We start from the raw sequence: 60,948 nt of genomic DNA on the forward strand, positions 1-60,948 counted from the left end.
ACTGGGGTTAATGAGCCTCTAATATACACTAAGAGGCCAAAAAAACTTGAATTTGCAAGTATATCTAGGGCAACCATAGCACAATAAATGGTGGTAGAAGATGTTGAAGAAGATGAGGAATTGGAGAATGATGAAGATGAAGAATTAGAGGAATATTTTGAAGAAAAAGTCCTCTTTGATGATGATCTATTATTTCTATAATTGCATGAATTTTTATGTAATAGTGCTAGGTTAGAATTTTAAGATGTGATGTTTTGAATTTGATTAAGAGTTTGATTTCTATGTTTTGAATTTTAAGATGTGATGTTTTGAATTTTAAAAATATGTTATTTGTTTGGTTTTACATTAATTATATGACATATGTTTTATAGATTATTATATATTTATTGATACAAAAAGTTATCCAGTTATCCCACTTTTGGGGTCGGTCGCTATCTAAGATTAACAACTCTGATTTGAAGGTCGCCTTGTCTCGAACGTGCGAAGTGTAGTGACTCTGACATTGTTGTTGTAAAGAATCAGATCTGCTAGTAGGACACTCTTTGGAATCTTTGGCTTTCTTATCTGTGTTGCTTTCTTTCCCTTTGATATAACACTCACCTCGTGCCATAATCTCACCCATGGAAGTTGTGGGTTTTTATGTAAAAGATTCATTAAGATGTACCACCTTTAAGACATTTTGAGATGCTTCCACAAACATTTCCTGATTGGGGCGTACCAATTTGAATGTCGCATCATTGAATTAGGAGAGATATCATCTCAAGGACTCAGAGTGCCCCTAACGAACATTGAATATGCTGGTTGTGGAAACCTTTCGGTGTTTACTCGCCAAGAAATAGCGGATTAGTTTCGTCGAGAGGTCTTGATAATTAGTTACCAAAAGTTTCGGGAGGTTCATGTATCACCTCAGAGCTGACTCCTTGAAAGTATTGGATATGAGCTACATTTCAAGGACTCGGTGACGTTGATTATTGTCATCTGAGTGTTAATGGTGGCGGTGTGTTCCTAGAGGGTCACTCTTTTTGTCTAAGGATATTAGGGATAGAGGCTTGGAGTTCTTTAGAACTAGAGAGATCTAGATTTTGTTAGAGAGAGGCTGGGGATCCAGGATCTCGTCACCCTCGGATGGATTGTCTTCATAACGTCGCTATTGGAGGTGCAATATGTTATCCTGCAAGGTTTTGTTGGAGCAAAACAATTCCTCCATAATGGTATGCATCTCCTATATGGCCTCCTTATTGCTACTGTTGTTGTTGGCATCTCATCACACCACTGTGAATGGATGATTAAGGTAGTTGGATGTTACGTGAGAGTGTGATTAGGTCAATTTTATCGAGACCCAACGGTGAATGCCAATGTATTTGTGTTAAATATAATAGTGTGAGTTGTGCTTGCATTAAGAATGCAAGATGGCTTTAGGAATTTGTAAAAAGTGAACCATCTTCTTTAACCATATGGATAGAGTTTTTATAGACTTGACCTCTTTAGTCAAATAGTTGACATGGGACCGGTTCTACCGCCTATTCACTCAACTAAATCATGGGGATATGAGGAATTAGTCCTTCCTCCTTAATAATAATAATAATAATAATAATAATAATAATAATGGTTGCATTTCTTAAATTGTGGTTGCGTCAGTTATTCTGCCTTATATGTGGCTTAACATGTTCGCACGTGATCTTAGAATTTGACATTTTAACTTGGGTCGGACATTACATGCTATGGGCGCATTGCGCCAGGTCAGGTGTAATCGCGTGCCCACCACATGATATTGCCCTTACGCGCTCCATAATCTCTTGTGATATTTCTAGTTTGAGTGTGAAATGGGCCGGCCTCTTTGAAGTATATATATATATATATATATATATATATATATATATATATATATATATATATATATATATATATATATATATATATAAAAAAAAAACATTTTAACGCCCTGTTTCTTGATCCCTAGACAAATTCGTTAGGTTTGATTGATAGTGACACCACTACCAGCGGATCAAGCCAACCGTAAAGTAGCAGCCAGTATGTGGAAAAGGAAGTTATCGTGGATAAATCTAAATTGAACATGTTAACATAATATTTGAAAATAGACTTTCTCTTTTGATAAAAAAAGAAAAGTGAAATATAGACATTAAAATAATAAAAAAGATTAATTAAGAAGACTGTGTAAAAGAAGATAAAAAAAAAGTTTTAAAGTGAAATATACTAGTTTATAAAACACACTAGAAAAGCTCTTAGTCTTACTCCATTTGTCAGCTCTTGTAAAACTAAAAAGACTTTTGTCAGTTGCCTAGGCGCGTTTCTGATTTAATTTAAGCAGAAAATAACAAAGTGGGAAGAGACTAGTAGTCCATCTATCAAAGAAAAGTGGTGCCAATGAAACAAGTCTTTTAATTTTGAATTGAAAAATAGATCAGTCCACTAATTGCTTCTGAGAAAAGTGTTTGAGTGACTCACCTCCAACAATGTGGTAACTACTAGTAGTGCTTAGTGTTGACCATGTGTCGGAAGTACTAGTAAGTAAGCATTATCAATTGCCAACTTAAACCACTCATTATTTGACTGCTCAGTCAACAAAGTCTCAAGTTCAATCCAAAAATTAATATAATCACTAACTTTATTAATATTAATAATTAGTCAAATAATATTAAGAGTTTCACATCGGATAATACATGATCTGAACATGTCCTTATAAATAGGACAATCTTTATTCTATAAATATGATCTGAACATGTCCTTATAAATAGGACAATCTTTATTCTATAAATCATTTTTTGTAAGGTTGAATTCGGTTCAACCACATTTCTTAATTTGGTATCAAGAGCATCATTTAAGATCCAATAGGTCACTAGTTATCAAGTTTTTGCTATTAGGTCAACTACCATTTATTTCCACGCTTCAAATGTCCAGTCCTGGGCGTGAGAGGATGTGTTAAGAATCTCAAATCGAATAATATATTGCTTGAACATGTCTTTATAAGTGGGAGCGATTCTCACCCTACAAATCGATTTTGTATAGTTAAGTTAAGTCTAACCACATTTTTTTAATACGAACCATTATAGTCTCTACTAAATCTTATATCTTTTAATTAAAAAATTAAAACACTATTTTATTCAAAATTCGAATTAAGATAATTTTGAGTCTTCTGACATTCTCTTGTTAATTATAGTCTCTACTAAATCTTATATCTTTCTAATTGAAAAATTAAAACACTATTTTATTCATAATTCGAATTAAGATAATTTTGAGTCTTCTGACATTCTCTTGTTAAGTTAACCATATTGTGGATCTATGTGTATTTTGGTGTCTGACACGCGTTAGTACTTGACATTTATATTATGGATCTATGTGTTTAAATATGATCGTCATTAATTTTGAGGATGACAATTGATGAATTAGTTTTGAAGATAACAACTCAATAAGTCAAATGGCTTTTTGATGTTAAGCGTTCTTTGTGACAGGGGAGTTGATTTCGACTGTAAAAAAAAAAGCTTCTGGTGATAGCATATGATCAAAAAGATATCTCAAACCTCAATTAAAAGATTCAAGTTATAAGATAGTGTTGAAGTATTTAGGCAATCGCATACTAAGAAATATTTTTCAAAATCCTAAAACATCTTTAGAACACATCAAGACTTATATCACTTATATCATATTGATTAAGTATTCCTAATCAATTGAGAGTGTTTACACCGTCTAATCGAGTAAGGATTTGGTCCAATCAATTAGATAAAGGTAAATGATCTCTTAATTGATTAAAAAAATTAATTGATTTATCCATGTATTTCTATTTTGAGTTAGGGTTTCCGTATTTTGAAAGCTCCTAATCGATTAAACTAATCTACCTCATAAGATTAATGGATTAAGTCATAAAAATGGCTCATAAATCATTTTCTTTTTTAGCCAAATATTTTCTCTTAAAAAAAGAAAGGTTCTCCCCCATTTCATTTTGCATCGAATTTCTGTTGCTCACAGAGTATATACAATGAATTTTCGCCATCCGGTATCATAAAAAAATAGAAATGAAATGTCTGCGAACTACAGTAACCCCAAACATGTTTCAAAGCAGTAACCAAGTTTCATGCTACATACAGCAGGAAGGAAATTATACGACAGCTGAATATTGAGGATCATGCTCGAGCATAATTTAAAGAGCACAGCATCAAAATACATAAGCACTAACTAACATACATTCGTCCAGCTTGTAACACAGCCAAAATTTTGTTGGACAATTGAAATTGAGAGCCTAGCAAATAAACTCCACTTCAACCTAAACTCCACTATAACCTACCTTTCAAGAAGCATAACCAATTCACAATGTGGAGTATGTGGAAAAAGATCAACAGCCATGGCTTTTATGGGTTTGAAGGCCTCTGAAATGGGCATGGATTTTGCCCTATGCCTAGCTAGACCAGCACTACTCATCCTTCTCCATCCTCTGTTGTCTTTATTTCCTCTCTCGATTTCTGTGGGGGATGGCGTACAGAGCTCAATAGCATTTGCCACCAAACTTTCTGGATTACATGATATATAACTACATTAAAATGTTCAAAATTAGATTTCCAATAAAAACGAAAAATAAGTCAAATAAGTGTATAGCATAGTTCAGAACAAGAACTAACACGAGTCTTCGCAGACGTGTATGGGTTCTTAAAGCTTTTATCACCTGTAATCCCACAAATCAAAAGTCAGAAATTCAGTTTTTGAGAGAAAGCATAACACGTACAAAAAATAATAATTTAGTAACTTAATTTTGATACATTATCAGTGTAAAAAAATTACGGTTTCAACAAATCACAATCAATCACATGTATGACTTTAAAAGTAGTTATGATTGAAATCAAACATTTTTTATTGACATTGTATGTGAATTTAATCCTTGAAAAATCTACCCTACAATATAGAAAACTGTAATGTAGAAATCTGCAATCAAATGGAACATGAGAAATATTGCAATAAAAGACATGTTAGACCAACGCTTTGCAAAGAAAGTCACTATAAATGACAATCTATAGGAATCGTGGAACAAGAGCCCTTGAGAAGCCAGACAGTGAACAGCACAAGGAATCACAGTATTACATACTTCAACTTTTAGCAAAAGCAGGGACCTAAATTTTTTTTTCTTTGGTTCTAGGGGCAGTGGGGTGTCGGGAACCAACACAATTATAGGTAAAGGCGATATTTAAATTTCAACTACTTTGACCGAAACCTGATATAGATTGTACTGCAAGGGCAAATAAAACTGCTTGCTAAGACCTAAGTCTCTATGTCCTACAAAAATGGCTGACAACTAGACAGAACAAAAGAATAATGCATGGAAACTATCATATTTTGGACAATGCGTGCTACTAGAGTTATGTTAGTAATCACTAATACAAATAAAATGAAGAAACTAAAGTGTAAATGTAATTCTTACAGTTGGATGAAGTCCAGCACGGGGAGGATCAACAATAGCAACAACATTTTTAAATTGTTGCATGGAAGTATTCCCATTTTCAGAAGTGCTTTCCTTCGGAACCTCATTTTCAACTTCTGAATTGTTATTTTCAGAACAATGGGATGCCTGTTTACCATTTTCGGGCTCTGGGCAGGCACTGTCTTCAGGAATGTCATCAACAGTTCCACAGGTATTAGGATCATCAAGTTGTTCCTTGGGCACATTAAGGTATTCCTTTAACAGAGATCCCATAACTTGCTCTGCCTGTTTCCACATATAAGCAAGCATGCAAGAGTTGTAACATTAATACAACGAAACAATTAAAACAGATTGAAAATCTTCGTGAGAAAAAACTGTCAATGTGGTACTAACTATAAATTCAAGCCTTATTTCTGGACATCAACAATTAAAATAATTCAACATGCATTTGAAAAATCAAGATGGCTGATCTCACCTTCGAACAGATAAATCTACAGTTTTTTATGCCATTATTCTCAGCATTCTTATGAGCATCAGATACAGCAGCAGCATTCATTTCAATTCCAATAACCTGGAAGAACCCAGGAAAAATCTTATTTGAGCAAATCCAAACAAAAAAAAAGTAGGAAATTTTGGAAAATTAGCTCTTAAATAGTAGAGCAGAAAGTATTTTTCAACCAATGCAAATGTATCATTTCATCATATAATACCTCCAAAGGGGCATATTGAACAATAAATTTTCTAAAGATCTGCAAGCTAAAAAGAAAAAAGAAGCTTTTTAAAGGCAAGGAGAAATAAGCTTATATGGTGATTATTACCATTCCAACACGATGTGCTAATGTCAGGCCAATTGCTCCTGTCCCACAGCATATATCAAATAGCAATGTATCAGGACCTAAGCATGCCCAATCTCCAGCAAGGGAGTATAACTTTTCGGCAGCAAGTGTGTTAACCTATAGCAGAACACTCAAAACTTCATATTCTGGGAAAATAAATGCTGTTGAAACCAGTATGAAACAACAATTTTCATTCCAACCTGAAAAAATGAGGTTGGAGATATGGAGAATCGGAGATTGCTGATATAATCATGAATTCTAACATCTGCAGCACTAATGCTTTCATCTCTCTCAGGATCACCCGCTGCTATGGGAAGTGAATGCAGCGGTGCATCAGATGGTGCTACATTGGATATTCCTTGGTGATCCTACAAGTAAGACCAATTTCCATTGGAAGTAAATCCAAAAATTAAGTTACACCATAACATGTGGTCAAAATTGAAAAACAACAACCAATAACTAACACTTTAGACCTGTCCAAAATTAACAATGAAACTATCAAATCTTACACTTAAGATATTTGATAAAGATGGTAACTTAATGTCTTTTTCTCAAATAAAAAAGAACTTAATATTATGGCCATGTTTTTAGAGTAACAAACACTGGAAGAGTAACATCTTTGGATTGATCTAATTTATATTACATGAATATGCAAAATTGATACTTAACAAACAATCTATGACAAAAGAAACTTGAATTTGACAGGCTGCTACCTGAACAATCAGAGCTGTAAGGGGCAAAGTTGGACAATGAGAGGTAGCTCCTGTAACAAATGCCTGAGCAAGCCTCTTAAATTCAGCAGCTACTTGTACATTATCAAAACTTGCAGTAGAGACCTAAAATTAGGAACAAAGACAACAAGTCAACAAGTGATGAATGACATTTAAAAGAATGAAGGGAACCCAAATCATAAGCTCCAAGTATTCCAGGATCTGGTCTCCCTATCTAAACCATACCACAAGTTCAAAATGTTCCCATAATCAGGCATGTCAGTTTTATTCTAAATGTTCACAATCAGATTGAACCTTTATATAGGTATAAGAAACAATCACCCTCCCCCTCTAACCATTCACTCAAAGGGTATTTCCAAGTTCCAACATTATTTTTAGAGGATAATAACCAGCGCATTCATTAAAAAGCTAAAAAATAACCTGCACAATAAGCATGACCTCTGCAATACCGTCAAAAGTCTCAGCATCAACAGTATCCCCATTTGACCTCCCTTCTCGAACCTTACCAAACCAATTAGTTTTAGAAAGTGTTAAAAATACATAATGAAATAAAAAATAAGAACCATATCTAAAAATAGTAATCAACATGGCCGTAAAATTTTCAACATAGAATCCAACAAGTATACCGTCAATTGACGCCAAAATCCACAATTTTTAAATCTGTTCCAAACTGGTAATTCAGTGTGCTGTAGAAATTCTTGAAAGATAGCAGCATATTTGCAAGCAATGGTAGAAATATTTGGGCAGTTCACTGGTTCCTCAACTGCTGTTACACCTTCCCTATTAAAATATTTTAGTATACAATTAAGAAGTTATAAACAAAAACCACTCAGCAAACTGAGAAGGTGCAGAATACCTAAAATTTCCAAGGCTGAAGCCCACTGTTGCTTTGCCTTCCATTGAATATCCAATAGAAAACTCACACTTATTACGATATCCATTTACAATTGGTGATTCAATAATACCCTCTAGATTGCATGGAAGACCACCTGCACAAGTGTGAGAAAGAAGTGGCTTAATAAGAATTGAATCCACTTAACTTTTTACTGTACTTTTTATAGTAAACCAGACACAGAAATAATAACATAAGGAGTGAAATCATGAAGAAAAATCTAAATCAGATATTTCAAAACTAGCACCTCGAGTTTTTAAACTCCGGAACATTCTAAATTTAAATTATTATTATAGATTTGAAGAAACATTACAGATATAAAATGCTACCTATTTCCCTAGACTTGAGAATCCATTCAGGAACTGGAACACCATTTGGACAAGCTTTACGAGCATTTCTAGGCTGCCAAAACAATTTGAGCTCAATTTAAGAAATAAATAAAACTACAATGATAAAATAGAAACAATTATGACTAACAAGCTTCTTGAGAATCTGCATGAGAGAGTATTTTTTCTGCTCCAACTGATCAGCATAGGACAAATGGGCCAGAGGAGTCACGACTTCACGCGAGCTTCTTTTCTTTGACTCGGAACCATCAATAACCAAACTATCATCATTTGGTTCATCATCCAATGCCCCCTTTGAAGGAACACTAGAGTTACTTTTCTTCTCAAATGATCGAGGATTAACATCAGCTATCTCTATTGTTTTGTTGCCTATTTGTTTCCCTTCTAAATCCTATTAAATACATAATTATCAATCATCAATTGCAAACAACGATTTTAAGATCAATAAGGAATATTAGTCATTATCATAACAAAACTACCTTACAAGAACTCTTCAGTTGTTCTTCATCTTCAAATGTAACGAAACCAATGGCCATACCTTTCTTCGTCTTCGCGTGCTTGAAAGGTATACCCTAGAGAAATTCAACAACAAGATCAAACCGATTCATTACACAATTTGATTTTAAACTAATTGAATGTAATGTTATTTATGTTTGAATAAATTTATGAAAAAGTGGATTGAAAATTAAATTCAAAACCAAAACTCAATTTGAAGCAAAATATACAAACTCTAACTTCAAGTTTGAATCCACTTTGGATGCACAATAAATTATACTTAAGAATAAGAACATCACATATGTCAAAATCAATTTTGCAATTTCAATTTTATCTTATGAAAAAGTGAAACCTGGAAACATGCTTACCTGCTCAGTGAGGAAATTCCTCAAATTCTCAGAGCTCCATTTCATCGGCAAATGCACTAAACATTTGCTGAGCGCTTGGTTGGATGCAAAACCTTCATCACCTCCATCGCCATCAATATCGTCGACAAGCTCCGTCATCATTACACCGTCTTTAACTGCAATTTTCTCGCCGGTAACGGATTTCAAAGCCTTCTTACCTCTCTCAGACGTCGGGTCCCATGTACTGTCCGGTCGAGGCCGGAGCTCCTCCTCGCTGTGCGCGTATCGGCAGGTATCGCCGTGGCTGCACGTGGCATGTTTTCTGAAGTAGGAACATAGACTGGTTTTCCATAGCGGGTGGAGAGAACGGTTGTCATCGGTGTTGGTGTTTCCGTCGGAATCGTCTCTCTTCCGTTTCTCGGTCGGTTCGTTGGTTTGGGCGTCTAGTGGAGTTGTTAGAGGTGGCTCTAAGGTGGAATCCTGAGGGTTGATTGTGTCTAGGATTTTAGAGGGAGATAGTTCAGCACTGGCCGCCATTGTTCACTGTGTTTTGCTCCGATAACTGCTCTGCTCTCGACTGGTAACGGGAATGGTTATGGACCAATCGTGATTGTTCGGCACTTTAGCCCAACATCACGAGCCCTGTTAGGCCCATCACTCGCCATTATTAAAAAGAATTTCTTATTCCATGTCCTAAGAAAGACCCTGTGCAATTCCGTTTTTGCCCCCTTAAAAACCGAAAATATATTTTTGGTACGCATCACTATTAGGCCAAATTGGGTTTGGCCCCTCAATTTCGGTATTATGGCAACTATATATAGTCCAAAACAGTAACCAGCATGGTCACTTTTTTATCACACAATTTCTTCATATTTTCATAAAACCTCTAAAAAACTCTTCCCTTTATATAATATCATTTGTCATATTTCTTCATAACACAACACCAAAAACCAGAAATGAACATGAAAATGAACATCGAATGGCATGTTGGAATTGTCCACTTTATCGGCGCCACACCATCACGGGAATTTAAGATCACCATGTACACCCCAATTGAAAAGTGCGTATAACATTGCAGGAACGTGTACCTTATGGCGACAATCGCAAAGTTGGAAAAATCGAGTACCGCTCTCCATCTGTTGACACAGAGGGGCAGCTTGTGTTCATCAACCGTGAGCTGAATAACAACGTTGATAAGCGGGCTATGTGGAATATGTATACCAGTTTCGAGGAGAAAGTTCTGATCGAACCATATGCGACTATTTCAAGATCGGTCGATGATATTATCAGGATGTTGCAACATTCACGCGGACGTTGATTTGTAATGTTTGCTTTGTTGTTAAAATCCTTATTTCCTATGTTTATGTTATGTTTCGTATTTTTCTCGTTGTTATCAATCCTTATGTAATGTTTGCGTGTTTTGATAATGGTGTTATTTAATGATGTTTTTCTGGTTTCTGTATAGCACAAAACTGTAGTTATATCTCCGGTATAAAACCGGAAATACATTTTCGGTTCCAATGTATAGTCTTTCAGTTTTTGGTGCGCACTAGAAATATATTTTCGGTTTTGAGGGGCATTTATGAAATTTCACGTGGTGCGCTAGAAACACATGGAGTGGAATAAGAATTTCCCTTTTATTAAAAATTAGTGCGGAAGTGTATCTTCTTCGTAGTGATGAAAGGGTGAATATCTATGTGCACTTTCGTAATAACTCTTATTTTGAACTTATCGTAATGTGTTTATTTCATGACTCAAGAAAGTAAATTGAAGGTATACTTTTGTACTAACCGTCAAGAAAATTAGTTTCCATTCTAGACAATAAGTTTGTTATAAATTTGACATTTTTTAAGATACTTATATTTTAGGCCATTTATACTAAGCATACATAATTGTTATTCAATTAAACCATACATTGATGTAATTCAATTAAAATGACATATATTAATTTAATTAAAATTTATAATCAAACATCATTATTGATAAATTACAAACCGTTATCCAAATATTATCAAAATCAAGTAAAAATGAATTACTGGGTATATCTAACTCTCTGGTTCCTTCTCTTCCTCATGTATTGTAAGGCATTTTGTGACTCGCCTAGCAAGGCCTATATAGTGGTCCTTGCAGGAGTGCCTCCAGAAAACTTTCCTCTCTTTATACTCGTTGGTCCAATAGCCACAATACGCTGACATCAGGTAACACATCAACACATAATCTGCTTTAGCATATTCCTCCTCTAATATCTCTTATTGAGCTAGCCTAAGTGGATCTCTGAGCATCTAGTGTCATGTAAGGATGTGACACTCTGAAATACCATTGGATGTAACTGAATGCGTCCCTTCACAATTGAGGAGATGACACACTTCGTGCTTCCAATGGTATCAGATGATTATATAAATCACCAAACATCGAATCAACATCTCCGCGGGCGATAGTGGGAGGACTAAACATGGTGGGGTCTCATGGAATATTCTATAGAAACTCGAGCTAGCGCATGATTCGCTCAGGAAGATTTGGATAAATCAGGCGTGATCCATTATACAATCATTCAAGTAGAATGTTATGCCATCCAAGAGACGCGTTTAACGGTGATCATCGTAAGATGTGTATCATATATCGTTTGCTCTAATATGGCCAAGAAACACTCGAAACGACTTGATCGTTTAATTCCCGCTGAGCTGGACAAAGGAGTAAACATGTGGTCAAGGCTTATTGTACTCATCCTCATATGACCAATCGATGATGCGTGGAAAGTGAGAGAGGGTCCGTGCCTGAAAAATGGTTCATAAAAAATATTAGAAATTGTGTAGCACAAGTGTTATGAAATATTAGTAACAGTAAAGGTGAAAATATAATATTGTAAACAGTGTGTTACTTGATGCCATTTGTCTAGTTTTACAAAGATAAGTTTCACCTATCTTCAAATATAGGTAAACCAAACAAGCAGCTCCCTAGTTGTATTCTTGAATCCGCTCGAAGTCAATAAGGTATATAAGGTAAACGATATTGACATAATAAGTACTTTTGTCTGCAAATATGAAGGTGTCAACCAAATACATAAAACATGACCGCAATGCGCATGCTCTATGATGCAAAACCCGTACATCATCACCATCGAGCTCCACTATTGCAACCAACTGATATTTATACAACTCTTCCAGAAATGAAAATCTAGCATGACACCCTTTAGTGTCAACCATAACCTTTTGGGCATCACTGGGGTCAGCTCACAAGTATTGCACCATCATGTCAGTGCATCAAGTCTAGAGATTTTGGAGTGGTTTAATAATCTTTCCCTGATTGGAAGATGCAGGACGAATGACACATCATCAAGTGTGATGGACAATTCATCAATCGGAAGATGAAAAGATGACGTCTCTGATTGTCATCTCTCTACAAAAGCAAACAATTCACCAATCTATAATTAATAACATTATAATTAGTCATGCATAAATCTTGCAGCTCAGATTACTGCATGACATCATGAAACCATTGCTCTTCAAGATGTTGAAGCTTCACAATCTTCCTAATATGGTTTATGCATTTTAAATTCTCACGGTACTGTAAAAAATATACATAATCGTCAGAAAGTTCAAATATCATAACATATATGTTTAAAAGAATAAATACAAATTTATTTTAGCTCTTCATCTCATATGTGTCTAACAACATGGTTTGCATACAAAGGAAGTAATCAAGTGTTATAGAGGCCTCCTGGAAAAACATCAGGAACGACATCAGTAGTAGGTGCATCAAAATGGAATGGTGGGACTTTTGGAGCAGCAGCATGTGACACGTGCCTCTGGGAAGACGAACTCAGAGACACCTAAACTCCAGAAGACCATTCTTTTGCATCAAATGAACTGGAACCAACTGGTGGTCACAATGGTATAACTCTCTCCCTACGAACTGATGAATGTTGGGACACTTTACCATGCCTCAATCTATATTAATTGTCAAACATTTTACCTATAATCAAACCCAGATGACAGACATGCAAAATCAAACAAACAAAGGAGATGCATAAAATATAGGTAAGTACACTTCTGTTACTCATAAACTGAAATACAAAAAAATAATATGAAAGTGCACTTCCGTAAAAACATGAAACTCAGAAAAACCAAAAAACTCATAAACCCAACATGCCATATGCTCTAAGCATCCAAAATATGTTAATGCATGTATCAATAAACTATGTATTATGAGTGTAACTATAATTTATTGTACCTTAAACAACCTATTTAAGTAATGCATACATCACAAGTCAAAAAAATGAAGAAAGTGAGAAAACTACCAAATATGAGAAGTAAGTTCTTGGATTGAATGGAGTGGAGTAGAGATTAAGTGATGTCATGAGATTAAATTCAATAAAGTAGAAGTTGTGAGAAAGCTTGAAAATGATAGAAATTGGGTTTGCTCACGAGCTTTTTTTTTTTGTTCTGAGAAAGTTTTGGCGAAAAATGAGAAAGGGGAAGGTTTGACATCACAATATAACTCAAAATGTCTCTAGAGGTATAATTTCATAGGTTGTTACGGAGATACACTTCCAGACTAATTTGTTGCAAATTAAGGGTGACTCACTTGCAAGGTGTTATAGTGTGGACTTTATAGTGCGTTTAGATGTGTGGTTCAAGATTTAAGGGGTCATTTATGATTTTTCATGCAGGTGTGTGAGCACCATTAAAGGTGCATTGAACAATCCCCTTTTGTATAATATAAATGTTAGTTCATTTGATTGTTGGACACTTTATCCCATTGTCACGAGCCTACATAGGCCCATTCATTAACATGGGTCTCTAGTAATCTTGTATATGATATATGTTAGTTCATTTGATTATTAGACACTTTAGCCCAATGTCACAAGCCTTCATAGGCCATATATTAACATGGGTCGATAATAATCATGTATATGATACATGTTAGTTCATGTGGGTTGCTTTTCCCACCCTTAGTGGTGAAGAGCCACAAAATCTGAAAATGCCTTTGAAATAATATGGAAGTTAACTTTCGAACACCCCTCATGCACACCAAAACTCTTTGTAAGTGAGTCACCCCTATTTTACCAAAAAATGGTATAGAAGTTAACTTCTGTATTGATGGAAGGGCAAGTCTATAGGTTAAATTTCAGACTAACTCCCTGGACATGTTTAGAAATCATGATAATATATTTATTTCTCCCATTATCAGTGGATAATACATAAGTTAACTTTTGGAACTACCAAGCAGGAAAATGAATATAACACCACCTTGCTTATATTCTTCATTTCAAGATCATACCACTATTCTTCCAAAACCTTACAAAAATCTCATTTCATTCTCAATCAAGTTTTATACTTCAAAATCACATTTTTTTTCACATCAAAATAAGCAAAAGAAATTGGAATTTAGGATAATGTACATGTAGTTTCTTCTTCATTGCATGTAAGAATCTGGTTGAGTTGTTTAAAAATGAATGTTATGTTTGGATTATAACTTCTGAATTATATTGCATGTTGTTTCGAAAGGTTAATACTAGATTGTTTATTAGAATAACATATTATCAACAAACAATAAGAATGACATCGCAATAAGAATGTTATATTTTTTCTTAATTTACTCTCCTTTTGACAAAGGAACCACCACTATATGAGGAAACAAAAGGAGAGCACTCAAAGTGGATCACTGTGGGAGTTTCAGTCAAAGGAAAAGAAATTGCTATACATAATGGTGTAGAGGAAGTGCCTACACATAAGAATGGATTTGAAGTGTTGGATGTTAGAGAAAGCTCAGGGCCACATGATGATAAAGTCACATGATGTTAGTGTGGAATGTTAAGGGCTTGAATAAAAAGGCTAGGCACCTTGTGATTCGAGCTCATCTCAAAAACATGATTTTGGCTTGTATAGCTTTACTTGAAACTAAAGTATAAACCAATAAAACATATAAAGTAAGAGGTAATCTTGGAAATAATTGGAGTTGGATAGACAATTACTCTCATCATCCAAATGGTAGAATTTGGATAATGTGGAAAGAAGAGACTAAAAACTTTGAATGGATAAATGGATCTGATCAATTTATTCATTGTAAGGTGACTGAGAAGACTGGAAATATGATAACTTGGATAACTATTGTGTATGCTCAAAATCAGCTGTAGAATAGGAAAAAGTTATGGTTAGATATTAAGGATTGTGCAAGATCTCTACAGGGTCCCTGGATGATCATTGGAGATTTTAATAATGTCATGACAACCAGAGATAGAGTTAGAGGAAATCAAGTACAATTGACTGAGCTCAGTGACTTGGAACAGGTGATGAAAGATGTTGGTTTATATGAACATGAGACTAAAGGGGAGTATTTCACATGGACCAACAGACACACAAAGGACATGATATACTCAAGGATTGACCATGCTATTTGTAATAGGGAATGGTTCCTTCAATACCCCAAATGTGAGATTGATATTTTGCAGCATCATATCTCAGATCATGCACCTCTGATAGTGTATCCTTTAGGGCACAATACTATGACTAAGAAGGTAATCCACTTCAAATTTTTGAATTGTGTTATTGAAAGGCAAGAATTTTTGGAGATTGTGAAAATAAATTGGAACTGCAATGAAGAAGGCAGGCCTATGTACAAGGTTTGAAGGAAACTGAAAAAGATGCAACCTAATATGAAGAAATTAACCAGAAAAATAACTATAGTATTAGATAAATCCAACTGAGAAGAGAAAATTTACAACAGGCGGAAAAAGAGTTAACTAAAGACAGATTCAATGCTACTTTAGTGGAAAAAGTTAATTATTGGTCTAAGGAGCTCATACAATCCATTGAACTAGAAGAACAAGTATTGATGAAAAAGGCCAAAGTAAATTGGCTCCTCCTTGGGAATGGAAATAATAAGTACTTCCATGCAACCGTGAAGAGCAAAAACAAAGCTACTGGCTTATACAAACTGGAAGATCCAAATGGCATGGAAATGATAGGCCATGAGAAGAGGTGCTTAGGTTTTATGGTGATTTTGTGAGTAAATATGCTACCCAGTTGAGGGATATTGATGTGGAGGCTATGAGAAATGGTGTTCAACTTAACACTAATCACGAAACTAATCTGATACAACCTGTGAGTGACAAGGAAATCTGGGCAGCTCTAAAGAGTATTGGAGATACAAAGGCTCCAGGTATTGATGGATACAACTCAAAATTCCTTAAAGCAACTTGAGAGATTGTAGGCAAAGATGTGAAGACTCTCATATATGATTTTTCTTAACATCCGAAAATGTATAAGGCAGGTGAATTGTGCTCTTGTTACCTTGATCCCCAGAACTCCAAATGCCAATAAGATAAAGGACATGAGACTTATTGCTTGCTGCACAACTTTATACAAGATTTTATCCAAGATTCTCACCACAAGATTATGTAAAGTCGTTAATTATGTGGTGGATTACAGTCGATCTGCTTTTGTGCCTTGAAAGTGATACAAGATAATATAATAATTGCTTATGAGCTCCTCAGAGGTTACACTAGAAAGCACATATCTCCCAGATGTGCAATACTGATGGATTTGCAGAAAGTATATGATATAGTATAATGGAAGGCCCTTTAGGAAATTATGAAAGAAATGAGTCTACTATAAAGCTAATATTAATAAATTGACCAAACTGTCAATTATGTCATTTCTTCTAAAATAATTTACACTACCATTTAGACATTTTAGTAACTAGCTAAATAAGCCTTTACCTTTCAATCATCATTGAACACTTGGCAACCTCAATTCTTTTTCTCCCCAACACACATCTTCTCTCTCTTATTTCAAAATTCAAATTTCTTTCACATTTCATTTTCCCATACTTTCTTACTTTCATTTTAATTTTTCTCCATTTACTTATTACCACAAAAAATATTAGGGTTAATAGTAGTTTACCCCCTGTAATATGAGCGTGTTTCGGTTTACCCCCTACCGTTGCCAAAGGTAGGTTTTGGCAACAGTTTTTTTGAAAAAACTGTTGCCTAAAGGAAGGGAGGGGGGAAAAGCAAAATTCGCTAACATTACCGGGGGGTGAATTACTATTAACCAAATATATTAATAACCTATTTTTTAATTTTAATAAAATTAAATATTTATTTGTCTCACGGGTCACTATCAACACAATATTTAATTTATTTTAATCGATCATTACACACTTTCTCTATTTAATTAAAATTTCAAATTTCTCTCACATTTTTTCCCACACTTTCTTACTTTCATTTTATTTATTTTTATTTAGTTATCATCCCTAAAAAAAATTAATTTTAATAAAATTAAAAAACTTGTTATCTAACGGGTCACTATCAACACAATATTTATTTTATTTTAATCAATCATTATTTTAATTTGAGAGATAATATTCTTATTTCTATGACAGGTCACTATCAACACGATTCTTTTTTTAATTATTTAATACAATTAAATATATTTGATTATTATTCATTTTACATTTGTATTTAAATATATTTTATATCGCATCAAATAATTTTTTATTTCACGGGTCATTATCAACACAATATCTTTTTTATTTTAATCAACAATTCCTATTAATTGAGAGACAATTTTTATTTTTAAATGTTAAAATTTTATTTTTTATCTTCATCTTACAGATTCTTTTTATATATAAATATTTAATATAATTGAATTTATATAACTATTTTTCATTTATAATTAAACCATTCATTTTAAATTTATACATATTTAATTAAATTTTATCCAATATCAAGTAAATTTACATGTGCAGAAGCACGAGTATCTTACTAGTTTTCTTAAAAAATTCATAGACTGGATTATGATATGTGTTACTAGTGTATCCTATAAATACTCCATAAATGGAAATCACAATGATTACTTAATAGCTAGGAGAGGTATAAGGCAAGGTGACCTCATATCACCTATGCTCTTTGTGCTAGTGATGGAATATATACGTAGATGCTTAAAGAAGCTCCAAAATCAACCAAACTTCAACTACCATCCAAAATGTGAAAAAATATGTCTAACCAATATTTGTTTTGCAGATGATCTAATTTTGCTCTTTAGAGGAGATGAAAGATCAGCCACTCTTATGATGGAGGCTTTCCAAAATTTCTCTGCATCAACGGGTCTTATGGCTAACCCAAATAAATATAAGGTTTATTTTGGTGGTATGGATGAAAATATGCAAAAGAGATTTATGGATATCACAGGTTACAATGGTGGGAAATTGCGTTTTAAATACCCTGGTGTTCCACTCTCTAGGAAGAAGCTTAGTGTCCAACAATGCACGTCTTTGGTGGATAGGATTGTTGAAAAAATTAGGCATTGGACTGCAAAAATTCTGAGTTATGCAGGGAGAAAACAGCTTATCAGAAGTGTCCTCTTTGCAATCACTGCCTATTGGATGCAAGTTTTTCCAACGCCCAAATGTGTCCTTAAAAATATTGAAGCCATCTGTCGAAGCTTTCTTTGGAGTAACACTGAGGAGATAACCAAAAGAGCTCCAATTGCTTGGGACAATGTTTGTAATCCCAAAAAACTAGGCGGTTTGAACATCAACTCTTTAAAAGAGTGGAATCAAGCAACAATTAGAAAACTTTTGTGGAACCTTCAATCCAAAGCGGATAAACTATGGGTTAAATGGGTGAGCACCTATTACCTCAAAGGCCAAGATATGATGGACTGGAACCAAACAAAACTATCTCATGGTTGCTTAAAAAGATCATCATATGCAGAGATATTTTGAGTCAAACCAGCTACTAGACAGAGGTAACTCGTTATGGTAAATATAAGACTTTTAGCATGTACCATTGTCTGCGGGGTGAAAAACCTACCAAAGACTGGAACATAACCCTCAAGGGAAATCTTGTTGGGCCTAAAGCTCTCTTCACAATGTGGCTAGCTCTTCTTGGAATACTTAATAGTAAAGATAGGCTGGAAAAAATTGGCATAAAGACTGGCGCCAAGCATGCTTCTGTGATGATGTTGAAAATCTGGAGCACCTCATGTATGCATGCAGGGAGACTAGAAAAATCTGGAAACATATTTTGCAATGAATTGGATTCAATAGAGAGAAATGCTAGCAACACTTTATTTTCAACACTCTCAAACACCCACTTTTTTATTGGTTGAAATATGTGTGAGTCCTACTATTTTACGTGAGACCCATTTCCAAAGTGAGGGACTCACACGTGTGTCATACCCCAAAATTTGCCCATACTACTTCTCTCCTTCAAATTCAAATCAAGTCACATGGCTCAAAGACATCCCTCCCTCCTACACAATGTTCAAGGAACTAGGGTTTTGTCGCTCTGATGGAAAATCATTTTAATATGAGACCAAAGACACTGGTTAGAGGACTCTCTAAGGTTTCTAAAAAGTCCCAGAACCCATATATACCTTAAAAATTGAGGAAGATACGCCTTGTCAAAGTGGGCCGATTTTAAGAGAAAATGTGAGGTAAAAAGGCTTCCAAATAAGTTTTTCTTGCGAATGGGCCCAAAATCTTTTATCCCAAACATGGTCTTAAACCTAGTCACGACCCCCAAAGCCCAATTATATGCTTTTCTTTTATTTATTTATTTTACTTATTCTTGGGTTTAAATTAATTTAAATTCAATTTTAATTAAAGTAAATAAAGAAAAATCAAAGATTTTGTGCCAAGTTTATTTCGTGATTAATGTTAAGAATATGCACATGATATTTGATTAAAAATTTGTGATAAAGAAGATTGGTAAAAGAATGAGTAAAATTGGCTATATTGGGAAAGATTCAAAAATCAAATTTTGGCCAAATTCTAATCTTTGATTCAATAAGGATTTGATCCAAGTTTGTACCCTAAAATCCTTCTACTATAAAGGCATAAAGAATCCTAATGGCCGGGGACGGAAATTCACAGACAGAGGTACCAAAACCGAACTCGTAAAAAGTGGAAAAAAATCAAAATTGTTTTCAGAGTTGCAGTCAAATTCAGACCAAGCCGAGCCTTCTAATCTGTTCTCCAACACTTTCTGAGTGTGAACCAATACCTGGAATCAATCGGAACGTGAAGGGTAGCAGTCTCATAGCCACGGTTTGCTTTTGAAATTTTCCACGTCCAATTCACTTATATACGCATCATGAATCGTGTTTGAATGTATGATTACGTTTACAATCGTGTTTGCAAGCTATTAGTACCGTTTAATTGAAGTTTAGGTACTCATATAATGGTATGCCATGGCTAGGGTTTTTGAGGTCAAATTTGGGAATTTTCTAATCAAGTGAAATTGGATCAAATTAATAGTGCAAATGTGATCACAGGTTGATTAAGAGTTAAACCATGGCTTTAGATGGGATTTATTGTTGTTATTTTTTTAGTTTAGAAATTTGCAGGCTATGGCTACGCGTACAAAACCGTTGGTAAAAGTCTGTTCTTATTACAGACCCAAGGTTGAAGATGAAGGGGCTGCACGCGCAGCTGTTTTGTTAAATTCTCAGGGGCTTTATTTTTAATATATTGTTTTAGTTTCGTTTGATTTACAACGCGCGCGCATTGGCCTAGTGGGAGAGTATAGGCGAAGCAATTTGGGTCCCAGGGCGTGGGTTCGAACCTCGTCCCAAACATTTTTTTTCCATGAATTAACCCTGTAGGTTTCATGCATGCCATCAACAAGGGCCTACCATGCGCCCTCAGTCTAAGACTATCAGATCGTTGCCTCTCTCAATCTAACGCTTGTAAGGCCGCAGGCACATCATGGTCCTTCATCAACACCGGAATATTCAGTTAAGCTTTCTTTTTCTAATTTTCCTTATCTTATTATTATAAATATTTTTATTTATTTCTTTTGTATTTTAACTATTTGTTTAATTGTCTTTTTTATAACTTTTTGTATATAACAAATTTTAATTATTTATTTTATCGAAAGTTCGGGTTTCATATTTTACTCGTAATTATTTTATTTAAAATTCATGTTTGTTTTCCAATAAACTTTTTATCAATTAAATAATTAGGATTACATCCAATAATTATTTAATTGATATATGTATTGATTCGAATTCTCGATTTTTCTCCGTAACATTATTATTCAGATGTTGTGCCTTGATAAAGGTTTGTCTTAGATCAGTCATACACTAAAAAAAACGTCTCCTTGTGTATTTTCTTTTCAGGGTTTATTTTCAGGTATCTTCCGATTACGCGCCACGTCAAATACGAAGCTAAGTCTCAACCTTTTTAATTTAAATATTTATTTGCCTTATTTTTTTTATTTAATTAGGGTTTAGTGCCCTCGTCAATAGATTCCTCCTACACTTATTGCTTTTTCTGTTATTTTTGCCAATCCTCTGATGGTCAGGGTCAATGCTTAAGGCTCGAGGCAAACATTTGCCTATCAACCTTCGCCAATTGAAGCTAAGTATTCTTTCCCTTTCTCGTATTTTTACTTTTATTAGGGTTAACCCTGTTTATGACTGAATTGATAGTGCACCCTGTTTATGGCTGAATTGATAATGCACTCACCCCTTCTTTTGTTTACTCTTCCTTTTCCAATCTTCAGGATTTGTCAATTGCCAAAGCTACGAGTGTCGGTAACTCTAAACCCTAAACCATGAATATTTTATGTTTTCTTTTATTATTACTTGTGCCAAACCCTTTTGGGGATCCGCTGGTTTCAATTTCCCTTCCCCTTTATTGCTTTATATACTGCGTGGTTAGTAATTTAGGGAGTGCAAATTTAAACTGGATTAGAGTCACTAATTACAAGATAAATAACTGAATTGAATCACGTGATTGGTGCACACACGCACGCTTTTGGGTAACCTCTCTGTTGCCTTGTTGCCTTGTTGCCTGTTGCCTTGTGTTTTTTTGCAGAATAAGCCAAGTCCCTCGAATACGAGGATACCTCAGCCATGTTGCCTCGATAAAAAGGTCACGACCCTAAATGATGCTGCCTTCGATACACAAATGGCCTCGACCCTCGGAAGTTGCCTACGGAAAAAGGCTGAGGTATCTTCTGGTTGCCTAACGAAAAATGGCTTATTCTGATCCTTGCCTTAGATTACCTGCCCTTCTATGGCATGGGACAGTCTTATGGCAAAGGATGCTTCGACGACCCTTCAACCTCCAAACAAAAGGCTTCCTGCCCTCTTATGGCAAGGATAGACCCTTTCATTCTGAAAGGCTAAAAAGAGACCTATCATCTGAGTTTAAGGTAATTGCCCCTAATTGCCTTGCAATGCTCATCTTTAATATTCTTTCTCACAATTCTTCGAAAACTGGCTACGCTCATTTACGAGCTAAAGTCCACTTTTTTCTTTCATCTACTTTTTCTAAAAAACAAACGAGCAAGCAAAGCAATTAAGAGCCCATGGAAAACCATGGATGCAAAGGGTGCCTTACACCTTCCCTTTGCATAAATTACCCCCCGAACTTAGATTTCTTAAAAAGGTTTTTTTCTGTTTCTTTTTGCCTTTCCGAATTTGTTTGGATAAAATAAAAGTCGGTGGCGACTCTTGCTTACCGCGACATTTCGATTGATAAAAAGTCAGTTCACCGTATTACAGAACTGGCGACTCTGCTGGGGATTTTCGATAAAAGAGGGGTTACCTTAAAAGTTTAGGATTCACTTAATTGTTTTCTATTGTTTGCTTTGCTTGCTTTATTTTTCAGGGCTGTTTTGGGAATTAACTGAAGGACGAATCCTACACCCGGATTCAAGTACACTTAAGATTAGGAGTGGCATAGTCATGGCGACCTCTTTCACATATGTGGGAGATGAGTCAATATGAAGTTCACACTTGAGTTAGGACTCCATAGCATATGCACACCTTTCTCAAATGAGGGAGGTCTATGTATGTGTCTGTGGGTGCGCCGGAGCTCAAGGACCTTTAGTTACCCTTAACCCATCCTGGCCTTTAGGAACGTAGTGGGGGGACTACTCTTGACAAATGTTAAGAACTAGTCGCTACCCGATGCTACAATTCAGATAGGTTCTTTCTCAAAGTATCATTGCATGGTGCGAATGCATCATGTCCGAGGGTGCTTTAGAAGGGCTGACAATTCTGGATAACTTGTAGAACCCGTTGCTGAAATCTCCTTATCCATAGAAATACCCTTGGGAAGGACACCTGATCAGACTCCATGCAAGCCTTAAGCCAAAATTGTGTGACTTGTGTGACTTGTTTGTGTTTACTACTAACCTTCATTTCCTCGCAGGTTTTGTTGAAAGGATTTGTTTGTCCTTACCATCTCGCACTAAGTCCAACGAACTACATTCGCATAACATCATGACATCATGACATCATAAGCATAACATGATTTAACTAACCCTTTCAAGGATCTTAGGGATTTAGGGCGCACAATTTCAGGTGCTCTTATCAAGGACTGAACTCTTATTAAGGGGTAAGAGGATTTACTTTCCTCTTGCCACATACCTTCCAATTCAGAGACGTTGTACCTATCAAGGGGCAAGAGGATTTATTTTCCTCTAGCTACGTACCTTCAAATTCAGAAGTTCCCGAGTTAGAGGCGATGACCCACTCGATATGGTGAGCTTGATTCTCAAAGGAGAACATCCAAAAATCAGAGTTCATCCAAAAATCAGAGTTCTTCAAACGAAGAGGCGACCAAATCATTTTTTTTGACGTTGCTAACTAAATTTCCATAGATCCTTGAAAATATTGCATCTGCATTCATAACATTGCATCACAGGTTTCCACCACAGGTTTCTCACCTCCTCGCTGTTTATTTCAGCATCATGAATCTCGAGCAATCAGTCAAAGACCTTCAAGCTCAGAATGCCCAGTTTCAAGATCTGATCCTGAACTTATCCAAGGGGCAAGATGAACTGAAAGCACTTCTTACCAAGAAGAAGAAGAAAGGCAAGAAGACTCTAGGGAAAAGACTTAGACCTATCCTGCAACTCAGGGATGCCGAAGCCTCTGAAGACAGTGACGAAGATGAGCAAGATGATGAAGCTAGTATCAAAACTGATGCAAAAAGTAATCATGATTCTGCCAAGCCCGCTGAAGAAGAAGAGGACTATGAGGATGAAAATCCAGACGACAAATACAAGCTGCTTGAAGAACGTATGAAAGCCATGGAGATTCAGAAGGTACCTGGGTTGGACTTTGAGGAACTAGGACTCGTCTCTGGAGTTGTCATCCCTCCGAAGTTCAAGATTCCGATTTTTGCTAAATATGACGGAGTCTCCTGTCCTAAGCTGCATTTAAGATCATATGTGAGGAAGATTCAACCTCACACCGCCGATAAGAAGCTGTGGATCCACTTCTTCCAGGATAGCTTATCTGGAACTCAACTCGAATGGTACTATCAACTGGAGGGTACTAACATCCGTACCTGGGAAGATTTGGTTGTTGCCTTCTACCAGCAATACCAATACAATGCTGACCTTGCACCAACTCGCATGCAACTACAAAGCATGTCTATGGGACCCGAGGAAAGTTTCAAGGAGTATGCTCAAAAATGGAGAGATCTAGCTGGAAGAGTCAAACCCTCCTTGACTGACAGAGAATTGGTTGATATGTTCATGAATACACTGACTGGTCCTTTCTACAGCCATTTACTTGGAAGCTCCTCGCCTGGTTTCACCGATCTCATACTAACTGGAGAGCGTGTTGAAAGTGGTATCCGAAGCGGAAAAATTCAGGTGGCTACTTCTTCTGGTACTGTGAAAAAGTCATACAATCAGAAGAATGAATCAAACACTGTTGGGGCAGTTCTGGTCTCTAGTCAGGCTCTAACACAACAACAACAAAAAGATCAACGCAAGCAACAAGGTGGCCAACGTACTTGGAAATCAAAACCCAAGAGGTCATTTACCCCACTACACATGCCATTGGCTCAAGCTTTGCAACACTTGCTCGATCGGAGTCTGATAACTCTACTGCCTCCATACTCAGCTCCTGCTAATCCCGTCCCTGGGTACAAGCATCATGCAAGATGTGCTTACCATTCAAATAGTCCTGGTCATGATACAGAAGAGTGTGGGCCATTGAAACATAAAATTCAAGACTTGATTGAAGAAGGGATCGTTGAATTTGGGCAACCAGAGAAGCCACACAAAGTCTAAAGGATGGCTATTTAGATCATTAATTTACTCGCATTCGCAATTTCTTTCCTGTTTGTTTAAACATTCGTCTTATGTCAGACTCTATTTATTTTATCATAATCATTAATGCATTGCATATGTTTGTCTTGATTTATTTCTCTTCCTATTTCTATATTAAACTTTGTTTTTACTTAGTTTTCTTTATGATATTTAACTCTCGCTAAAGCGGTAAGCCTTTTGAGGGAGGATGACGAGAACGATACCGCAACCTCATACAGTATGCTTTCATACAGACTATGCTGACGATGTACAGGCATTGTTTCAATTCCTAAACAGTGGAGATATAAGGATGTTAATCCATCGTCAACCCCTGTGAGCCTAAGAAGTAGAAGTTTCTTTCTCATACAGATTAAAACCCTTAATCATAACCTGGGGCAGGGTAGTTACTCAGTTACCTCAATTATACCAGGTGCTTGACATAAGTGACGGATTCCCGTGATTCTCAAGTCAGGCAGTCAATATCCATAAAAAAAAAAGAAAACTGTTAAGTCAAAACCTATGAAGGAGACTTATCAAAAAATCGAAACATCCCGCTGACTGTAATCTCAAAATAAACAGTTCAGGCAAAAGTTAGGGATAATAAAGTCAAAAAAGAGGTTACTACAAATCCTCGACAAAAGAAAAATTACAAAAAAAGGATGGCTGCCTTTTCAAATAAACTCTCGGTGTTTCAACCATCATCAAATGTCAACATTATGACTTCAAGGCCTGCTAGAACTTAAATGCAAAGGTAACTGAGCATAAGATCGGAGAACATCACGAAGATTGGGATGGGTACAAATAAACTTTGAGCCTTTATCCTTTGTTTCTTAAACCGTGAACCAAGCCACGTTACAACCCTTGAAAGTCCTAACTGAAGCATGGTTAGTTCGAAAGCGTACTGTCACAAAAAGGGTATCCTGACTCCTTAAAGTTTACCAAAAATCCTGAGTTGATATCACGTTTTTACAAATATCACTTTCTTACATATTTTGTTTTACTAAAATTGTTTTTAAACTCCAAGACAGACATATGCATTGCATTTTAATGAGTGTCATTATAAAACAATTTTGTCTACGTAATTTCAAATGTTTGGCATCAGGAAGAATCTGCATGGGGCATAATTAATGGCTAAAAGTCCTCCCGACAAATAAGTTTGCAGAGACGTCTCGTATGCATGACTCGATCAACTAAAAGCTTGTCTACACAAGGGGCATGGCATATTCATAGAACCTCTCAGAGGCACTGAGCAACCAGAGAAGTTAGTCACATCAGTTACAAATCTCAACAAAAGCTATTTAGCTACTAGCATCAGATGATGTCAGTATCTGTCTCTCCTTTGAAGTTCTAATTCCAAACTCAAGTATCGAGCATATCAGGCTACTGATTCCAGGGGCAGGTATATGCCCGCAAGCGAAAGACCATATATGGTTAAAAGTGTTTTCCAACAGCAAGTACTCAAAGACATGGGGCAATGAAAAGTTGAAATCTCTGGGAATCTTCCCCGCAGAGCAGTTTCCTGATATATCCCCACATAGCAAGTCATCTTCAAGCAATCTCTTCCTAACGGAGACTTGGTTCCCCAATGGATTTTATATCTCCGGCATAATCTTCTTCTCTGACATGTTTTATTCAAACTCGCTTTTTCTATCAAAGTTTCCACTCAAAAATCTGGTAAGGTCACTTCATAATCAAAAGAACATTATCATCCAGACACTGTGCAAATACAATCATATCAACGATTCAATCTCAACACTCATTCAAGACAAATACAAATCTGATACTTCATTCCAGGTCTTTCTTCAGAGATAATTCAGAAACAATCAAAGAACTTCTCATCCTTTCTAGGAGCCTTTAGACATCTATCAACCTTTCTAGGTAATCTTTTCTAAGATATTTCATATCCTTTCTAGGAGCCTTTCTAGGTAGTTTTTTCCAAGACGTTTATTATCCTTTCTAGGAACCTTTCTAGGTAATCTTTTCTAAGATGACTCATATCCTTTCTAGGAACCTTTCTAGGTAATCTTTTCTAAGATGACTCATATCCTTTCTAGGAACCTTTCCAGGTAATCTTTTCTAAAATGATTCATATCCTTTCTAGGAGCCTTTCTAGGTAGTCTTCTCTAAGACGTTTATATTTTCTAGGAACCTTTCTAGGTAATCCTTTCTAAGACGTATCATATCATGCCTTTCTAGGTAATCTTCTTCAGATTTATCCAACATGTTCTAAGACATCTACTGCCCTTTCAAGGAGCCTCTTAGTTAATCTTCTACAAAGACACTTTTTCCCGAGCTTTGTTTAAAGCCTAATCTCTTTTACATCGGTCAAGGATATATCTATTCAGGAACCTTTCCAAGTAGTCCTCTGTAAGACATTACTTCATTTTAATGAGCCTCCTTCAGATACAATCAATGCATATGATACAGTCTGAAAAACATATGCTTTAGACAAACAACTCTTCAAACATCTGGATGGCATCTTCAAACCCATCTCCGACAAAGGTCCCTACTTCGGCAAGGGCAAATTTCTAGGTATTCTAGTGTTCAATCCTCTTCTACCTTCAGACTCCGACTGGCGCATAAACCACTCTACATCTTCAGATATAAGAAAATTGAACAGGGGCAGCTGTCATACCCCAAAATTTGCCCATACTACTTCTCTCCTTCAAATTCAAATCAAGTCACATGGCTCAAAGACATCCCTCCCTCCTACACAATGTTCAAGGAACTAGGGTTTTGTCGCTCTGATGGAAAATCATTTTAATATGAGACCAAAGACACTGGTTAGAGGACTCTCTAAGGTTTCTAAAAAGTCCCAGAACCCATATATACCTTAAAAATTGAGGAAGATACGCCTTGTCAAAGTGGGCCGATTTTAAGAGAAAATGTGAGGTAAAAAGGCTTCCAAATAAGTTTTTCTTGCGAATGGGCCCAAAATCTTTTATCCCAAACATGGTCTTAAACCTAGTCACGACCCCCAAAGCCCAATTATATGCTTTTCTTTTATTTATTTATTTTACTTATTCTTGGGTTTAAATTAATTTAAATTCAATTTTAATTAAAGTAAATAAAGAAAAATCAAAGATTTTGTGCCAAGTTTATTTCGTGATTAATGTTAAGAATATGCACATGATATTTGATTAAAAATTTGTGATAAAGAAGATTGGTAAAAGAATGAGTAAAATTGGCTATATTGGGAAAGATTCAAAAATCAAATTTTGGCCAAATTCTAATCTTTGATTCAATAAGGATTTGATCCAAGTTTGTACCCTAAAATCCTTCTACTATAAAGGCATAAAGAATCCTAATGGCCGGGGACGGAAATTCACAGACAGAGGTACCAAAACCGAACTCGTAAAAAGTGGAAAAAAATCAAAATTGTTTTCAGAGTTGCAGTCAAATTCAGACCAAGCCGAGCCTTCTAATCTGTTCTCCAACACTTTCTGAGTGTGAACCAATACCTGGAATCAATCGGAACGTGAAGGGTAGCAGTCTCATAGCCACGATTTGCTTTTGAAATTTTCCACGTCCAATTCACTTATATACGCATCATGAATCGTGTTTGAATGTATGATTACGTTTACAATCGTGTTTGCAAGCTATTAGTACCGTTTAATTGAAGTTTAGGTACTCATATAATGGTATGCCATGGCTAGGGTTTTTGAGGTCAAATTTGGGAATTTTCTAATCAAGTGAAATTGGATCAAATTAATAGTGCAAATGTGATCACAGGTTGATTAAGAGTTAAACCATGGCTTTAGATGGGATTTATTGTTGTTATTTTTTTAGTTTAGAAATTTGCAGGCTATGGCTACGCGTACAAAACCGTTGGTAAAAGTCTGTTCTTATTACAGACCCAAGGTTGAAGATGAAGGGGCTGCACGCGCAGCTGTTTTGTTAAATTCTCAGGGGCTTTATTTTTAATATATTGTTTTAGTTTCGTTTGATTTACAACGCGCGCGCATTGGCCTAGTGGGAGAGTATAGGCGAAGCAATTTGGGTCCCAGGGCGTGGGTTCGAACCTCGTCCCAAACATTTTTTTTCCATGAATTAACCCTGTAGGTTTCATGCATGCCATCAACAAGGGCCTACCATGCGCCCTCAGTCTAAGACTATCAGATCGTTGCCTCTCTCAATCTAACGCTTGTAAGGCCGCAGGCACATCATGGTCCTTCATCAACACCGGAATATTCAGTTAAGCTTTCTTTTTCTAATTTTCCTTATCTTATTATTATAAATATTTTTATTTATTTCTTTTGTATTTTAACTATTTGTTTAATTGTCTTTTTTATAACTTTTTGTATATAACAAATTTTAATTATTTATTTTATCGAAAGTTCGGGTTTCATATTTTACTCGTAATTATTTTATTTAAAATTCATGTTTGTTTTCCAATAAACTTTTTATCAATTAAATAATTAGGATTACATCCAATAATTATTTAATTGATATATGTATTGATTCGAATTCTCGATTTTTCTCCGTAACATTATTATTCAGATGTTGTGCCTTGATAAAGGTTTGTCTTAGATCAGTCATACACTAAAAAAAACGTCTCCTTGTGTATTTTCTTTTCAGGGTTTATTTTCAGGTATCTTCCGATTACGCGCCACGTCAAATACGAAGCTAAGTCTCAACCTTTTTAATTTAAATATTTATTTGCCTTATTTTTTTTATTTAATTAGGGTTTAGTGCCCTCGTCAATAGATTCCTCCTACACTTATTGCTTTTTCTGTTATTTTTGCCAATCCTCTGATGGTCAGGGTCAATGCTTAAGGCTCGAGGCAAACATTTGCCTATCAACCTTCGCCAATTGAAGCTAAGTATTCTTTCCCTTTCTCGTATTTTTACTTTTATTAGGGTTAACCCTGTTTATGACTGAATTGATAGTGCACCCTCTTTATGGCTGAATTGATAATGCACTCACCCCTTCTTTTGTTTACTCTTCCTTTTCCAATCTTCAGGATTTGTCAATTGCCAAAGCTACGAGTGTCGGTAACTCTAAACCCTAAACCATAAATATTTTATGTTTTCTTTTATTATTACTTGTGCCAAACCCTTTTGGGATCCGCTGGTTTCAATTTCCCTTCCCCTTTATTGCTTTATATACTGCGTGGTTAGTAATTTAGGGAGTGCAAATTTAAACTGGATTAGAGTCACTAATTACAAGATAAATAACTGAATTGAATCACGTGATTGGTGCACACACGCACGCTTTTGGGTAACCTCTCTGTTGCCTTGTTGCCTGTTGCCTTGTGTTTTTTTGCAGAATAAGCCAAGTCCCTCGAATACGAGGATACCTCAGCCATGTTGCCTCGATAAAAAGGTCACGACCCTAAATGATGCTGCCTTCGATACACAAATGACCTCGACCCTCGGAAGTTGCCTACGGAAAAAGGCTGAGGTATCTTCTGGTTGCCTAACGAAAAATGGCTTATTCTGATCCTTGCCTTAGATTACCTGCCCTTCTATGGCATAGGACAGTCTTATGGCAAAGGATGCTTCGACGACCCTTCAACCTCCAAACAAAAGGCTTCCTGCCCTCTTATGGCAAGGATAGACCCTTTCATTCTGAAAGGCTAAAAAGAGACCTATCATCTGAGTTTAAGGTAATTGCCCCTAATTGCCTTGCAATGCTCATCTTTAATATTCTTTCTCACAATTCTTCGAAAACTGGCTACGCTCATTTACGAGCTAAAGTCCACTTTTTTCTTTCATCTACTTTTTCTAAAAAACAAACGAGCAAGCAAAGCAATTAAGAGCCCATGGAAAACCATGGATGCAAAGGGTGCCTTACACCTTCCCTTTGCATAAATTACCCCCGAACTTAGATTTCTTAAAAAGGTTTTTTTCTGTTTCTTTTTGCCTTTCCGAATTTGTTTGGATAAAATAAAAGTCGGTGGCGACTCTTGCTTACCGCGACATTTCGATTGATAAAAAGTCAGTTCACCGTATTACAACGTGTTTCAACCAATAAAAAAACAAGTGTTGAAGAAAGTATTGAAAAAAGAGTTTTGCTAGCATTTCTCTTCAATAGAACCCCGATGAATCTAATATCTAACTATTAAAAACAAAGTACCTGGAAATCAAGATTATACCCCTCTAATCCAAATTTAAATTACACTAATTAAAAGGATAAATCAGACTTTTTTGCACCATACTATCACCACATTGTTTAAGCATTTAATATTGCTTACGTGGCTTCTCCTAAAAAACTGATAGCAATTTTATTTATTTTATAATTAAATGATTAATTATTAATTATTAATCAGCATTAACTTAAATACACCTTTTTCAACCCCACTAACTAATTACCCTATTCCTTCTCTTTCATATGATAATGTCACCGGCCCTAAACTTATCCTAAAAAAACTGATATCAATTTTATTTATTTTATAATTAAATATTAATTATTAATAAGCATTAACTTAAATACACCTTTTTCAACCCCACTAACTAATTACCCTATTCCTTCTCTTTCATATGATAATGCAACCGGCCCTAAACTTAAATGCACGAATAATTCACTCTCTTTCTGATATGCAGCCTTCCATATTCTCTCCCACGAATTCAATAATTATTTTCAACATTGAAACATTTTCCAATGATGTTCATTCATCATTTCAAAACCCTTTCCATCTTCCATTAACTCTGCATTCAAAACCCTATTCATAACCCTTTCTTCTTCTCATGTTATATAAGAAAATGGTTGGGGCTGCACTATTCAGACTTCAACGAGAAATTTCTGGTTCATCTCTTTTTGCATTCAAATATCTCTTAGGTTTGGTCGAAAAATTATGAAACCCTAATTCGTTTCATAGCTTCTGTAACTATTTTTGTTACTGAAAAATACCCATTGACATTATTTCATGTCGCTTTTCAGGTACCAAAATTCAATCCTTCCAATGGCTCGGCCAATTGAAGCAGTCAAGGACATCAACGATTCAAAAGATTTGTGGAAGGTTGCTGTTCGTTGTAAGCACATGTGGACTGTGACAAGTGCTTCCAACAAAGTTCATTTGGAGCTGATTTTGGTTGATTCCAATGTAAGATAAATTCCAACAAAGTTTAATTTTTTCTTTGTTTACATATATGATAAAATGTTTATCTGTGTTAATGTGTTTGTTGTTCATTTTCATGTTGTTGATTTTTCACATTTAGCTTGACATGATTCAAGCCATTATCCCACCCCATTTGGTGTCAAAATATCAGGCTGAGATTGTTGTTGGAGGTTCATATGTCATGCAGAATTTCAAGGTTTCAACTAACGATTTTTCTTTTAAAGCTACAACACATGCTTTCAAATTGGTCTTTTGTGGTTCAACTTTTGTCAAGAAATCAGAGTTGTCCAACATTCCTTTGAATTATGTTAAAGTTCTTGATTTGGCTTCTATAGTTGATGGGAAGTTTCAATCTAATTTGTTAGTTGGTAAGTTTATTCCTAAATTATCCGTTAACTTTTTTTTACCATGAGTTGTTTGAGTATCTTTTGCAATTTCTTTATTTTCAGATGTTGTTGGAGGAGTTACTGAAATTATTCAGACTCAAGTCAATGTTGATGACATCAAAAGTAAGGTTGTATTTATAATAACAGACGTTAGGTATGTGCTCTGTTTTATTAAATGTATAACTGTAGTGACATTTGAGAATCCAGACTGTGTTTTCCTTTTCACGTTTTATTTCCTTTAATTGCTGAAATTTGTTTCATTGCAGCAAGTCTTTGGTTCAATGTACCCTATGGGGCCAGCTAGCTATTCAGTTTAATGACTATTACAAGACATTAAACGATAAAGGAAACGTTGTTGTCCTCATAGAGAATGCAAGGATAAAGGGCGCAACAGGTAATCTTAAAATTCAAGGTTTATTGTATACTGATCACAATGTTACATAACTGTTATATATTGATAGTAAAAATGTTAACATGTGGCAGGGGGTTATCCGTTGAATGTCTCCAACGCATGGACTGGCACTAAGCTAACTATAAATGATGTTAGCTTTCCTGAGATAAGTAAACTAAAAGAAAGGTAGGTGTGTTTATAATCAATACAAACCTATTATCAGAACTATTTTTCATTCATCATGCTTTAGAAACTAATTCAATCTCAAACATCATTGATTTTCGTTTATTATATATATTACAGTCTGAAGGAAATATTACCAAAGTTGTCTTCTTCAAGCTTGCAAGTTGAAACGACTCAGAACTCACAGTATTCTGACTTTGATAAGTTCATATGGAAGGCTGATATTCTTAGTCTTGCTGAAATCAACACTCTTCAACATGTAAAATAACCTTGGAATTTATTTTCTTTATTTGATATCTTCATTATTTTAACAATTTTTCAACTCTTCATTCCATAGGAGGCAACCTGTGTAACTGTTGCGAAGTTGGAAAAATTTGAGGTTGGCCAGGCTGGATGGTATTACGATGGGTGTGGTGAGTGTACAAAGAGTGTATCTCTTAAAGATGGAAAATTGAAGTGCTATGCGAATCACATAACCTACAAACCGGTTCCCAGGTATCAAAGTTACATTATTTTTTATAGCTTTTTCCAAAAAATTATTTTGTTTATGTGCAGCTTGAAACTATGTTCTTTAAACCATATTTGTTATAGGTTTAAGCTTGAAGTAATGGGAACTGATGGGAAGTTCAAGGCACGATTTGTCTTTTGGGACGTTGATTGTGTGAAGTTAATTGGAAAATCTGCTTCACAAATTAAAACTGAACTAATTGAGGTATAGTTTATTCAGCCTGCAATTTTTTAGTTGGCTTGATACCTGTTATTAAATCCGATTATTTATTTTAGGCCGGTGAAGACAATCCTTTTGAATTCCCGATTCAACTTGATGCAATGTTGACAAAAAAGTTGGCTATTAGAGCTGTTTTTCAGCCAAAGTTTAATAGGCTATCAGTAATTGGTTTCAAAGATGATGATGAAACACGTAAAAAAATACGTGACAGCTTCAAATGTGAAGAGGTGTGTTTTATTTGCATTCTATTTTAGTTTTTTTCATTGAAAACATTACCTTATGACAAATGACTGATTTTAATTGAACGAGAAACTATTGGCAGCATACATCGAAGCTTGGAGTTTCGGAGCCTTCGTCACAAGACGATAACAGAAGTTTTTCTGTACGTACATTGTTTCAATTTCAAATTAGACTCAGTTTAATATTTCACCCTGATATATATATATATAAGTCAGTGAATTATTCAAAATATGGTTCCAGGAACCATTTTATGCATCTGCAGATTACGATCCTTCAGCTGAGAATTCGGCAATCACTCCGTCGAAAAGGACATTATCTGATGCTGTAGAAGATGTTGAAAGTGTGCAACTGTCCTCAACCAAGATGACCAAATCAATCAAACAGGAGAAGTAGGAACGTCGATGAAACTGCTGACTGTAGCTATATATTTTCATTAGCATTATTTTATGTCATCTTTATTTACCAAAACAATTTCAATGTGTTTGGTTGTTTAATGTCTTTATTTACATTTCATTCCTGTTGATGCAGACATGTTATGCTGAGGCTGTTTAAGATTTATGTTTCAGAATTACTATTTATTATGAATTCCTACTTCAATATAATTTCTCATCTTTGAATTTCAATTATCTTTGTTACATTGTATCTCTTCTTAACTTTATATTCCTCTTCTTAAATTAAGAACTTTATTCTAAAATATGTATGCATGTACTCAATGTAATAATCTTACTCTTAATAATTTTAATATTAATATATATGCATGTTGTCAGTCTATATCAAAGGAAAATATGTTACACTTCTTTATAATTGTTTCACTCAGCAAACAATTTAATTATATTGTTCTTCATTAAAAACTCATACTCAACCTAACTGAATATCTGAATTTCTGGATTTTGTAACCAAACTAAATCTCTGGATTTTACAATGTTACCTCAACTTATACACACCTTTTTTTTATTCCACATCTAACATCTATCAATAGAATATGAATAACACTTATGAACTGCAGAACTTCAAACATACTTAACTAATAACCATAATCAAAACATTTGGAAACAAAGTTGGCTTCATTATATTAATAACAAGCTAGATAACATTACAAACCAAATGAAGAACGTACAACTCATAACAAGGCAAGTAAATATCACAAACAATACACATTACATTCCTGTGGCCTTCAAACAGTGTTCTTTCGGCGACGACGAGACAACCTCACATACAATATTTCTTTTTCAGAGTTATAGTGAAAGAACATCTTATCTCCCACCATTAGCTTTTTTTCTTTCGCATATGCGTACCATCCATCTCCCACATACATCTCTACATATTTTCTCTTTGATTTAATTATCTTACATTCATAAACAGCATGTGTATCCAGGTCGATCAGTAAGCATTGAGTGATGTCAGGTCTTAAAGCCTTCTTGATAACTTCTTGAGGAAATTGCTTCATAATCACAAATTTTCATACATAAGTTAACATTATAATAAAAGAATAAATAGCATTTTACGTACATGAAGTTGTATTTTTTTTCTCAATACGAAAGGGTTTTAATCTTACCAACACTTGGTCCCCACGTTTCTGTGAACGCGTGATATCCTTTTTCCAAAATATTTCTTTCAAAAGACCTCCATCATTTCTAGAGGCCTGTGAATATTCACCAATATCGCTTTCCACTTTGACTTCTTTCATCACAATAGGGTTGTTGCTTACCACCTCCTGATTCACCTCATCTGTCTGGACATCTGTCTGATTCGTGTTAATTTCTGGAAACAACCGTTCAACGTCAATTATGTTCCTTGGTTGCTTCTCTTCTCTAACGAATGCATCTATTACAACGTAAGCTTCCTCACTGTCAGATGACAAGAACCTGTTATGTAGTACATGCAGTTTTCAATGAAGATATTATGAAGTTTTAATTCAAATCTTTCATACCAACGTAAAACAATTAAAAAAACATGGTAAATGCACAGCTATATGTTACCCATGAGTATTTGAAGTAGAAGAAGACATTGTTGGATGGAAAAATAAGCAGTTCAATGAGTTGATGGAGTATTGAATCACTTTTGTTTACTTGGATTTGTAAAGAATTAGGGAAAACAACACTTCTATTTTTTGTGGACCAATGTAGTTGTTACTTTATTTCAATATCATGTGATATATAAAGATTTAAGAAATCTTTATGACATGGTATTGTCAAAACGTGTAAGTTACTCCATTTGCATGCATTAGATGTTACTATTCATGGCTCTGTTTGCATTCAGTTTCCAAAGTTAATTTTATCATATTTAATTTATTGATAAATAGGTTGATAACATAGCTGTTACAATTCACTTTTATGCTGCACCATTGACAAGTCTATCATTAATAGTTGTCAAAAGACATTATGAAACCGTGGGACACACTTTTGGAAAATGTGATACAATAAATTTATGGGCATACCACTTCATATTCCTATTTGTCTTTCAAGGCACGTGAATAGCATCCAAAAATATTAATGCATATCTAATATACCATCAATACACTTTTGGAATGTGTGCTTTTTAATATTGCAATGCTAACATCACACGGATACACATGATAAAATATCAAACAAATTATTAGCAGGTATCAACAACATTGAAGAATAATTTTGAAGATTATTTGAGGATAGTCATTTAATCGTAAGGTTAACTGATTTCAAGAAGTTTTGTTATAGAAGAACTCCAACAAGATGCAGCAAGATTCCTCATCCAAAAAACAATACTCGGCGTTAGCACGTCGTAAGAGAATGGAAATACTAAAAGATAGAAGAATGAAAAAGCTCAGAGTTCGTGACAATGGTATCAACCCCATTGAATCCTATCAAATGCATGCTCCTTCACCAATCATTGATATCAGAACACCACTCGCTGTCCCATCAAGGATTCATAACAGAACACCATTGTCTGATATAACATCAATAACCCTTAATAATCCATCATGGATTAATATCAGAACACCAATGTCAAATGCAACTTCTTCTTTCTTTAATGAAAGAAAAATTAGTTTCCAAACACCAGGATCTGCAAGGGACAACTCACATACAATTAAGGGTCTCAGTACTGTTGGAACAAAAGATATTGCAGCGTCGGCACGCCGTAGAAGAAAAGTGATTATGCAAAGAAAGATGTCACAAGCTTACAAACTTCGTGAGAACTATGATGAAAACAGAGAAAATGTGACTGGGATTGATACCGCATCATCTTCACTTCAATATACCATTATCTGATATAACCAACTCATTGTCTAATCAAGCAAACAAGAACTACTTTGAACAGGCAACTACTTCGGGGCACAAATCAAAAAAACAATTGAATGTGGGTGTTATTAAAGAGATGACTGTCAAACTGTTCAATTATTTTGGTAACAATAACCATAATTCAGGTTCTTCATCTACAAGCAATATAACAGTACAAGAACCTGCAACATTCAGTTCTACTTCAAATGTTGTGGTTGACAGTGATCACTCTCGTGATGAGACATCGACGGATGATTCAGTCAGCGATAGCTCGTGTGAATTCAATGTTGCAGATGAAAATTATGACTCAACTTCCAGCTATGATGATGTAGAACCAAATGACAACAATTCTATATCCCTTGATTCTTCTGTCACAGGTATGTGTCCTTAAATATGTTAATATTTCATCATTTTCATGTCAATATATATTTATAAAAACCATAAGTTTCACTGTTGTTACATTATGATCTCGCTTATACGTTTCAATTAAACTAAGGTATAAAAATCAATTGCTTAATCCCGTTTTTTGTTTGAAAAGGTTATTCCGATATTGGTGATCCTATGGTTGAGTGCACATATTGTGGAGCACTTATGTGGTATCAAGAAAAAACGGATAAACGAAAACATAGTGCGATGCCTAAGTTCCAGCTATGTTGTGGAAAGGGTAAAGTTGTGTTACCACTTCTGAAACCCCCACCATTATTACTGCAGCGTCTATTGTTTGAGAATAATGAAGCCGAAAGTCAAAATTACCAACAATTTTGTAGATTGTACAACATGATGTTTGCTTTTACGTCGCCGGGTTTAAAAGTTGATAACAGATTTCAAGGGGGGAGAGGTCCACCTAACATAAGAATTCATGGACAGTCATGCCATAGAATTGGGAGCATGCTACCTTTATCTGGACAATCTCCAAAATTTGCTCAACTTTACATTTACGACACCGAAAATGAGATACATCATAGAATTGCAGGAATAGGGTAATTGTTCTAAAACTTTGTTACATTTTAATCTTTACATTTATTTGTAGAATACTTATTTCATAGTTGCTCGATTTATTTTCCATACCTCTTATAGCTATACCATGTTTTATTATTATATGTAGGAGCAACCCAAATATTATTCCCGAGACAGTTAACAAATTGGAAATCATGTTGGACGAGTTCAACGCACATGCTAAGACTTTTAGGATTGCAGCCGATCGATTAAAGGATAGTTTTGTACCTGATCTTAAACTGAAGTTAATATCTGATAGATCAACAGATGGAAGGATTTATAACCATCCTACTGTATCGGAGGTAGCCGCTCTTATCGTTGGTGACGTTGATACAGGTACTAAAAGGGATATTATTCTTGAGAGACAAAGTGGACGGCTGAAAAGAATAAGTGAGTTTCATCCAAGTTATTTGGCATATTAGTATCCATTGTTGTTTCCGTACGGGGAAGATGGTTTTAGACTTGGTGTGCTTCTTAGGGAATCTAACACAAAAGGAAAGATGAAGAGGAATAAGCTTACCATTAGAGAATGGCTTGCTTTTAGAATTCAATGCAGACATAATGAAGCACATACGCTGTTGCGATCAAGAAGATTGTTTCAACAATTTTTGGTTGACGGTTTTTCGATGATGGAGTCACAGAGATTAAATTATATTCGAAAGCATCAAAAAAAGCTTCGTGTGTCTAAATATGCCAATTTGACCGGATTAGAACACAACGAAAACAACGAAGGATCAAACAAAGGTAAACGAGTGGTTTTACCGTCTACTTATGTTGGAAGTCGCAGGTTTATGGATCAACTATATTTTGATGGAATGGCTATTTGTAGCCAACTTGGTTTTCCAGACCTTTTTATTACTTTTACTTGCAATCCAAACTGGCCTGAAATACAAAGGTTGCTTAGCAAAATTAACTTGAATTCTCAAGATCGCCCAGACATCATCTCAAGAGTCTTCAAAATAAAGTTTGATGAGTTTTTGGCCGATCTAACAAAAAAACACGTTTTGGGTAGAGTTATTGCATGTAAGTTAATATCATGCCTTAATATAAAGCTTTTATTTAGTTTCGTTATTCTTATTATATATGTAATATGTAACACTTTATACTTTGTTGCTAATTTGCAGATATATACACGATTGAATTTCAAAAGCGGGGTTTACCGCATGCCCATGTTCTGTTGTTCATGCATCCTTCAAGCAAATATCTAACTCCAGATGATATAAACAAGATCATTTCAGCAGAGATACCAATAGAACAAGATGATCCACAATTGTATCAGTTGGTTAGGACACATATGATTCATGGTCCATGTGGTTTAGCAAACAAAAAATCCCCTTGCATGAATAATGGAAAGTGCTCAAAATACTTTCCCAAGAAATTTCAAAATGAAACCATTGTTGATCAGGATGGATATCCAGTGTACCGAAGACGGGATACCGGTAATACAGTGATGAAAAAACACATTCTCCTTGATAACAGATATGTTGTTCCTTATAATACATATTTGTTGAAGAAGTTTCAAGCACATATCAATATGGAGTGGTGTAATCAAAGTACTTCAGTTAAGTACTTATTCAAGTATATTAACAAAGGTTATGATAGAATTACAGCTGCTGTTGTTCAAAATGACAGCGAAGGATCTTCTGCAATTAGAAGTGTTGACGAAATTAAGCAATATCTTGATTGCCGATATGTGTCACCAAGTGAGGCATGCTGGAGGCTTTTTTCGTTTCCTATTCATGGTAGGTCCCCTGCAGTTGAAAGGTTATTTTTCCATCTTGAAGGTGATAATTGTGTTTATTATACCGATCATGAAATGATTGATCAGGTACTAGAAAAACCAAGTGTGAAAGAATCTATGTTTACAGCGTGGATGCAAGCGAACAAAACTTATGAAGAGGCAAGAAATTTAACTTACTCCCAATTTCTTTCCAAATTTGTTTATGATAAAAGATACCGACGATGGAAACCGCGTAAAAGAGGTCGTACCATTGGCAGACTAATTTGGGTCCCTCCGAGTACCGGTGAGTTGTACTACCTGAGAATGATGCTAACAGTGGTCAAAGGACCTACATGCTATGAGGATATTAAATTTGTGGGTGGAAAGGTTCAACATAGTTTTAGAGATGCATGCTTCGAAATGGGATTTCTTAATGATGACAAGGAATATGTTGCAGCCATAAATGAGGCTAAGAATTGGGGTTCCGGTCATTTTTTGAGAAAGCTATTTGTTACTATGCTACTTTCCGGAACTGTCAATAGACCGCATCATGTATGGTCAAAAACATGGAAGACATTAGCTGATGGTATTCTCCACCAACAAAGGCAGAATACAAATAGAAGAGGTAAATTTAAATATATATATATATATATATATATATATATATATATATATATATATATATATATATATATATATATATATAATCTAAGTTGTTGATATGAATATTAGTTTAAAGCTTACATACTTTGTTATTATCACATATTGGTTGTATTCTGAACTATTCAATTATATTATGTTTGGATACTTTAAAATTATAATTTAATTTATTAATCGACATTTACGTTGGCGGCATTTGAAGCTTATGTTCTATGTTTAGTTCATACAACTCAACGTTTCGTCTCCCGTTGCTACTGAAACATTATGTCATTAATCGATAAACTGTATAAATTTTTGTATTGTTTCAATAACTCTTTGCTGCAAAATAAGATCATGTGCTGTTTGATACACAACATTACATAACTTTCACAAATCTGTGCCTTTTTTTGCTGCTACATGCTGCTTTCAATTTAGTTCATGCTGAATTCAAGTTGCTCATGCCTTAGAGTCATAGTCCTTTAATTTGTTTATGCTGCCTTCACAAACGTATCCCTTCTAATTTTGTGAATCATGCTGCAACAAATGGTGCATTAAAATTATAATTATCATGATATTAACATGTCTACATACTTTTTTTCACAGATTTGCAACTTTCAGACACTGAGTTAAAGAATTTGACACTCATTGAGATTGAGAATATGTTGCAATCAAATCGAAGAAGTTTGCATGAATTTAAAGGCATGCCTTATCCAGAATCCTATGTTACAAAGCATGTTGGGAATCGGCTGATTTACGACGAACTTGATTATAATGCCGAAACCGAAAAACAAAATTTTGAAGAACTTTTTCGGGCGCTTACAGGTTATTTATTTGATTGATTATATTAAATTTGGATGTTCCTTTATGTTTGTAAAGTTTTAATTATATTTTTATATTTTATAGATGAACAGCGTTCAATTTTTAATAAAATCATGGAGGCTGTTAACAACCTGAAGGGAGGTGTGTTCTTTTTACATGGTTATGGAGGTACCGGCAAAACTTTCATGTGGAGAACACTGTCAAGTGCACTTCGTTCGCAAAAAAAAAATTGTTCTTACTGTTGCTTCAAGCGGGATTGCTTCTTTATTATTGCCAGGTGGAAGGGCAGCCCACTCAAAGTTTAAAATACCTGTCCCAACACTTGACAACTCAACATGCAACATTGATAAAGACACCTAACATTCAAAACTATTCGAGGCAACAGATGTCATCATATGGGACGAAGCTCCTATGTCTCATAAAAATTGTTTCGAAGCATTGGATAAAACCCTTAAAGATGTCATGAGCAAAGATGGTCTCGAGAATACTATTTTTTGTGGAAAAGTTGTTATTTTTGGAGGTGATTTCAGGCAGATTCTTCCAGTGGTTCCAAGAGCAGGGCGTTCTGATATTGTCCATGCTTCAATGAGCTCATCTTATGTGTGGGATTATTGTCAGGTTTTAACACTGACCAGAAATATGAGACTCCAACAAGGAAGAGACGGTACAAGTGCCCATGAACTTGCAGAATTTTCAAAATGGATTTTAGATGTGGGGGATGGTAAGATTTGTGAACCAAATGACGGATTGGTTGAAATAGAAATACCTCCAGAGTTATTAATAACAAATTTTGATGATCCTATAAGGGCAATTGTTGATAACACATATCCTAATTTGTTGGAAAAATTTCAAGATGTTGAATTTTTACAAGGAAAGGCTATTCTTGCTTCAACAATTGAAGTTGTCGACAAAATCAATAATTATGTATTAGACTTGCTACCAGGTATATATCCCTTAACTTTTCCATTTATATATATATATATATATATATATATATATATATATATATATATATATATATATATATGAAACAATACGTTTAAGAACATATTTTTACTTCTTCTCCATATTGTTGTTTTTCTTCTTCTACTTTTAGGAGAAGAGAAGGAGTTTTTGAGTTTTGACTCCATTGATAGAACAGATACAAGTTATAATGAAGCTTATGAAGTTCTAACTCCTGAATTTCTAAGTAAGTTAAGAACATCAGGCCTTCCAAATCATAAAATCAAATTGAAGGTTGGTACCCCTATTATGCTGATGAGAAATTTGGACCAAGCTGATGGATTGTGCAATGGAACAAGACTAATTGTCACAAGGTTTGCAAATCATGTCATAGAGGCAAAAATCATGTCTGGTAAGAACATAGGTAACATTTTTTACATTCCAAGAATGTCTATGTCGCCTTCTGATTCACCTTGGCCATTCAAGTTGATTAGGAGACAATTTCCGATAATTGTTTCCTATGCAATGACTATTAATAAATCTCAAGGCCAGTCTCTTGATAGTGTTGGATTGTACTTGCCTACTCCTGTCTTTAGTCATGGTCAATTATATGTTGCAATTTCAAGAGTTAAGACCAAAAGTGGCCTGAAAATATTAATTCATGACAAGGAGAATGCACCGTGTTCGACTACTACAAATGTTGTATAGAAGGAGGTCTTCCAAGCACTTTGTTAGTTGGTAAACCTTTTATCTTTTACTCTGTGATACAAGTTTAATATCCAATTTAAACTTACTATATAATTGGTAGAAACTTCAATTTGTTTTGTTTCCAAACTCGAATAAGTAATACATATTCTAACAGAATCTTTTCATTCTTTTAGGATGTTATTTTGTTGATATGAGATGGTTGGTTCAACAATGAAGATAAATACAACATCTGGAAAACAGAGATATGCTCACTAAAGATGTTAAAATGTAGTCATCTGAATCTTATTATTATTTGTATTCAAGTTCATTGTTTTTTTTAAGAAACTTATTTTGGAATTTTTTAACTTATCTGAATTATATTATGTTGCGTTTTACATTCCAAACACATGATATTTTAATTTGATAAATGATTATAAGTTATATAACTCTATTAATATTATCCAACTGTATATATGGTGTTGTATTAAACAATTTAATGTGTTCTGATACATGTAATATAAGTACAGTCCAGACCCGTGCGATAGCACGGGTTACTTACTAGTTGGAATGCAAAAATGATTTGGATCATGAAGTAAGTATAGGGTAAAGCTAAAACTGTCTATGCAATCTAGAAAACTAGAAACTCTATTTGCTTAGAGAAAGAAGACATGAAAAGTGATATGGTGAATGAGATAAAGCAAATTATAGTGATCAGAGGGACTCTCCATAGACTAGTCAATATTCATATTGATAGAGTAAATATGGTCATTGTTTAAATGTTTGACTTGATGTTTTTGATCTGCCTGGATCCAAAACGATCTGCTTGTATGACATTGTTTTTTGGATTAATAAGGTATTCTTATTCCAAAAAAACAGAAGTGTTTTGCTAAACCTAGAGAATGTGAAAAGTGATCAAAATGTGTGAACTATACTAAGCACTAAGCTCAATGAAATTCATATGAACAATAGGACTCAACAAAGTTATGTATCTATATGCCTACAAGCAGAAGCTTGTAGTACAAAACCTCAAATACTTCAACAAAAAAACCTGTAATTATTTCCACAAACATGAGGCATATTTCTCAAATCTTAACATTCCTTCAAGCCTACCTCTATAATCATTATCATTCCCTTGTGTAGTCAGAATGAGAGAAACAATATCAGAGGTATCCACTGTACATTATACAAATGCGATCCAGTAATAAATTTAGTCAGTAAAGGTCATGGTAGCATATTGCTAGCTCTCATCACTGTCTTTCCTCTCCAAGTTCTTCCTTTTGCACCAACACGGGAACTCGGGAATTGGCCCATCATTTCCAATAACCCAACTATCAGCCGCGACATCAGCCAACGTCATCCTTTGACTTGGGTCTGCAGATTTCAATTTTCAATTATTGTTAATTAAAATAACAGAAATGACTAATTTTAAGATCTTCCCAAAGAAATTTGAACTTGTCTGGTAATATACCAAAAAAATGTTGAATGTTGTTTACCTTTGGAAAGAAGTCCTTCAATTAAGTTCTTTAACCGCGGATTCAGATCATTCGGGAGCACTATTGGATTATTGACTATCTGGATTAAGAGAAAAAGAAAAGTAACATGAAGGCCTTGTATATATTATGAAGCTTAGACGGGTGTGTGTTTGGTTTGTCTTGATTCTTGTTTGCTTTTCTAGCTGATACTCTTTCCATTTAACTATTGCAAAATACCATGTTCCCCTCAATTTTAGAATTTTTTTTAAGTGATAAAATTAGATTTCAAAAGAAAATAAAAACAAAACAATTCATAATTAACAAAAGAATGTGATGAAAACAAATATAGAAATACAATCAAATTTCTTACTCTGTCATATGTATCTTGAAGTGTGTCACCAAGAAAAGGGTATTCGCCCAATATCATACAGTATAAAGTAATTCCTACGGCCCATGTGTCTGAAGCTTTACCTCGGTAGGTAAGACCTAAAAAATATCAACAGTAGTGAGAACCTACATTTCATAAACAAATTTGCCCAAAAGGATTTTACAAGCATAAAATGAAAACACAAACCTAAAATACATTCAGGTGCAGTGAAAACAGGAGTTCCAGGTGATCGTCGAAGCACATCATTATCATCCTGCAAAATAAAGACGACATAAGCTCCATATTAGTTCACAGGACATCCCAATGCCTATGTAATATTACCAACATGATATCAAAAACACTGCAAGGTGTTTCATTTCAGGTATTATCAGAGTGCACCAATCATCCTGCATAGTTCCATATCACCCGAGTAATCATATTTCTTATTTTTCAAAAGCAGTGTCAAACCATATTGTAGTATCACAAAGGAAAGTATGTGTCCTAAGCTGCAGTTGAAGATACACTACTGTCCAAGTAAAGTGGTAGCTTTGTTTCATTTAATGTGTTTAAATTAACATTCAGGCTCAGTAATTACATTACCTCAAAAGCCTGGCTGACACTGAAATCCCCTATCTTTACTGTACCATGACGAGTAATCAACAAATTGTCAGGCTTGATATCCCCGTGAACTATATTCTGCTTTTCAATAAAAATACTGTTAAAGCATTTACATTTGTTCCAAATCTATATATAATATTTAAACATTATAGTAACATGATTAAAAATATTTCAAAGCATTTTATGACCAAGAGTATGAGCATTAAACATAAACAGTATGATGTTTCACAAGTTGTTTATTACATTTTATCAAGCATGATCATATGTTTGTGTGCTCATGCATGAGTGAGAGAGCGAAACTTAGTTAACATTACATGAGCATGGAGATACATTAATCCAGAAACGATATCCCGCAGGTATCTCCTAGCAATCTCTTCACCTAAGCTACAAGCTCGACCTGAACCCTCGCAAACCCATTTGTCTTCCACATATTCAAGTACTGTATTAGGAAAAAAAATCCTAGTCATGCTCAAGCATAGAACCAAAAGGAGATTCTTATTCGATTAGCAATCAATAACTAAATAACAAAACCAAGAGACTAAAACTAGCCATCAGTACCCATGTAGAAGTGATCCGATTCTGGGTCATCAATCACCTCAATGAGATTGACTATGTTAGGATGTTGGATCATTTTCATAATGAAAACCTGAAAAGAAAGTGTGTTTTTTAACCAATTACATGGACAGTAGCACACAGCAGCTAGAGCAATCAAATTAGAAAATGTAATATATCATATAAACACACAAACTAGGAAGCAAAGTAAGATGTAAATCCTTGGAAAGAGAACTTCCTTTAAAATTAGAATGTAAAAATTTGTCAAAAAGAGAATGTGTACTTTCTAAATTTGCAAATGTCAAGCAATATCCATTACATTTAACAAAATTTGGCATGCATATTTGAATCATATTTCAACTATCGATCCAAACTATGAAAAAACTCAAATATCTAATGAAGAAATATACCTCGCGTAAAACATCAGTCATGGCAGTTTCTGAGGGTCCAACTCGAAGCTTCCGTAAATGAGACTTATGAAAGGCCTATATTCAGAATATTTCCAGCTCAATAAATAAGCAATTGCAGCATTAAGGTATTAACAGCAATCAAAAGATTCAAAACATAATATTATATTACTCAATACAACCCTGTAATGGCCCATACTTCCAATCATAACTTAATCTTTCAAACTTTTAAAAAATATATCTTGCCTTAATTGCATAATGTTTTCCATCAGCCAGACTTCGATGAAGAGACTGCCAAACATTCAAGGAAATTGGGTCAAGTAAACTGTTTTCCTTGAGAGAGATAGAGAAAGGATGAAATCAATACTATGCTTACCACTTTCCCATAGCTACCCGAACCAATTTTATACTCACGAACATACTCATTTATCATCTTGTTTCCATCTTCATCCTGGACACAATTATTATAAAAATAACCATTCAGATAAGAAAATACATATAACATACAACATTATCAATTAAACAAAAAATAAAAATATTCGTATTTATATAGGAATAACTTTTCGTCTCAACCAATTACCTCAGTGCGGAAAACTTTGTCAGTCTCTTTAACAGGAAACTGTCTACAAATCATACCATTCTCTACTCTAAAAACCAAAATATCCTCCGACCGCTTGGGACGATTTTGCTCCTCACTATCATCTCCACTGGTGGTGCTAGTAACCTCATCATTACAGAAGGACCTTTCGTCATCAAAATCATCATCATCATCCAACAACAGCTCCCGGGAGAGGTTACTATTGTAAATGGCAGCAGGCTTATCCTTCTGAGGATTCCGTCTCTTGAAAAACCCGAAGCAGTTAAAACACCACATAGCTTTCACATAAGTAAGAGTCTTAGAAAACATCTTTAACTCAGATCTTAAGTTGATCGAAAAATCTAAAATCTGTACAAAAACATTTCATAATGTCAAAAACAATAAAAATCATAGACCCTGAAATTCAATTTTACAGCATTATGAAAATGGATGAAACACTTACCTGATTTCAGAGGAAGTGGGCTTGAAGCCCTAATCAAGACGCTGCTACTCTAAAGGGTGCCATTGAGCTAATTGACGAAAACGGCGTAAGACATTGAATCCATTAGTACAATTCACACCCAACATTGCGATAACTCCAGTTCAAAATAATCGTTGCAAACTCAGCCCACAGGAACAAATCATTGACTTTTTACATAAAAAGGTGAAAAAAATTAAAATATAAAAAAAAACACACAAACGAAGATGCCAAATTTACATACAACATTCAGAAAACGTGAAGGAGAGGCGAAAGTGAGAGATAGTTACCTTGTTTCTGATGGTTGTGTTGCCGCGGATTCGGAAGAAAAAACCTAGAAATTTTGGTATGAAATTGAGGGTTTCTACTCTAATAGTGTCTAGAGTCAGAAACCCTAACTCGGGAAATAGAATCTAGAAACCCTAGATTGGTGGAATATATGAATGAATTCAATCCAATGATGGTAATTTTGAAAAAGAAATGAGTGAATTGAAAGAATTGAGCGGTGGTGATGCGGAAGGATTTGAGGTGAAATTCCGATCGGGGGAGAGTTGAGGAGAACTTCCTCAGTTCATCCCTTCCCGGGCTATATATGTTTTCACAAATGCTATTTTCACATCACCGAAGTTTACAAAACACAAATGATTATTTTTTTATAATTTTTCAAAATAAAAAATTGTATATTAAAGATAATTTTTTAAAGAAAATATACAAAATTATTTAACACAATTTTTCATCTACCCACCTGCTTACGCATCACCGAATTGACCAAAATGTCCCTGTAATATTTTTTGTCCCCATGGTTAGTCCCTCCCGTTAGAATCCACTAACGGTAGGTGACGTGTCATGCCAATTGTGTTAATTTATTTGACAGTTGTGTTAATTAAAGAGACACGTAGGATAATTGTTTAGAATTATAAGGGATCGTGTAATTTTTTTAACCCTAATTTCATTGTTCCTTTTCCTTCTGCCCCTTTCCTTATTCATCTTCCATCGTGTTCTTCTCATATTGAAGTCCTTCTTCCCCTTTCCTTGTTCCTCTTCCATCGTGTTCTTCTCAGATTGAAGTCGTCTTCAACTTCTTTAAAGGCTTAAGCTTTCCGCAAAGTTACGATGTCATCTTCATCGAGGAGAACGAAGTCAACATCGTATCAATCCACAAGTGTGAGTAACCGTCCAGGTAGAAGGTGTGCGTGTGATACTCGGATGACTTCATATCACTATAAGAATGGACCTAACAAAGGGCGCCTATTTTGGAGATGTCCATTTTGGCAAGGTGAGAAAACTTGTAACTTATTTATATGGGATGATGATATTGCACAACGAACCGATGTTCACGAAAGGTCAGATGATGAAAGGATAAAAAATGAGAGCAAGGTCAGGGAGGTCCAAGCTCTTGAAACTATGAGGGAGTTGTATGAAATTTCACAGAAGAAGAACAAGAAATTGAAGATGAAGATAAAGTCAGATGCTATGTATGGAAAGATGGAGTCTTGGTGTATTGTTGTTTCTGTAATGGTCAATACGTATTTTTTATGGAAATGTAATTGTTGAATCAGTGTTTGGAATGTATGCTTTGGCTGTAATGTTGTTATGAAAATCTTTGGCTGTAATGTGTTGGATGTAATGTAATATTGATTTAGAGTTGATATAATTTGAGTTGGATAAGTTGCCTATCATTGAACTATAATTTGTCTCATTCAATTGACCTATAATTTGTCTCTCAAATGACCTATAAGTTGTCTCTAATTTGTCTTTCAATTTACCTATAATTTGGTCATAAAAGTGACCTATAAATAATGAGCTATAATTTGGTCCAAAATTTGCACACATTAAGATTAGACTCCAAAATACCATTGACATACCATTAGGTTTGTTACATATGTTCATAAAACACACAAAATAGATTGCAATAACATCAAAATAGTTAGAAGACTAGCCTCAGTAAGATTACATTTCAAAATAGTTCAAATTAAACAGCATAAATATGTCTTTTTTTACTGAGTCATCCTTTTGCGAATGGCCTCCCAATTTTCTGACTGCTTTCCACCATTAGTCTGGTCTGAGGGGGCATCATCTTTATTAATGACCAAAGGGTCATCAGGCTTCTTTCCAGGGCCACCAATATTCTTTGTCTTAAGGGTCCTAAGTCTGTCACTTTGTCGTTTTTGAACACCCATATCAACACTCTTATTGTGCTTAGGCTTCTGTTTTGAAATGTTGACTTAGGGAAAAAAACAATTAAAGTTAAGATAGATGAAAAAGACATTTGAAAAAAGCTTGTAATGACAAATTAAGACTCACAGGTTCTGAAGATGTCGGCCTAGATGAAGATGAACCATGGTCTTTGGAAGGTTTCTTGCCAACCTTTGGAGCTTTACCAACAAAAGTCCTTACAGTTCTTTTCACAGGTGTTGTGTCAACACTCAAAGGTTGAACATCTAGAATTTCATCTTCATCAAGCACCTTAGCCAATGTGTCATCATCTATACCACAATACTTTTGAAGAGAAGACTGTGAATCATTGATGTCAGTATTTGTTTTAGCTTCAGTATTGTGAGCAATAAGAATGGGTGCATCTGTGTCAGGAACAACATTTTCAGTTGGAATGAGTGCATCTGTGTCAGGAACAACATCTTCAGTTGGAATGGGAGCATCTGTGTCAAGAATGGCATCTTCAGTTGGAATGGGTGCATCTGGAACAACACTTTTAGTTGCCCTAGACTTTTTTTTGTCTTGGTTTCCACTTTATCTTTCTTTTTCTTGTTGTTAGACCCTGTATGCCTCCCCTAAAAGATAGTGCACTGACAGTGTAAAATAGTTTTATACTGTCATTTAATAGAGGATCATCAATATGTCATGTCATTAAAGTTTTTTTTAAATAAAAGAATGTTTAAATTGGATACATGGTGGTGATTGGTTGACAGTTAAAAATATTTTACACTGTCAGTGCATGACCCCTTTTCTCAAAAGAAAATATACAAAATTATTTTATCAATAATCTATAATATAAGAAAAGTTGTTGTTCTGGAAATCACAAAAATATCATTTTGTTATCTTAGTCTAAATTAATAATTTATGGGCAAAAAATATTTTTTTCTTGGTTTTTTCCAACTCACCTTTCACTTTTCACTTTTCATTACTTTATTATTATTATTTCTAATAAATTATTAATCAAAATATTTTAATAAATTATTTTAATAAAAAGAGTATTATGATCATTTTAAATGATTGTTAATTTACGTTTAAAATAGTATTTAATTTTTAAAAAATTAACTTTAATAGTGTAATATTAATAACGAAGAAATATAATTTGAAATAATTTTTATTTTAAGATATAATATTTTTTAATAAAATAATAATAAAATATTTAGTTTAAAAAAATTATTTCAATTAAAATGAACTTAAAAATATACTTGAAAATGTGTGTTATTGGATAAAATATAAAATTGTGTTTCACTTATCATTAACTTTAATTTATATGAATCAAAATATTATTGTTATTATATATATATATATATATATATATATATATATATATATATATATATATATATATATTTATTTATATATATATATATATATATATATATATATATCATTTATGAAGTTTATACAATTAAAATAATAGTTGCACAATTAAATATTAGAAAAATTATTTGTTACTGATGTCATTTAACAAATATATATTATCAACATAAATAGGAGAAATATATATATATATATATATATATATATATATATATATATATATATATATATATATATATATATATATATATATATACGGAAAAAAAGTGTATTAATTATTCAATTGTAACATACTACTATTATTTATAGTCAAATTCTATTAATATCAAATTCTATTGATTCAGATATTTTTTGTAAATGATACCTAAACAAAAATAATATTTGTATACGGGGAAAAATCTATTATTGATCTAAATATTTTTACATACGAAAAATAGTATTTATGATCCAAGAAAATTTTATTAAAAAAAAATATACAGGAAAAAAAACTACTATTGATCTAAATATTTTTATGTAAACGATACCTAAACATAAATAATATTTGTACATGGGAAAAATATATTAATGATATAAATAATTTTACATATGAAAAATGGTATTTATGATCCAAAAAAATTTTATTCAAAAAAGGTATACGAGAAAAAAACTATTATTGATCTAAATATTTTTATATACGAAAATTTACAATTGATTCAGATATTTTTGTAAATGATACGTAAACATAAATAATATTTGTATATGGGAAAATTTTATTAATGATCTAAATATTTTTATATATGAAAATGGTATTTTCGATCCAAAAAATTTTGATTCAACGTATACGGAAAAAAAATTTATTATTAATTTAAATATTTTTATATACCAAAATTTACTATTGATCCATATATTTTTCTAAATGATATCTAAACATAAATAATATTTGTATACAGGAAAAAATTGATCTAAATATTTTTATATACGAAAAATGGTATTTATAATAAATATATTATGTAAACAAATGCGCGTAGCAAACTAAAACCCGTGTGTATGCACAGGTTTTTTACTAGTAACATCTTATATATAAAAGACTTTAACGGTAATTAACCAAACTCATCACTTCTTTAACCATAAATTTACTAGTGTGTATACCCGTGCGAGTCACAGATTTAAATTTATGAGATAGTATGATTGATTCTGATAAAAATGACTAAAATTAAATTTAAGATAATTATATAAGGATTAAGTATATACTCATGGTCTAGGATCGTATTGTATGAATTTACATTAACAAAAATATCATATGAATATAAAATTTATATATTATACATTTACACTTTTCCATCTTTCTTATAAATATTTAATACATAATAAAATAAATTAAATAAAAAGAATGACAAATTTGTATTTTACATAAGAAAGTTATGATTTATATACATTATAATTATCTTATGTTTTTTGTTAAATAAATATTATAATAATTTTTAGTATAAATGTTATACCATTTTAGAGGATCCACACACCATAAAATCTTCACGTTATTTTTTAAAGCTCTTCACTTTGAGTTTGATTTTTTAAATATATTTTATTATAAATAATAATATATAATAATAGTAATATTAATGTGTAATAATAATATTAATAATAATATGTAATAATAGTTGATTTATGTATAAAGTATATTATTCCATTCACTAGAACAAAACAAAAAATAAATATTGTGAGAGTACATTAGCCATTAAAATAATTTCCTATTACAATTAATAAATATTTTTGTTTACAAATATTATTCATAAAAAATATTAATAATCTTTATTTTATATATAATATTTGAAAATTCTAGTAACACACGATGAATGTCGTAACGGATGTTATGACATCCACTTCATAACTGATAATAAAATTTTGCAAAGAGTAAACAAAAACAGTAAGGAACGCAAGAGATTGTTCACCTAGTTCGGTGTGAAACAACACCTACTCTGGGGGCTACTGTAATACGGTGGGAGAACTGACTTTTTGAAATGTTACGGTTAGTAAGAGTCGCCACCGACTTTTATTTTATCCAATTGGAAACGCTAAAAGAACAGGAAAGACCTTTTAAAAGACTTGAGTTTGGGGGGTAGGTTATACAAAGGGAAGGTGTAAGCATCCTTTGTATCCATGGTTATCCATGGGCTCTTAATTGCTTAGCTCACTTGTTTGTTTGAATTGTTTGAAAGAGTGTCGTGTGTGAATTGAAAAGATTTTGAATAAGGACTTTAGCTTGTAAAATAAGAATAGTCTATTTGAATTGATTTTGAAAAGGAGTGGGAAAAGTATTTTTGATTTGAATTTGAATAGAGCACGCATTTAAGAGAACCTACCCTAAGTTTAATTTTTCTATTCTTTAAGACTTTTGTTTTAAAGGGCTATCCATACCATAAAGAGGGCAGGTAGTCCTTTCATTGGATTTGAAAAGGGTCATCGAGGATTATCGTTCGCCATAAGACTGTCCCTACCATAAATAGGTCAGGTAGTCTTTAGGGGAATATACATTAGTCATTTTAGTCATCCAGTGAGGATACCTTAGCAATCGAAAGGGACTATCATCATTAATCGTAGGCAACATCGAGGGGCAAGATCATTTTTGTTTAAGCAACTTCGAAGGGACTTATGATCTTTATATGGTGATAATGAACTGAGGGCAACATTTGCTAAGGTATCCTCGTATTCGAGGGACTTGACTATTTTTTAAATCGAAAGGCAACAGGCAGCATAAGAAGGGTTACCATAAAGGTGTGTGTGTGCCACAATCAAGTGATTCAGTTCGGATATTTTTATCTTGTAAAGTTAGTGATTCTAAATTCAATTCATGGTTTTCACTCCCTAAATTACTAACCACGCAGTTTAAATATAATTAATAATAGCAGAAAATAATGCACTTATAGGGTGCGGAAAATAAAAGCAGAAAAAATAAAGGTCCTAATTACTATTACATCAAAATTGAATAAGCGACCTATACACCTTCTAATATTTAAATAACAGAAATTAAATAATTAAATAAATGGCATAATTAAATAAAAGAGAAAATTAAAATGAAGGCAGAATTAAATAAAAAACATAAAATAAGAGGGAAAAATTAAATAGAGGGCATTCGACAATCAATGGAGTATGGGATGAGAAGAGAAATTCGCGGTAACGAAGAAATTCAATGTTTGATTATAAAAGGGTAAACCTAAATCTTTGAAGGTTAAAAAACCTAATGGGTAAAATAAATCTACACGCCTAAAAACCTAAGCCTAGGTTAATGGGCAACATTTTCATAAAGGTTTTCTATAGTTATCTATGGTTTTTGATTAAAGGCTAAACCTAACTATAATTAAAATTAAACCTAAAATTAATATTACTATTAAAAAAATTCGAACATTAGTTAAAATCATTCTAATTAAATAAAAGAAATTAATTATAATTAACCTAAATTGTTTAACCTAAATTGACTAAATTAAATTAATTGAATAAATTAAAAGGGAAGCCTAATCCTAATTTTACTAATTATATCAATTTACCTAAAAACTAAATCATTGTTTTAAGAAAAAGGTTTTGATTTTGATTTTAAAAAAAAAATGTAATTGGTCTTAAAAAAGGAAGTAAAACAAGTTGTAAATAAATAAATAAATAATAAAAAATTAAAAAAAACCTGGGCGCTTGGGTTCTGGTATTATTGGCTTGTGAGTGTCCATGGTGTGCCTTCAGTCATGTGTGCGTTGGATTGGAATAGAAATATATCTGATGGCTGCTGGTGGAGGGCGTACCATAGTCATGCGCAAGATGGATACAATGAATCTGCAAATAACTCAAAACAATTAAATGGTAAAATAAACTGGCTCTCCCAAGATTCGAACCCAAGATGCCAGTGATGCAAGAGAGAGCTTCGCCACTTGGACTGCATGTGTTCGCTGCAAACAAAATGCAAACAAAATAATAAGAACGAAAACGCGCACTCAATGGTCAACTTCAACAAACGAGGTCAAGGTGGGTCCCTGTGTATCAAACGTGAGCCAATGAGAGCGAGAGAGGTTCTGATTTTTGTTAACTAGCGAATGGGTTGAAGCCACGCGCGCGGAGAGAGAACTGAGAGAGTTGACCAGCCATTGGAGAATTTCCACGCGCGTGAGTAAACCACGTCATCATCTTCTTCGCTGGTTTCCTGCGGAATTAGTTATGGAACTAGCTGCGAATTTAGCTGCGATTTTTCCTTCAAATTCTGCAAATAATAAAACAAAGAAAATACACGTTAAACACAAAAACCAATTGCATAGAACTCCTTAAAATCATCTCCTGGTCATGAATATGGCCTTTATTTTGCTTAAAACCCCCTGCAAATAAGAACACGAAAGAGAGGCTTCATAGTGTCCTAACAATGGTGGATCTTGCTCCAGGCACTAAAGCTTCAAACCGACGGCCCAGATCTTCTCTACATGATGTCAGGAACTCAATTGCATAATTAGTTTGGATCGAAACAACTTATATGACCAAAAACAAAAGGGATTAATGTGTTGTGTATGAAGAACGTGAACCCTTTGTTTTGTGTGTTATGGGATGTCTTTAATGGTTCAATCTTACCATATACAACCTTTTGAGTGATTTGAGAAAGTCGTTTGATCTTAAAAGAGGTTGCAATCAAGAACACCAAAATTTTCACTTTCTTGGATTTTTGTAGCTTTCAAAGCCTAGTCTTATTCCTCCTAATCTCGTCCCCCTCATGCTTAGGTGTTGTTAGGTATTTATAAGGCTCAGAATTAGGGCAAGAGCTGGCTTGGAAATCAAGTTGATTGGAGAGAAGAAAATTGAAAAAGATTTGATTGAAAGATAAATGAAATCATACTATTTTTGTTTAATCTCTTTCCAATCTTACCTTTCACGAAATATGATCATATATTTGGCCTTTTGAATAGTTGGAATTGATTAGAAATCAAATCTTTGATTTAAAACCAATTATTTCATATTTTACATGATTTATTAATATTTAAATGAATTAAAATTCAAATAAATAGAATAAATATTATAAAAATAAAATAATTAGTTTAGGAGTCATTATGAAGCCCATAGACACGTTTGACATCCAAAGTTAGGCCCAATAGTTTAAAACATCAAACTTCTCCATTTTGCATTGAGTGTATTTTCTCAAAATCGACCAACTTGCGCAAGTCATAACTCATTCAATATTTATCATATGGAGATGATATAAGACTTTTTGGAAATCCCAATGTGTTCTCTACAAACCAATTTGGAATAATTTTTGAATTCAAGGATTTTATCTTGAAGATATGGCTCCTGACAAAAAACAGCTTTTTGCGATCTTCTAGATGGATCTGTAATGTTTTGGCTCATATCTCTCAAATGAAGCATTTTTGGCCTTGGCTTTAGAAAGACAAAGTTGTAGATAATTAAATTTCCTTCAAAATAGGCTTTTGTTGGGAAATTTCTTATGTTCCATGTGAAAGTTATGGCTGGTCAAAGTTCAGCTGACTTTTAGGTCAAAAACCCTAATTTAGAAACTTTGAGTTTTGATGATTTTGAAGCTTTCCTTGATGAATCATGATCAATACTTGATCAAATGATTAATATGACTTCAAAATATTGATGTTGACCGAAAGTCAGGAGTTTTGACTGTGATTTGACCATATTTGACTTTTAGGTCAAATTGGTCGACTGTTGACCATTTGAACTGTTGACTGAGCAATCTTATGAATCAGAGCTTGAAACTTGGAATGAGGATACTATGAGGCATATGAGAGGTCATGAAGTCCACTTGAAGTATCAGAAGTTGATTTTGCTTAGAGAGAAGCAAAACCCTAGTTATGGCTTGTTGCTTAGGAGACAGGTAAGTGTGCCCAAATCTTGTATAGTCTTGAGCAGTTGAAAGTCATGTGAGCCAAAATATGATGGACAAATTTTGGGATATGACAGCTACCAAGCCAAGGAGGAAATACACTATAAGCAGTATTAATTCAGAGCCAAAACCACCCGTTTAAACCCCTCACTTAAGACCTGCCCAATGAAATTTCAATATAGTGCTAAACTTGAGTTTCTTCCTACTCACTCCCCCTCAATCACAACAGTGATAACAAACAGAAAACTATGAAAAGAAAATTGAAGACGCACTCCAAACAAATCTTGATCTTGCTTAAAAGCTTCAATCAAGAGACACAACACTCGTGCTTAAAAGCTTAGAGTGACACATCAAATTACAACTCAAAACACCTTATTCCAATACAATCATCAAAGTGACAATTGCTTGGATTATAAGTAAACATTAGCACAAACACACGTGAAAATAAACCACAATGCACAAAATTCTTCACGCTAAAATCTTCGCCTCTGAATGTAGGATTAACAATCTTCTTATAGGCAACACTTGGGTCTTCCAAACATAAATTAGGGTTAACCAAGTTAACCTAATTTCCACATAATCAAGGTATTCACACATATGCTGTAGACGAGATATTTTAGCATAAACCATACAACACAAAATATATAGTTTCCTAAATTGTAGCCTGATATAAATAAGGAAACATAACAACCACTACTTTTAATTACTGATGTCATGACATCGAACATGACATCCAACAAACACCTGTATTAACTCAACCATACAACCCTACAGAACACTACACATAGCATGTCATGACATTATTCAAGACATCAAAACACACACGAATGTTTTACCATAAAATGCAGCCAATATGAAAACATCTACAATTACATTTTTATTACATTTCATATTTTCATTATAATTTTTGTTTAAAATTACGTGAATCAGTGAATCAAAAAATAAATGTGTTTTCAAAAATAAGTTATTAATAAATATTATTTTAAAATAAATTATTAATATATATATATATATATATATATATATTTATATATTATGTTTTAAAAAATTAAGAGATTGAAACAAATTTATACTAAAGTTAATTATTTTATATTGTTTATAACATTGCATTGTTTTAAAACGACACATATATTGTTTGTAACATTGTAAATATTATGATAAATTTATAAGATTTATTATTTTATATTTTAACAAATATTAATTTTATTTGAAGATTTATTATTACAATGTATCAAATATTAAAGAAGGAGGTCTTGGCATTAAGCCTATCAGAGCCTTCAATGAAGCAACAAACTTGCATCTGTGCTGGAACTTTATGAATGAGGTTTGCAACTAGGCTCATATCCTTGCTGCCAGAGTTAAGAGAAATACACAACTGTCAAAGATAATTGTCAATGGATTATTGGAAAAGGAACTAAAGTCAATTTCTGGATGGACAATTGGCTGGGAGAATCACTTGTCCAGAAATACAATATTCCTAATATATATCATAGTCATCTTTCCACTAAAGTTTGTGACTGGTTGGTTGATGGTGCCTGGCTAATTTCTGCAAACATACAAACTGCCTTCCCCAATCTATTGCCTCTTATCACCAAGACTTTTTCTCACTTTGTTGATTCTGAAGATTCTCTTGTCTGGATCATTACTGCCAATGGTGTTTGCTTCAAGGTCCACCTTTCCTTGGGACTGTTATATTCCTCCATCTCATTCTATGCTAGTTTGGAGATACATACATAATAAACTTCCTCCTGATGATAATATGAAATCTCGTGGCTGCTTCCTTTCATCAATGTGCTCGATTTGTATGAAAGCTCCTGAAACTGCTCACCATATTTTCTTTGAGTGCTCTTTTGCCAAAATGCTCTGGAACTGGTTATCCAACAAGATTTATTGTCCTCCTTTGGCTTCGATAGAGGACAGTTTTTCTATTCTGAAGGCAAATTGGTCTCCTCAAGTAAAGCTCACTGTTACATCTTGCTTCACAACCGTGTTTCATCAAATTTGGAAGATTATGAATTTGGCTAGATTTGAAGATAAGTTAATATCGTGGGAATGTCTCAAGTCGGCTATTGTGTCTCAAGTCAAGCTAGCTGACAGCAACATATCTAAAGTTTCAAACTCTGACATGAATAGTTTCCTTCTCCTTAAAGCTTTTGATATTGTTGTGAACTCTCGGCCTCCAAAAAGGTGTATTGAAGTGTTTTGGTCCCCTCCCCCCATGGGATGGATAAAGTGTAATATTGACGACATCGCAAAAGGTTCCCCTATGACAAGTTCTTGTGGCGGTATTTTTAGAAACTACAAAGCCTGTCATATGGGAAGCTTTTGTGCTTATCTCCAGGAAGGAAATTCTGTTGCTGTGGAACTTTTGGCGGCTGTTAAGGCTATTGAAATAGAAAAGGAAAGAGGTTGGTCTAAATTGTGGATTGAAACAGACTGCTCTTTAGTGGTAAAGGCTTTTCCAAACCCGAATCTTATACCTTGGTACATCAAGTCTCGTTGGCTATTATGTTGTGCGCATACTCTTCAGATAGATTTTATGATTTCGCACACCTTTTGTGAAGCCAATTTTTGTGCTGATTTAGGATTTAAAACCAAGGCTTTCACTTGGTTTGATAGTTTACATCCAGATTTATCTAAGAATTTTTTGCTTGCAAACAAGACATTCCTAGATTTAGGCTTTGTAATTAATGAGCCTCGTGTTTTTTTAGTACTTGTAATCCTTTCTTTTTGTTAATGAAATCTTATTTTGTTTAAAAAAATAATAATTATTAACAACATAATTTATATAATTATATTAAAATGTATTAAATAATAATTTTTTTATGTATAAGTAGCTGCAGGAGAGACCGGCGGGCTCGGATCGCCCGACGCTGATGAAGAAATGGCGCTGGTGGTGGGGCCGTGCATGGGCCGCACAATCCGAGGGAAGGAAAGAGATCCGCAGGCTGTACGGTCGGAGGAATGGAAGGAGGGAAGATCGCGGAAGGGAGGGCTTGCGGCGGCGGCGGCGCAGAGGCAGGAGGTGTAACACCCGTATAATTTTAATATTAATTTAATTGGAATATTGAATTAATAATTAGAATTATAGGGATTTTGTGAAAATAATGAATAAATAATGGTTTATGGCATTTGGGCCATATGAGGAAATAGTAAAGATGGGGGTGTGGTTTAGTAAAACTTTCACTAATCTCAATATTATTATTTTTCATAAAATAATTGGGAATTGGGAAGAAAGAACGTGAAAGAACAGAAGTTAGAACGAGGAACGTGACGGAGAACTGTAGAGGGAGAGACCAAGAACCAAGACTTTTATCCGAGGTAAGGGGAGACTCTCCATTTAATCTCTTTTATCGTATTATAGGTGATAGTATGGATTAGGAGTATGGTTGGATCCATTGATTCTATATTCTGAATTGTTATTTGTGTTCATCATTGAAATTTGGACTGTTAATCCCTAATAACTGAATGATTTAGGGTATGATGAATGAAATTGATTTATGGAATCATATACTGTGGTTGTGGATGAATTCGTATGCTGTTTAGATGTGAATTTTCTGGTTTTTAGACTCAAAATCGTGGACTGGTATGAGTAAAAACGAATGGGTTTTGGACTGTTACGAAGTTGCAGGTTCTGGACAAATTTTTCTGGTGTTTCGCGTATGAAACAGTGCCATACGCGTATGGGATGAGGTCATACGCGTATGAGGGACATTCCCCAAGGGCTATACGCGTATGATACGCAGCTGCCCTGTCCCAAAGTACCTTGTGCTGGTGAATTGCGTATGAGAGCGTATGAGGATGCTCATACGCGTATGGAATTTTTAAAAGAGGAAGTTGATCTGATGATACGCGTATGGCAAGGCTGATACGCGTATGAAGTTGTTTTTAGGCCATTTTTGACTCCGAGGAAA

The 60,948-nt window shown here is 34.1% G+C and overlaps 3 protein-coding genes and 1 pseudogene across 5 annotated transcripts; 2 read left to right on the forward strand and 2 right to left on the reverse strand.

The window, feature by feature from the left end:
- Window positions 1-4,065: 4,065 nt before the first annotated feature.
- LOC131601902 (zinc finger CCCH domain-containing protein 24-like) lies at window positions 4,066-9,717 on the reverse strand. The gene is made up of 14 exons (XM_058873830.1): window positions 9,095-9,717; window positions 8,711-8,803; window positions 8,362-8,622; window positions 8,214-8,286; window positions 7,849-7,981; window positions 7,619-7,772; window positions 7,413-7,493; window positions 6,975-7,097; window positions 6,462-6,629; window positions 6,244-6,378; window positions 5,901-5,996; window positions 5,426-5,710; window positions 4,632-4,675; window positions 4,066-4,543 (listed from the first exon to the last, which is right to left on the reverse strand). Exons 1-14 carry the CDS (start codon window positions 9,608-9,610, stop codon window positions 4,297-4,299), a joined length of 2,409 nt encoding a protein of 802 aa, XP_058729813.1. The 5' UTR covers window positions 9,611-9,717; the 3' UTR covers window positions 4,066-4,296.
- Window positions 9,718-32,028: 22,311 nt separating this feature from the next.
- LOC131605087 (uncharacterized) lies at window positions 32,029-34,237 on the forward strand. The gene is made up of 9 exons (XM_058877483.1): window positions 32,029-32,185; window positions 32,301-32,568; window positions 32,650-32,740; window positions 32,853-32,980; window positions 33,070-33,163; window positions 33,281-33,419; window positions 33,498-33,655; window positions 33,752-33,872; window positions 33,944-34,237. The coding sequence occupies exons 1-9, from the start codon at window positions 32,045-32,047 to the stop codon at window positions 34,139-34,141; spliced, it is 1,338 nt and encodes a 445-aa protein (XP_058733466.1). The 5' UTR covers window positions 32,029-32,044; the 3' UTR covers window positions 34,142-34,237.
- A 3,241-nt stretch (window positions 34,238-37,478) lies between these two features.
- Window positions 37,479-43,232, forward strand: LOC131605088 (uncharacterized; annotated as a pseudogene).
- Window positions 43,233-44,123: 891 nt separating this feature from the next.
- Window positions 44,124-48,264, reverse strand: LOC131601903 (serine/threonine-protein kinase GRIK2-like). Of its 3 annotated transcripts, none has more exons than XM_058873832.1 (13): window positions 47,946-48,263; window positions 47,641-47,707; window positions 47,181-47,546; window positions 46,977-47,051; window positions 46,847-46,891; window positions 46,604-46,678; window positions 46,200-46,287; window positions 45,956-46,080; window positions 45,624-45,719; window positions 45,231-45,297; window positions 45,027-45,142; window positions 44,678-44,756; window positions 44,124-44,555 (listed from the first exon to the last, which is right to left on the reverse strand). In XM_058873832.1, exons 3-13 carry the CDS (start codon window positions 47,505-47,507, stop codon window positions 44,422-44,424), a joined length of 1,227 nt encoding a protein of 408 aa, XP_058729815.1. In that variant the 5' UTR covers window positions 47,508-47,546; window positions 47,641-47,707; window positions 47,946-48,263; the 3' UTR covers window positions 44,124-44,421. The 3 variants fall into 3 exon arrangements, with proteins under 3 accessions (XP_058729815.1, XP_058729814.1, XP_058729816.1); XM_058873831.1 differs by having other exon boundaries at window positions 47,641-47,825; XM_058873833.1 differs by lacking the exons at window positions 45,956-46,080; window positions 46,200-46,287 and having other exon boundaries at window positions 47,641-47,825; window positions 47,946-48,264.
- Window positions 48,265-60,948: the final 12,684 nt, after the last annotated feature.

This window comes from Vicia villosa, linkage group LG5, assembly GCF_029867415.1.
Source record: "Vicia villosa cultivar HV-30 ecotype Madison, WI linkage group LG5, Vvil1.0, whole genome shotgun sequence".
Taxonomy (NCBI): Eukaryota; Viridiplantae; Streptophyta; class Magnoliopsida; order Fabales; family Fabaceae; genus Vicia; species Vicia villosa.

Excerpts from the sequence above, each read along its gene's own strand:
- LOC131601903 (XM_058873832.1), bottom strand. The coding sequence starts at position 47,507 with ATGTTTTCTAAGACTCTTACTTATGTGAAAGCTATGTGGTGTTTTAAC. Across the intron at positions 46,892-46,976 it reads CGGGTAGCTATGGGAAAGTG|TCTCTTCATCGAAGTCTGGC; the intron begins GTAAGCATAGTA and ends AATGTTTGGCAG. Across the intron at positions 46,081-46,199 it reads ATCGGATCACTTCTACATGG|TACTTGAATATGTGGAAGAC; the intron begins GTACTGATGGCT and ends TTCCTAATACAG.
- LOC131601902 (XM_058873830.1), bottom strand. The coding sequence starts at position 9,610 with ATGGCGGCCAGTGCTGAACTATCTCCCTCTAAAATCCTAGACACAATC. Across the intron at positions 8,804-9,094 it reads GGAATTTCCTCACTGAGCAG|GGTATACCTTTCAAGCACGC; the intron begins GTAAGCATGTTT and ends GAATTTCTCTAG. Across the intron at positions 8,287-8,361 it reads TGCAGATTCTCAAGAAGCTT|CCTAGAAATGCTCGTAAAGC; the intron begins GTTAGTCATAAT and ends TTGTTTTGGCAG.
- LOC131605087 (XM_058877483.1), top strand. The coding sequence starts at position 32,045 with ATGGCTCGGCCAATTGAAGCAGTCAAGGACATCAACGATTCAAAAGAT. Across the intron at positions 32,569-32,649 it reads TCAATCTAATTTGTTAGTTG|ATGTTGTTGGAGGAGTTACT; the intron begins GTAAGTTTATTC and ends CTTTATTTTCAG. Across the intron at positions 33,164-33,280 it reads ATAAGTAAACTAAAAGAAAG|TCTGAAGGAAATATTACCAA; the intron begins GTAGGTGTGTTT and ends TATATATTACAG.